Source organism: Archocentrus centrarchus, chromosome 24 (assembly GCF_007364275.1).
Source record: "Archocentrus centrarchus isolate MPI-CPG fArcCen1 chromosome 24, fArcCen1, whole genome shotgun sequence".
Lineage (NCBI taxonomy): Eukaryota > Metazoa > Chordata > Actinopteri > Cichliformes > Cichlidae > Archocentrus > Archocentrus centrarchus.
The window spans coordinates 24,939,145-25,011,233 of record NC_044369.1 but is presented as its reverse complement, the minus strand read 5'-3'; the positions used below and the strand labels follow the sequence as shown (position 1 = coordinate 25,011,233).

The 72,089-nt window shown below is 42.6% G+C and overlaps 1 protein-coding gene across 3 annotated transcripts; it reads left to right on the top strand.

Annotated features, from left to right (window-relative positions):
* Positions 1–18,589: 18,589 nt before the first annotated feature.
* flrt2 (fibronectin leucine rich transmembrane protein 2) lies at positions 18,590–68,090 on the top strand. 3 transcript variants are annotated; one of them, XM_030721309.1, is made up of 2 exons: positions 18,590–19,136; positions 60,834–68,090. In XM_030721309.1, exon 2 carries the CDS (start codon positions 61,269–61,271, stop codon positions 63,249–63,251), a length of 1,983 nt encoding a protein of 660 aa, XP_030577169.1. In that variant the 5' UTR covers positions 18,590–19,136; positions 60,834–61,268; the 3' UTR covers positions 63,252–68,090. The 3 variants fall into 3 exon arrangements, with proteins under 3 accessions (XP_030577169.1, XP_030577170.1, XP_030577168.1); XM_030721310.1 differs by lacking the exon at positions 18,590–19,136 and adding an exon at positions 57,885–57,909; XM_030721308.1 differs by lacking the exon at positions 18,590–19,136 and adding an exon at positions 57,949–58,487.
* The last annotated feature ends 3,999 nt before the right edge of the window (positions 68,091–72,089 follow it).

The following is a 72,089-nucleotide window of genomic DNA, read 5'->3' as shown; positions in this document are numbered from 1 at the left end:
AAAGGTCAAAGTAGTATAACTAGTTTTGTACCAAGTTGCACTTGTTAACACAAGCAAGAACAGTTCCTGTAAGCATTTCAGATTAAAAGCCACCTAGCGTTTAAGATGGCACGAATCCTCCGGTGCTTAACGGGGCTTTTACTGTGAAGCATTTGCAAACATTTGCGTGCATCTACAGCTGGGCGAGTTGAAAGGATAACAAAGCATACCAGACGGAATGACTCAACGAAAACAAAGTACAAAAAAAAGTGTTGAAAACACACCAGCAGGCTGAAAAATGGAGACATTGCCAAAATGCCAAAAACTGCAGTTTACCCAGTTACACACAGGTCTAGAGACTGGTTGGTGACTGCCTGGCACTGGTCGCTATGGAAAAATGAATATTCCCCAATCTAGTTCTGAGAGGTTGCTGGAAGTTGCAGTGAAACTGCTTTTAGTACAGACCAATCTGGTAACCATCAGCTGCAAAGAGGTATGCAATAATTTTAGTTGCTAGCAGATTGCCATGGTTGCCTGTAGTTTGTATAGAAGACACTGACTTGTCTGTAAAAACTTGCCAACTACTCAGTCCAAGTGAAATGCCATCGCCATCAGTAATGCACAGCTACATAGTTAATTTTAGTGATTTATTTGTTCTTTTTCCAGGGTAGAATGATTGTACAGTATACATCTTTTAATGACTTTAAAAACAAAAGGATTGGGAGCACAAGTTTGAATTTATTTTGGATTTTCTCTAATCCACACAGGGTCAAAATTATAGCATCAACCAGATGTTTTTAGTAGCCATCAACAAGCTTCTGGCATAATTGGCTGGATATTTGACCACTTTTCTTGGCAGAACTGGTAGAGATCATTTCCTGGCATGGAAAGCTTTTAAGCATACTCCACAAAATGTCAATATAGTTGAGGTCAGGGCTTTGGGAAGGCCATTTTGGGGGTCACTGCCCCAAGTATTCCAGTTACCAGGGGGACCACTGTTACCTTCACCTCTCTAGCTCCTCTCTGAGTCCTTGGTATTTATCAAGCTTCTCGTGTTCATTCTTCTTGATGTTCCTGTCACTTGGTATTGCTGTATCTATCACTATGTCCTTCTCCTCTGCTTGTCCACCACTACTATATCCAGTTGGTTAGCCACCACCATCACAGGATCTTAGCTCTGTCGTTCTCAACCACCCTTGGGGGCGTATCCCATTTTAATCTCAGGACTTCCAGGTCATACTCGGCACAGCTGTTCCTGTATACTGTGCCGGCCACTTGGTTATGGTGTTCCGTGTATGCTAGCTTCCATGTCTGCTAGCATCTTGCACCCTGCTGTTATGTGCTGGATTGTCTCAGGGGCATCTCTGCACAGCCTGCACCTGGGGTCTTGCCTGGTGTGGTAGACCCCAGCCTCTATCGATCTTGTGCTCAGAGCTTGTTCCTGTGCTGCCATTATTAGTGCCTCTGTGCTGTCTGTCAGTCCAGCCTTGTCCAGCCATTGGTAGGATTTCTCTATGTCAGCCACTTCTTCTATCTGCTGGTGGTACATGCTGTGCAGATGCCTGTCCTTGAGGGTTCCTGTTCTTCCTCCTCCTCTTCTTTCTCTGGTTTCTGCTGCCTGAGGTACTCACTAAGCATGTGACCCTTTGTGGTCATCTCCTGATGTACTCATGGATTTTTGTTGTTTCATCTAGGACAGTGGTTCTGACACTCACTAATCCTCGGCCACCTTCCTTCCGCTTATGTACAGTCTCAGGGTGCTGGATTTGGGGTGAAACCCTCCATGCACGGGAAGGAGCTTTCTTGTCTTGATGTCAGTGGCTTCTATCTCGTCCTTTGGCCAGCTCATTATCCAGCAGGGTATCTGATGACAGGCAGGGTGTAGGTGTTGATTGCCTGGATCTTGTTCTTCCCCTTCAGCTTACTCCTCAGGACTTTCCTCACTCTCTGCAGGTACTTGGCAGCTGCAGCTTTCCTAGCAGCTTCTTCATGGTTCCCATTTGCCTGTGGGATTCCAAGGTACTTTTAGTTGTCCTCATTGTCTGAAATGTCGCCTTCTGGTAGTGCAATCCCCTCTGTTCTGTCTTTGTTAACAGCACACAGTGTTACCACTACACTATGAAGCTGCTTTTGTGTGTGTGTGTATGTGTGTGTATATATATATATATATATATATATATATATATATATATATATACACATACATACAAAATAGTGATATATCCAGAAACCAGTAGGTGAGCTCATGAACTCATCTTTTATGTACAGGCAATGTGTAAACATGTTTATATCATTGAATTTTAAAAAATAAATCTAATGGTCAAAATATTTGCTTAGCTGTAAATTTGAATTAAATTATGCTTAAGTGGCATACACATTATAGGACAGGCATTCTTATCATTTCCCTGGCCTTTTACGAGGGGGAGTGGTGGAGGAGGGGTGGGGCTGGCTTTTTTGTTTCTGTCAACCATGCATTCAGTCATTATCAGACACCCATTATTAAATTTATTTCAGAAAATATTGTATGTTTTTTTTTCTTTTTTAAATTAAATCATAATTTCTCTTCTTGTAAATTAAAGGAGCTGCTCCAAATTAGTTGCACCCTTCATCTGCTACAGGAGTAGCCTACCCCCCTGAGGTGCACCTACCCCTGACTGTGAACTATTAATCTATCCACCAACTGAGCAAACTGAACCTGACTCATAGCTTCACCCTCTGGGAGTATTGGCAAAGAGCAGATGACATCAAATCACTTCATGCCACATGTTCCATGAACTTGACACCGCCGGCTGCTTTATTAGACACAGCCGCCTTTTAAGACTCTTAATATGGGAGTGGTACAGCTGGATACTGCCACAGGGCCACGTTTGCTGCGTGTCAACACCAACAGTAAATCAGCTGCCTGCTCTTTATCTCACCACTGACACAGCAGTTAACAAGATTGGAGAGTGACAAATTCTATGCAGCATAATTACAACAATCTGATTATAAATTATGCTAATCCTATTACAAAAAAAATAGTAACCGAGTAAAGAGGAGATACTTAGAACAGTCATTTGACACATATGAGGAGCTATAGGCACATTGATTGAGATGCTTCATGGATGCAAATATTGGCAAAACTGTTCAGGCTGCTATGATAAATCTGTGTGCCTCTTAAAAAAATTCCCAGTACAACTTCTCAGCTCTTGAGCTGGATTGATTCAGTAACACAGTAGCCAATAGTGTTTGAGCAGGTAGTATAGCTAACTTTCATTCTGACCTTACCATATTTGGGCCCAGCAGCTGCAGTCTGTCTGGCTTTTTTCTCCATGTACCACAGCAGCAGCTGAGGAGCCATTTTGGGGCCTTAATGCATTCAACAGCTGGTGGTGCCAAGCCCAGGGTGGGCGTAGAAGGAGAAGGAGGAGGAGAGAAGAAGAAAAGGGGGAAGAGCGAGGTCGCCTGCCCATCGAGCCGTGGAAGCATGGGACTCGGAGCATGTCGGTCGACAGGCATGACGCCAAATGGCAAAACAAGGTTTGCAGGAGGAACAGCAACACCACTTTACTCGCTTCGCTCTTCCTCGGATCCCGTGCTGACCTAAAAATCACATTTAAAGTGCAGCTTATAAGCGTCCCATCACTCAAACGTCTGTGTAATGCATTCCAGGAGAACACTCCGTGTAACTCGTCCATATGCTGCATGTTTTAGGAACCAAACCCCAGAGCTGGTTTCGGTTCATCGCCCTCTTCCCGGGCCAGGTATGCGTGTCTGTGTGTGTGTGTGTGTGTGTGTGTGTGTGTGTGTGGACACAGTGAGACAATGCTCCGCTTGTGGATTTTTTTTTTTTTTTGAGACATGTGCTTCACTAAGAGCAATGTAAAGAAATCTAAAGTGGATGGTATCCCACTCTTCTTACAATCCCATAAAATCAGCCTCAGTGATGCCAGGCACTGGAAACATCTCTGTCCGTTTGAATGTTTACATGCACTGGGGGGGGGGTATAACCTTTGTCTTGAAATATCTGAAACCTCTTCACTAGAATGAAGATATTCGTCCACAGCCAGATGTTCAATCAATGCACTTTTTCTTTTCTTCTTTCCTTCAACTATGTGGAGTGTTGCGGCGGTTTGGTTAAAATGAAGCAGAGAGGATGCCGCATGAAGGTTGAGTTTTACTGTTAAGTTGCTTTTCTCAAAAGAAAACCATCCCTGCATCCCTGCATTGCCACTCGGGGGGAAGATTTTCACTCTCTTTATGTTTCGCTCAATCATTGCAACCCGCTGTGTGTCTTAGAGATTCTCTCCATCCTCGCAAACGACGCGCTCTGTGTACTCTTTGAGGCCTCTGCGTGTGTGTGTTTGTGCGTGTGTGTCTTGTGAAGCATCTATGGAGATGAGAGGACAGCTGAACAAATGAAGGAAGAGATAAACATTTGGACAGGACACACCAGGTGGATGGTGAGCGGTGTCCAGACGGCACTGTGACAAATCAGAGCGATACAGTTTGATACAGTTTGATGCATTTCTCAGCGTTCTAATTTTCAGAAACTCGGTCCAGAGATCCTCACATTTCATCACAAACTCTGTGTCCTGATTGTATGGATTCAGGCCTCACCAGGCAAACCTGCAATGCCATTACACAAGCACACATATTAAAAACAGACACACATACATATACACAATGATCAGCCATCGTTTCTGCCTGGCAGAATAACCACGCACTCAGGGATCATGGCAACACTGTAACAGTAAAATCAGACAGCGCGAGTATCATGAGCTGTCAGCTGCACGGGTTTAAACAAGCTAGCAGTATAATCATACATTCTGTGCCACTTTATAAGGGTCATAAAATTAAAGTGTGCACACCCACAAAGCTGGGAATTAAAGGCTTTTATTTTTACAGCAGACATTTTGACTTTGTTGTAGGACAAACACAGGTGCAACATTATTTATGGTTCAGTTCTGTTCAAGTGTTCCAGTAAGCTGCGACACCACCGTTATTATAGTTGTTATCAGTTTTCTTTTCTTCTTCTTGTACATTTTTGTCTTTAATCCGGTTTGGCTTCAGTTAGTTTCCAGAGTGGTTTTCAGTGGCGTTCAGTTTTAGCGTTGCTGTTATTACGATGACACACGCGGTATTCGTCACATTGTAAGATTTAAGAACTTCCAAACAGTCTAACGACATAATACATAACAGAGAAAAGAGCTGACACACATTCACACAGACATCCAGCTTTCATTAAACAGATGTCCCGGTGTTTCCTCGGGCCAAACAGTCAAAGACCAAAACTAAAGACATCTCGTATTTTTTTTTAATTTAATATTTTGGTATGAGATAATCTCTGTTTTTGTTTGACTCTATTTTTTAAAATTTGTTTTACTAATATGTGTTTTCAAACTTGGTTTTCATTTTGTTTAACCATAATAATTTCATGTGCACACAAAAAGAGTTCCACTCTTGCTGTTAGAGGGGGAAACACTGAAGCGTGCACAGCGGCAGAGCCAGCCTGTTTTTATAGGAGCTGTTAGGATAACACCATAACTTACATTAAGCTGGCCTTTTTCCTTTCTCTTTTCTATATTTGCAATGTAAATTGCTATAACTGAAAAACTGCATTTTTTTTATAGGTCACTTATTTTCTCATTTGCTTATGTAGGCATGACTGTAGAAGTACACCGAGAGGACGCATACAGTATAAGCTTTTTAAACTCAACCCTCACTTGATTTGGAAAAAAAAAAAAAAAATCTGGAACGTAACAAAACTGATTCTTATTTAATTGCTGATGAAGCTCAAAAGGTAAGAAGAACAAATATAAATATTTTTATCATATTTTTTTCCAAACATTGAGATTTGACTCTCTTAATTGTATCGTTGCTTTCCATCTTCTTCTTTTGCAGTGGTTTAATGGCATCAACCTGAAGCATGTTTATGTTGATCAACCCATTCTCTTTGGATACCCGCAGTGGGTGGAAGGATCCTTTAATTTCCTTTCTTTCTCTTTTTTTTTAAACTGATTCTCTGGAAATTAAATTAGAGTTTGCAGTATATAAAGTTGGATGGAAACTTAGCTGGCTTGGTGTCTCTTTCCAACATGATTGGCTGACCCGAGGTTTTATTTAATCCCTGTGTACAGCGCCTTGACCCCTTCAAACTTTCTTTTAGTGAAGTGCTCTGCTCAATTAAATTAGTTAATATAGATGGGGAAGATGGCAAACAATACAAATCACAGATTTTCCTTCAAAGAAAAAGACATCAGGATTCTCAGATGAATGAGTTATAGTTGGTACTTGAAAGCTAATTCACTCTGGCAGTATTGTTCACCAAGCAGCCAAATGATTAAAACCACTGAGAGATAAAGTGAATGACATTGATCTTTTTGTTAGAATGAAATGCTGCTGTGAAACGTTGGATCCTGGCATTCACTGTCATGTTAATGCTACACTGAGACCTAAATGTGGCTTCAGACGAAGTACAGCCCCCCCCCCCCCCCCCCCCCCCCCCCAACCCTCGGTGCTTCTCAGTAGCGGTTTTCCCCATTTGGACAATATTCAGACCCGTAGGTCACCAAACTCTCAATCCAATCAAACTTTTGCTAGATGTGCCAAAATAAGTCCAATCCATGGAGACCACACCCCAAAATCCACAGAAACCAAAGGATCCTCTGCCAATATCCCAGCAGCCATGACCACAGAGCACCCCCAGACGCCCTGCGCTCTTATGGGTCAGCCTTTTCACAAAAGGGTCTGAAACAGTATTTGACAGGTGGTTTTAATATCGGGGCTGATTAGTGTACTGTCAGCGGTTTTGTTACAGGGTTTCTTACACCTTTACATGGAAGAAAAAGCCACTGAGTCAAACTAAAGAGTGGATGTTGGCTGTAGTAAATACATAACTGTTTCAGTTCCAGTTATAATGTATACTGTTTGAACCTCTAAATTGCCCCTGGAAGTGGTTAGTAAAGCATAAATTTGAAAGATATTTTTCACAATGTGCGTCAAACAGGTTTCTTTCCATCCTGCTATCACATTCAAGGCCAGATTTTATGATGATTCACTGTGATTAGCCTGCATTTCCAGGGGGTTAGATGAACACTGCTGCCATATCCTTATTTGACACACTATACAGCTCCTCTGGTGCACCCAAGGTGTGCCAATGAATATTTCAGCAAGTCAAAATGGATATTACTCCTGAGTCAGACGTGCTGGCACAGACTGCAGCACTACAGGTGGAGCATTATGGTGCCAGGCACGCTCAGAGTGCAGGGCTAATGTATCAAGACATTATGGGCTCGGGTCATTGCAGTTTTTTTGAAGTCCTTTTTTTTATTTACCACACTTACAGAGGACTTCATAAAGATTAGGAATTGCTACCAGAAGCATATTCATTTCTAATAGATGGATGCAGCAATGTATGCTTGGACTTCCATCATTTGAAATGTAAACATTCGGCTAATCTTCGCCTAACAAAAGCACATGGTGCTCTGCATTTCCAAGCATTTGTGCTTCCCTCGTAAGGCGTGTACAAATCTCAAATGCTTTATTATACGCTTATTTAATTTTTTACTCATTTGCACAAAACATTCAAATGCATATCCATTCACCCACCTGCTTATGTTTGATTAAAATCTGATACGGCGGGCATGTTAACGCTAGATTTCAGGTTACTGGGATTCCAGCTTTAGCTTCAGTTATGTGTCATCGAGATGGTTCTGGGCAATAGACTTCTCACATGGCTCATCAAAAGATAAGCTCCTCTTACAATTGTTGCATTTCAGCTGAGAACTCTCTTCCCACAGCACAGGAATTGCCTTAAACCAGTCACTGTACAAATACTTTGACGTAAACCATGCATGAAAGAACCTCTTCCCCCCCCAGCAGCATTTAAAAAAGAGAATGCACAAAAGAGGAAACATGACACTCTGCTTTTATATAAAACCATATGAAATGTATGCAGGCTTAACAAGTGATAACATTGGACTTGGTAAAATGCGCAGCCAGATTCTTATAAGGAAAGCAAAGAACAGCAGCCATTATTTGGACATGAGGAGCACATTATCATTGGCTGGCGGCTCTGAATTTGCAAGAGGCACTTTGACTGCAGCTACAAAGGGGCTATGAGCCCTATTCAGGGTTTCACTCTCATTCATGACAATACATCTTATCGTCGAGTATCCATCTCCTTTCATGTCTCTCCTCAGGGACCAAACCGGCATCATAAGTGCTATGCCATAATTCAAGTGTGCTTCTGCCAATTTATTTTTCCATAAGACTATGTCAGTCAGGCTCCAAAGTAATAAGCCAGCGCCTCTGGTAAAGACATTTGCAAAGTAAATAGGGCCTCCTTTCTGACACCGCAAATGTGCGCCTTTAACTGCCGTCGCCATGGTAGCGACTGTCAGCATCATTGTCGCCGGAGTCGTCGCAGCAGTACGGGCTGATGGTAATCTTTTTTCTTGCGGGTGTGACACTTTGTGGCTGGTCAGAGTGGGAGCTCCACGAGTAGGGGTGTGGTAAATGTGCCAGTCAGCTACTGTTCAGGCAAAGGACCAAGACAAAGCTGAGGAGGATGCATGTCATTTAAACAAAAATAAGAAAAATTAAAAATAGAAGTAAATATTTTTTCTTTTATTTTTGTAAGACACAGCCCGCCTCTGTGGATGGCAGAGTAGGTTCATAAGCTATTGTTGGGGTACATTTAATAGATTAAATGTCATCATTTTTTAATTAAAGTGTTTCAGGTGTCTTCCTTCACAAACAAATCACGCGACCTTCCACTATGTTTAATGATACTAGAATGCCTTCAACAGCATTTTCTGCAGTCATTCATGCTCCACAGAGGTTAAATCCTAATGACATTAAAAACACACCCTCTTCCCTTTTAGCAGCACCCCAGGTTAGAGTTTTCAAACCGTGACATTTCCCACATCAACACGAGCCGACCCACAGTTCCATACAGTCATTCATGGTCGCCAGGGGATAATTCCTGGCTTTTCCTGGGTTGCCACCTCGGGGTTCAAAACTTTGGTTGGATTAGATTGAAATTCGTCACATCTGTTCAGCTTCGGCTGAACTGCAGTCACACTGGCCATTTCCTGCTGACCAGCGATGCATGTACTGGGTAATCACACTAGATTGGTCTGTAATGCAGTTCTATATCACATTACTGTTCTGAATTCATAATCACATTATAGTTAGTATTCAGACAGTTATGCCTATGCAATTTTGTCAGTGCCTGGACACAGAGTGATGCTCAACCAACCAAATCAGCCAAAGTTTCAAAAGGTAACAATGAACAGGATTATACATTTCTACCTGTACTCATTCCTACAGTGGCATCGCTGTCACCACAACTTTTGTGCTTTATGGTCTGTCAGATTTGCAGTAATACACTATATGGACATAAGTACTGATCCATCTACAGGAGCCCATGCCATGGAAACCCATGCCATGAAGCATGTGACTGAAAACACCTGTGGATGGGATAAGGTGCAGATCACATGTTTATTGTCATATTTTTACCGGGGGGAATTACACAGGCAATGATGAGGAATGACCAGTGGCGCAAAAAGGGGGTATGCACTATATGCAATGCATAGGGGCGCCGCACAAGAGGGGAGTGCCAAAACGATTTGGGAAAATATTTCTGTAGTTGCATTTTCTGTATTTAACAGCTGTGCATATGACATGATCAATAACAGAGGCGCGGCGCTTATTAGGCGCCCCTGCGCTTCTTCACCTCCCCTCCTCCTGTCCCCAAGACAGTCGTAATTTATGTCATAGAAGTCTTGTATTTTATAAGTCCATGAATAAGTGATCTGCACACATGAACACAGTAAATCTTGAGAGGATGCGGCTGGTGTGTGTGTGTGTGTGTGTGTGTGTGTGTGTGTGTGTGTGTGTGTGTGTGTGTGTGTGTGTGTGCGCGCGCGCGCGCAGTGTTCAGCTAGCGCCGGTCTGAGACGCCCTTTAGTCGGGCTGAGGATTTCACCGCTTCACTTTCGGAGCTCTGCTGTCACTGCATTTAGCAAACAGGAGCCCGCCCCGCGGACTCCGCACCGGCTAGATCGCTGCTTTTATCGCTGCTTGCGCCTTTATTATTTCACTGCAATTTACAATCTACCACAGCAGGGAAAGTTCACAATGTGCATGTTTGAAGTCCCTAAGGTCATGCGCGCACTTGGTTTCGCGGCTACAGAAATGGAAATGACAACCAGCATGAATGAGGAGAAGTAAGAAGAAAAACGAAGATCAAATGAAAATTTCAGGCATGATTTAACAGGAGTGGATCATCGCTGACAAGTTTTTTCCACGCCTCCATTGTCTGTGTCGTTTTACTCACTGTGCAGAGAATGGCAGCTGTTATTTTTTTCCTTACATCAGCTGTAGCCACCAGAACGATCACTATAAGCACAATCTGGTGGTAATCACACTATTGTGGTTTGGTTTGGTTTGTGCGATTGTTTGGTGCCGTTTCCTTCACTTTCTAGAAGTGACAGATTTCCTGAGGCAGCTCATGGCACCTGTGTCACTGTAAAAGTGCTGACTGATGTTTTATCCGCTGATCAATCGGCAATACGCAAAACTGGTGCACAGTTCTTGGCCTCCCGGCAGCTGTTGCAATGAGTGGGATTTGTAGTATAAGTGGTGGGAGCACATTTACCCACTGGCTATTAATAATAGCTATATGAAATCATCTTGCTGGCCGTATAAAATTAGATCGTGGGCCGGAAGTAGCCCGCAGGCCTTGAGTCTGACACATGTGACATAGAGAAAAACTGCAGTACGGAAGTTAAAATGTGCAGATGAAATTTCTGGCTAGGGTTGGGGGGGGCGCCTAAAAATGTGTCCGCATACACCTCAGAAATTATATAGCTGCGCCCCTGGGAATGACCATAGGTGTAGGAACCCGGGGGGACGTGTACCCCCCAATACTGGAGAAAGGTGCAATTGTCCCATCCAAAAATTACACCAAGGGAGAAAAATACTTGATTTTGAAATGTCTGTGTAGATTCTCAGTTATCCAGGTCATAGTAGTCTCTGGAGCTTGAAAAAGGCGACTGGACTTCTTTTTGTTTCTTGAAGACGTTTCACCTCTCATCCGAAAGGCTTCTTCAGTTCTCAACCAAATGGTGGAGAGACCCAGGTATTTAAACCCCTGTGGGCGTAGTCCCCTGGAGGTGGTTATGACCCTCTATTGATCATGTGCGTGAACACATGTGCCCAGGTGTGAAGAGGGCGTGGGTCATATTTAATCAGTGGTTTCAGTTGAAACCAATTTAGGACTCCGCTCCATTGTTTCCTGTGGCCTATTGAGGTCACTGGAACAAAGGTGTGAATGGGGGTTGAGACGTCTGGGAAGGGAGCTCAGGACAGCACTGTAAGCGGGGGAAAGTTGGTGACGTAATCCACCTCCTCTGTTCAATGATGGTTGTTCACAGTGGACATAGATGGCTTCTTTCACTCCTCTTTCAAACCATCTGTTTTCCCTGTCCAAAATGTGAACATTGGCATCCTCAAAAGAGTGCCCTTTTTCCTTCAGATGCAGATGTACTGCTGAATCTTGTCCTGTCGAGGTGGCTCTTCTATGTTGTGCCATTCGTTTGTGAAGAGGCTGTTTGGTTTCACCAATGTAGAGGTCCGAGCACTCTTCACTGCAACAAACAGCATACACTACATCGCTGATCTTGTGTTTGGCGGGTTTGTCCTTGGGATGAACCAGTTTTTGTCTTAGGGTGTGACTTGGTTTGAAGTATACTGAGATGTCATGCTTGGAGAAAATTCTTCTGAGTTTCTCTGACAAGCCCGACACATATGGGATGACAATGTTGTTCCTCTTGTCCTTCCTATTCTCTGTAGTTTGTGTTTGGCCTTCATTCCTGTGCATCTTAGCTGATTTGATGAAGGCCCAGTTGGGGTAACCGCATGTTTTGAGGGCTTTCTTAATGTGTGTGTGTTCCTTATGCTTCCCTTCTGCCTTAGAGGGAACACTTTCCGCACGGTGTTGTAGGGTCCTGATCACCCCAAGTTTGTGTTCCAGAGGGTGGTGGGAGTCAAAGAGGAGATACTGGTCTGTGTGTGTGGGCTTCCGGTAAACTTCAATGTTGAGGCTTCCATCTTCCTCGATAAGCACCGCACAGTCCAGGAATGGTAACTTGTTATCTCTGGTGTCCTCCCTGGTAAAACGTATGTATTTATCCACTGAGTTGATGTGACGAGTGAAGGCTTCTACTTCATGGGTTTTGATTTTGACCCAGGTGTCATCTACATATCTGTACCAGTGGCTAGGTGCCATCCCTTTGAAAGAACCAAGAGCTTTACTTTCCACTTCCTCCATGTAAAGGTTGGCTACAATGGGAGACACTGGGGAGCCCATGGCACATCCATGCTTCTGTCTGTAGAATCCATCATTGTATTTAAAATATGTTGTGGTAAGGCAGAGATCTAAAAGTGCACAAATCTGATCTGGGGTGAGGCTGGTTCTGTTCAGTAAGGAATCGTCTTCCTGTAGTCGTCTTCTGACGGTCTCCACTGCCTCAGTTGTGGGTATGCAAGTGAAAAGTGAAACCACATCAAAGGACACCATGGTTTCATCTGGATCCAGTACAAGATTCTGGACCTTGTTAGTAAAATCTGTAGAGTTTTCAATGTGGTGGGGTGTGATGCCAACAAGCGGTGATAAGATGGTGGCGAGGTGTTTGGAAATGTTGTAGGTGACCGAGTTTATACTGCTGATGATGGGTCGAAGTGGGACTCCTTCTTTGTGGATCTTTGGGAGTCCATAAATGCATGGAGTGGCTTCTCCAGGGTACAGGCGGTAGTAAGTGGGGCGGTCAATGGCTTTTTCCTTTTCAAGTTGTTGCAGGCAGCAAACAACTTTTTTCTTGTAGTTGCTTGTGGGATCACGTCTCAAGACCTCATAAGTATTGTTGTCACTGAGGAGTGTAGTAATTTTGTTGTGGTAATCCGATGAATTCAGCACAACCGTGCACCTCCCCTTGTCGGCTGGCAGTATGGTGATGTTTTGATCCTTGCTTAGGGCTGTGATGGCCTTCTTCTCCTGAATGGTGAGGTTGGATGGAGGAAGTCTTGCACTGGAGAGAGTGGCTGAAACTTTCATCCTGATCTGTTCTGCTACAGGATGAGAAAGTTTGTTATTTCTTATAGCGGTTTCTGTTGCTGTGATGAGGTCTACTATGGGAAGCTGTTGTGGGGCTATGGCAAAGTTGAGTCCTTTGGCTAGCACATTTTCTTCTGGTTTGGTGAGGACCCTGTCTGATAGGTTCTTCACCCACTTTCCTTGGTTTCCACTGATTAAATATGACCCACGCCCTCTTCACACCTGGGCACATGTGTTCACGCACATGATCAATAGAGGGTCATAACCACCTCCAGGGGACTACGCCCACAGGGGTTTAAATACCTGGGTCTCTCCACCATTTGGTTGAGAACTGAAGAAGCCTTTCGGATGAGAGGTGAAACGTCTTCAAGAAACAAAAAGAAGTCCAGTCGCCTTTTTCAAGCTCCAGAGATTGATTTTGAAATCTTTAACTCGCCGGCTTTTATTTTGAAGGCGCAACATAGCGTCATATCACTGAGTGTTTGAGAGGCGGGAGACAGCGGCAGGAGTCAGAAACTCTTTTGAATGAGGTAAAACGGACTGTCGGGAATGTTGCCGTGAATATGGCTTGTTTATAACGTCTTGTTGTCAGATTACTTTCTTATATAGAAGCCAAATCTTTTTCAGTCATCTTAATCCTGGGATGGTCACTTGTCCAATATTTAGCTTGCTAGTACCAGTGCGGCCACCTGATAAAGTAAGCCTACAGTCCTGGAATGACATAGTCATTATTATGCTTGATAAAAGACTCAAAAAAAGTGACACAAAATTAATGTAATGAGTGTGTGGGATTAATTACTTTGTACAGGGAGGGAGTGTGAAGTATGAAAATAATAAACCCAACAATGGTGCTGACCAGCCAAAGTTAGCATGCTACCATGTCGCTAAAAGACCAGCTTGCTAAAATGTCAGCACTTGTACTTACAGGTATGTTAGCTAGCTGAAAGCTGGTAGCTCAAAGCAAATCACAGCAAAAGACTCCCAAAGCTCCGAGCATGGCTGGTTGTGGACTGCAGATAAAAGCATGGCTTGTGTAATGATGAAAGAGCCTTGAAATAATTCTATTCATCTAAAGGGGTGACAAGGTTTTATAAGACAAGAGTCCCTTGTAAAGCACTGAGTGTGGTCTGTTCTGGTCTGGAGGAGCAGTGGAGAATATGAAAGACATTTTTCTTTTCTCCACCTCTCTGTTTGTTCAGTTTGGTCTGTTTCTCTCTCCTCGGGGAAACAGATCAGAGCATTAAACACATCTGGGACTGGACTGGTGTGGTGCAGACTCGGTGTGTGTGTGTGTGTTGGATGGGGGGTACCTACTGTAGACTGGGTGCTGGAGAGAATCACCACTGTTTTCTTTCTCAGTAGCGTGCCCCGTGCAGGTTTACACTGTAGCCGTGCCATATGCTCTACCCAGGAAATGGGCTTTATTAATACGTTTAAAAGCACGTCAGGCTTTGGTGACTTACGGTCTATGTAAGCCAATGTGAAGGTGCATTGTCGGCAACTTTTCACCAATAACGACAGCGTGAACGATGGAAAGAAAAACATTCTCTGGGGGCCTCCGTGGAACAGGGGACTGGCCGGTTTGAGCCTTGTCACAGGGGGGGGAAAGGACTGTTTCAGCTGAGCCTCTGTGTTCCAGGTGTTGCTTTTTAATTGGCAATTCCACAAGCAATAAAGCATTTCACTTACCTTCGCTTGTAAAATGCTTTCATTCCATCTCCAAATGATGTAATTACCCAGCCGTCCCAGGCGGGAGGGAGGCAGGAGAGGTGAGGAGGTTTGCGGCCCTCCGTGCTGCTCGCGCTCTCAGCGAGGAGCCTGGCGAAGGGTTTCTTGGAGAATGTTTTCATTTACGAATCCAAATACCATAAAGTGGGGTAGTCATTTGCACAATAAACATACACTTTAATTTCATTTCAAGCTCTGTGTGAGTCCGCTATTAAAGAAAACAAAATAAAACAAAGCAAAAAAACCCAGAAAATATAGGTTTGCAGTTGTGTTTGATGTATGAAGGTCAGCTTGTTCTTTGTTCCTGGACACAGATGGCGAGTGATTTTTGTGTGGCCAACGCTGATCAGTTCATAAACCTACAGGAGCATACTTTTTGTTTTCATCACAGTTACAAGTTTGACTTCTTGAGTCGTTGCATGAGCACGGCTGCACTTGCCAAATTCAGCGCTGGGATGCAAATGAGTTTTAAACCTGTCCACTTCTTCACCCTTCTTTTTCTCCTTCTTCCTGAAAAGGCTTCCGATTACAAATATGCTAATGAAGTCAGCTAACCCATGCGGTGATGTTATCGTTTGAAATTTTATGGGAAGGGGAGATTTAAAAAAAAAAAAGTCGCACACACACATTTTCCTGTTTAGCTTGTGCGGAATTCCCTTCAAGACACAGAAAGGTCAGAACTGAAGCCAAGCGTCTGTCGGCCAAGCGTGCAGAGACATGTAACACTAACCTGAAGTCATTTGACTCAAACCGATCTCGCGATCCACCTTGGGGGGGGGGGGGGGGGGGGGTGATTGTGAACCCTCAAGAACAAGTTCAGCCTGTCAGCTTGTGGCATGGAGCGAGCTCTGAAGCATAAACGCCGTTTGATGAACATCGCCCGGCGATAGGTGCAAAACGCAGAATTCCACTGAAGCCGTGTGACCAAACAGCTCAGTGTGGATGTAAAAACACAGAGGAGAAAGTCAAAGGGAAAACATTCTTTTCACATAAAGCCTACCTGGCAGAGATTTTGCATATCAGACCTCCCCAGTGCCTGTCAGTATTCCAGCAGTGGCAACACTGCCAAAAACCACAAAAACAAGCTGTTCGCTATCACTGCTGTTCCCATGGGAACAGGCCAGCAGAGGGTGTGCCCGCTCCGACACTCATCTGCACAAACAGTATATGAGCTCAGTCCCCAGCATGCTACACAGACCAGGAGGGAAGGGAGGCAGGAGGTTGGGGAGGGGGGCCTCCAACAACCCCCCCCCCCCCCCCCCCCCAGCGTCTTTCTCCGAGAAGCAGGGCCTCATACACAAACCTGCTATCAGTGTAAGCGATTAGCTGGCCCCCACTTGTGAAAAGTGCCACAAGGGGAAAAAAGGATCAAGACTCCTGAGATTTTGGGCCCGCGGTGCTCATTCGCACACTTCCTCTCCTTAATAAAGACCACACATTCCCAGCGACTGGAGCGGCTGCCAGCGCTTGCAGTTCAAAGTTAGCCGGGGCTGCAGAAGAGGGGGAAAGAGTAAACAGCAGAAAGTCGGCTGGAAAAACATCAAATTAAAAAGGAAAAAAAAAAAAAAAAAGCCTCGCCAATTCTGTGAGCACTGGAATATAGTTTGATGATCTCTAAGAGAATTACTTTGTTCTCTTCTTCTTCCTCTCGCTTGCCTTTCCTGTGTGTTGTTCATTTAGCTATCAGTGAGGCTTAGCACCCCTGCTCACACCTCTGCAGCATCACCACAGGTGGCACAAATAACATATAATTAGTGCAAAGTGTGCTATGGAGGCAAACGTGCCACAAAACAGGTGCCAGTGATTGTTAGCAGTTCTGCATTTGCATATGAAACTGCAACAACATGGCCAAAGCTTGCAGCCTCAAGTTGCAACTTTTAGCCCTAAGCTAAAAGCGGTATTTTTTTTTTTTTTAATGGCAGCCTGAGAATATGAAACCCTTTGAGAATATGAAATTCACTGTGCATATTATTAGCGTGTACTCGGGACTGCAGAGAACTGCTTTTCATAATTCACAGTTAGTAGCTTCCCTCGCTTTGAGGCCGCCCTCATTTAAAACCAACTTTTTTCTGATTGGCTGCCGCGTGCAAACAGAAGGTTTGAAAAACAAGTCGGTGGGCTGCTGTGCGCACAGTGAAGTGACCTGTTAGAAATAGCCCCTCTACATCCCAGCTGCTTTTTCCAGGAGCACTTTGTGCAATTTGCTAAAGTTGCCTTTGGATGCCAGCTGGCAGGCTGTTTCTCAGATTAGCAGATACCACTGCTTATATAAATGTGTTATTAGAGACCAGCTCTGTCTTTGGGGACCGCAGTGTTCATGCAGCAGTATGGTGGGGATACCAAAACGGCACTTTAATAATTGAGTCCTCCAGCTTTAAGAGGTGTGGATGATTTTTTTTTCCTAGTTTGTTGCGTTACTGTTTCAAAATGCTAAAAAGTAGTCTTGATGATTATTATGTGAGAGGTGAAAATCAGTTCAGACTCTGTAATTACAATACAGATTATATTCACTTGCTAAATATTTCTCACTTTGATTACAGCTTTAATAATTTATTCCCTGCTAATTTATTAATGGTATCCGGGCACAATATCAGGGACCTCGCAGGATCTCCGTCAGAGGATTTCACAGAGATGTATATGACTGCATGTCAGCAGCACAGCTAGGAAATTCAGTGTTGTGTGTTTGCTTCCTCTAGGAATGAGAAGGACAGTGGTCCATGTACGCTGCCTTGTGGGTCACCTGAAGATAACTAGATGTATACTTGCCATTGGAGCAGAGCCACAGAAGAACCGATACTAAGGACACATGTAGGTAAGATTTCTTAAACATGGGACTTATAAGTGCAATCTGAATGTGTCGGGGAAATTTCAGCCTCCAGGGATTCGTAAATTAGTTCCATTATGGAGTTTAAAAATAAGGTTTGGGGAATTTAGTGTGTCATGGCTTGACCCAATTAGTAATTTCTTACCAAGTTCTTAAGTAGTCTTCAAGACCTAATGGTTGCACATTTCTAGATCCAGAGCAGATTATCTCAGTCTGCAACAATCCCGCACCTGACTGTTGTAAAACTGTGTGTGAAAAATGTGTTTTCTGAATTCACAGGGGTTTGGTTCACATTGGACTGAGAAAATCCAGGGCAGGGATAGTATTCATAAGCTCAGCGATATTAATGCACTTTACTTTCTCCTATTTAACCGTACACCATTGTTGTGATTGATTGTAGAGTCTGTATCAACAGCGACTACGATAAGCATTTTGGGCTTACTCACTAAGCCACAGTGATATGTTACCTTTCCTTCTTAATCTTCAGTGTAGCTGCTTGATCTAGGGCATTAGCTACCATTAAACATGTTCCTAATCATAATCCTTACTAAACTTGTATTATGCAAATTAAAGTATTATTCTTCTGATTATGGTCACGCTCTTTGTGTATTTAATATAATGTTATAATCCGTATCTCTGACCCAAGACTGCTCAAAATATGAAAACCGCAGCATTTCTCCCCGAGGCAAACACCCGACCCTCTAAGTGAGCAATAAATCTGGCACTTAGGTGAAGTTGTTCATGTTTATGTGTGTGTATTTGAGCGTGTAAATGTACTCAGTGTCCTGAAGTCTATAGCCTCCAGACCTGTCAAATGTTGCCTTCCCCCCGACAACATCCGTAACCCGTGACCCCTGTAACTCCTGTTTTGTTCTCGGCTCTGCAGGCCCCTGAGACATCCATCCACTGGAACTCCCCCAGATGACAGACTCCCCTCTCATCTCCTTTCCTCCACACTACCCCAGTAGCCTTTGACCTGCCCACCACCTCTGCCTCTCTGCGAGTCTACCCTTGCATTCCAGTAAAGGATCTGAAACCTGAGCCCGCGGTGAGCTCATCGCCCGGACCACGAAAATCAAGAGTTAAATGATACCAAAAAACGGAGAAATCTGAGAGAGCGGTGGGAGAGGCAGCCGTCGGAGCAGGACAAGTCTGGAACTGGTTCTGTGTGTCTGCTCGCCGGAGCTCCTCGGGGGGGTTAAGTTACACCAGAGAAAGCGAGGAGAAAGAGGAAGAAGAAACTGCTGGCGTCTTTGAGTTCTATCTGCTTTTGTCTGGCTCATTTTCCTCCCCTCGCTGGCCTGACTGGCTTGTGCCTGCAGTTTCCTCTTGACACACTTCAGCAAGCTCACCGCTCTCGAGTTAACGAGCCCCGTCGGTCTCGTCCCTGCGTCTGGGAGCCGGGCTGAGATGAGAGTGTAACGCCGTGAGGTCGCGCTCTCCTCTCTCTCCCTGCCTCTGTTCTTCTCTGACCCTGCTATGACCACCAAGTCTTTAAAGACGGTAAGTGTCCTTTATTTATTAATTTTTTTTTAAATTGCCACTGTGTTTGTATGTGTGTGTTTTAGGGAGCCTGTATCTGTTTCTGTTAAGAAAAAATACAATGAAAAATCCCCCCCCCCCCCAGAAGAGTCTTTTCCAAAGCTTTACCACAAATGTCACAGCTCTAAATCATTGTAAGTCATGTCTCATATTGTGATGAGTACCATTAAGAAGCCTAATCACGGCAAACACAATTAAACTAATCAGTGTCTGTCTCAAGCTGAGCTTGGAGTATGACAGCATAGAAGTTGGAAAAAGGGGCTTTTTATTTGAGAGCATCTTCAGCTAAAAGCCCAAATGAACTTTCAGAAGTTTTTTTTTTTTTTTTTGTCATACATGCATTATTCATGTCTGCCTGTTTCTAGTTCATTGCCTGTAGTTCACCGTGTTTCTTCCTGACCTCCTGCACTTGTCTTGTCAACCTTTGGGATGACAAATGCCTCTGAAGCAAAGTTTTAAACAGGGTTGATGAATTTAATGGGTGGCCTACAGGAGACACTAAATAAAAGGTTGAGTACACATTATTATTATTTTCTTTTAAAAGGCATAATGAAAAGAGTGCACCCACATCCTCCTTCTAAAAAAAAAAAAAATCAGAACAGGCTAAGGGCCGGTTTACATTGTGTAATCTGCCACCAGCTCTTCATTTTCTAGCGGAAAGCTATTGAAAATAATTGTGAGCATACAAGCAGTAACTTTTAAAACGTCTGAGGTGAAACAGAAACAATTATCTCTAACATCTTTCGCAGTGGTCTCATTATTTAAATGGGTGTGAAGTCCTCCTCTGCCTCTTACAGGTAAACACTCCATACTTCTTCAGGAAAAAAATGACATCTCTATGATCAAAAGCTTTTTCTTTCTTTCTTTTTTTTCTCCTTTTTTTTTAACCAGGAAAAGCTGCCCTGAATGCACTCAATTTACAAACCTTTTTATTCAGGGTTTTTTTTACTTAACAAACCTCCAGAATGCCAAGTCCCAAACCATGACTGCCAATGAATGTGATTAATGAGTAAACATAAGGTTACAGCATACAGAGGATAATGACTCCATGACCTCTAATATTTAATTTTCTAAATATGTTTACAGTTGCTCTATATTGAATAGCAATAGCCTGGAAAGTTCTTGTGGTTGATGCTGTTTTTCTCCCCGTAGATTTTATTTCCAGAGCGATATTGTTTATATGAAGACGTGCTGAAAGGAAGCACGCTTTTATTGCAAAGCAATGCTATTTAAAAGCAATGCTATATGAAAGTGTTATACATAAAATGTGATTTGAACTGTCAGTGTTTTGGCATAAGGTCAAGTCTGTGACACTATTTTCAGAGGCGGTAGCCGTGTGTGTCCTCAGTGTTAGCATCAGCAGTGTAGCTGTCCTGTAGCTAGGCTATTTCACCTGTTTATTCATTGCATTACCTTCGCCTGTTTTAGCTTTTCCCCCTTACACGTCGCTGACAATTTTCAACACTTTACATTCATTTTAAGTCACTATTTACTATGTCTACTCTCGCTAATCGTTTCAACTTTTAGCCATGGTTTTTAGCCAATTAGTTATTATCTGTTATTTTGGATTAATTAACTAAAATGTTTACTCTGGTAGCTAATTTAAATCATGGATTCATAAATAAAACAAAGGTCCCAATTTAACACATGCATGCTTTACTAGCTCATTATTTCAGTACCTGTCATTTGCCTACTTTTAGCTAGTTATTTAAACGATTAGCCTTAGTGCTCTAAATAGTTCAAGAGTTATTTATTACTCTTAATTAATTCTTTAACTGTTCTTTTTCTTTTGGATAATTATTTCAGCCATTTTCACTTGGACTTTTTTTTAGTTTTTTTTTTTTACACTTAGCTAACGTTTTTCTGGTTCGCTAACACGCAAAAATATATGTGAAAACATATTTCTAAGACAGTAGATTTCATTATGTTTTAGTTATACAGACAGCAAAAGAAAAAAAATCAGTTAAAACAAAACTGTTTTGAGTATTACATACACAGAAAATCAAATAAAATAGAATTGTCTCTTATGTTGTGGTTTATACAGCTTATTATTCAGCTACTACTACAGATGGCTTCAGGTATAATCATGAATTTCGTATTGTGGTGGTCAGTGTGGTGCTAGTTTAACTTTGTTCTCATATTGTTCTCATGTTGTTGAAGCAGAAATGCCAGCAGTTTTGTTGCTGTAGCTTCTCTAGTATCAAAGTGTTCAGCTTTTCTCATTGCAAACACGTGTGCGATATAATCTTTAGACTGTAAAGTCACTTGTACCTCTTTCTTAAATGTAATGGAGCATCTTTCCAAATGAAATGCAAATTTCATGCGTCTCCATTTGTGCTGCAGTTCTTTAAAGTATGTATTGTGTAGTGTGTCACTTGACAGCTCAACAGGCACTTTTCTGGAGCGGAGGTTAAAATGAGCTCTTTTACCTACAAAGTGTAATTGCTTTGGGGGACAGGCAGGACGTCAGAGGGTTTTATACATTAGTATATAAATTAACACATTTGACAGCTGGAATGTGTTTTTCTACAATATAGAGGAAGAAAACAGGCGTAGATTCATACCTTTAAAAAAAAAAAACAGTCCATTTTAAGACAGTTAGTTGCAAAACTGAAAATCATTTCACATTATTTTGACATTAGGAATGGCTCACTATGTCTGAGACTATTACAGAACTGGGAAATGATGGGGAAGAAAAAACAGTTTGATCTTTTTTTTTTTTTTTTTTAGCAGAACTTTTTAACAGTCTTGAATTACTTTATTTAGACACGCAGCGCACTCTAATTTAATATCCTGACAGAATATTGAACGCTATACAAACCAAACCTGTAGCACTGAAGAGTCAGCTGACGGCAGCAGCTAACCCAAAGCATGAATCAGACGTTGTCTGGCGCTGGACATGGCCTGAGGGCAGAGCTCTGATACGCAGTGAAGGAGCGGCAGGAAAGGATGAAGAGGAGAGCGAGAGAGATTTGACTGTGAGAAAAAGGGGGGAGAGAAGACCATAGACTGGGTTTCTGGCCAACTGGGAGATCCAGCACAAGGAAAAGCTTGTTCTTGCACCGTCTCACTGTTCTCTGGGCATGTAGCAGGAGGACATGGCCTCTCTTGGACGAAAGGAAAATAGAGTCAAATACCAGAGGATAATGTGATTATAGGCAAATGGGAGAATGAAGGTTAATTGGAGTTAAGTGTCTATAAAAAAACGTCTCTATATATACATCTGCGATTCGGCCTCCATTCCACCAATGGGGCTCAAATTCTTTCTGCCTCCTTTAAAATAAACATAACTCAGTAGTTCAGAAAGAATGCTGTGAATGTATATTTTTGGAAGATAATACCTGGACACAGTCATTAGATCATAGTCAGTCGCTTAGACATTAAAATACCATAAAGACTGATGTAAATGAAAAAAAATCCCCAAAACAACACAAAGCTGCAACAGTGACCTCACGCACGTCTGGAGGTCGAACTGAGTCAACATTACCCGTGATAAATCCCGCCAATAGCTGTTTTCATCAAACACTCATAATCTCCCACTTGTGACCGCTGGCGCCCCATTAATGTGGGACCTGTCATTCAGAGAGACAGACTACAACCGTGACCTCTAAAAGATGACCAGAGCTGAACAAACGAGGGAAAAGCATCTGAATTTTTTTTTTTTTTTTTTTTGGCAACACACTGACATTCACCGTGTCGCAGCCAAAGTGTATAAAGATTAGAGGTGACAAATTTTTTTTTTTTTTGTTCCAAATGAGTCACTCAACATTTACCAGCAGCTTTGATTGGTCTTTACAGAGCAGATTAAAAGGAAAATCACAGCTTTGATTGTTGCAGTAACAATGCTCTGAAAAGCACTGCAATTCAAACCACTTACGGACAAAGAAACCCCATAAACATTCAGAAGAGTCATTTAATTCTGGCCCTTCTTCCTTCTCTCTATGGCTGAGACCCAGGAACCGCCACACTGTAAATAAAACGCCATTGTTGCATTGTTGGACTGGTTCAAAGTAAACAAACCGTGGATTTTGGATAGTCACGCATTGTAATTAGCAAAAAAATCCCAACTTATTTTTCATAATTCCTCCATTCTACAGCCTTCCTCATTAGTATTCTTCAGGAGCTGATTTGTAGTTGCTGGATGGGCAATCGTCCCTTATGTTTTAACCACATCCATATAACGTGCAGTGTGCTTAACCTAATGCATTCCTATGACACGCCCTCAGAGTCTGGGTGGACTTCCTCGTGCCTTTTCCTTCTTGGCCTGTTATCTTGTACTGTTATTACTGAATAAATGTAATTCTGATGAGTCAGTTTTTGGTGGGTCGAACTCTGAAAAATGTTATTACCATTATACAGCTTTTTGGGCCGAGCGTACATCACGTAATGCATCACAGAGTTCAGCCAGTATGTGAAAAATCGTCTTCAGTCGGGACCCAGCAGATGCTCATTTCTCTAATGGTGAAACCTTACAGAAAAAAACAAACAAACAAAAAGTCCCTTTGGGGACATGGACACAGGACGTTTGGGCGTGTCACGTGGTGTCTGGCGCTGACGTATGGTGACTCAGAGTGACTTATTGATTATTAAGTTGTTCACTCCTGATTACGTGTTTAGGTCTGTTTTGTTTTTTTTCATGTTGTAAAATGGAAAAATGTCCTAAACTGCTAAAGCTACCCTTTGCTGTGGACCACAGGGTGGAAAAAAAATCTGCAGTAGTGGGTAGCGAAAGTCAGCAGGAAGTCTTCTACAAACAAAATATCTATCATCTGCTGGTGTGTGAATTACCCACCGAGACACTTGAAGCTATTTGCCCAATTCTGTCGCTAATTTTAACACTTGTGCCATTAAAGCAACTGCTGTGACAACACGTGTGCAACTACATCAGCTGCAGTGAAGCATTTTGGTGCTTTTGTGGTGCTTACACTCATACTGAAGAGACTTTATACCTATTATGGTACTACTATACCACTGACATTTACCTCGTGGTAAATACCATAATTCTATGCCTTAAAATCACTGTAGTATATACAGTGGTGCTACCATACCTGCTGAAATGTAGCTGTACCAACATTGATCCATCCATATATGCAGTGTTCTTAGTATTTCCTAAAGCAGAATCATAATAAACTTCATGGGCCAAAACCGACACTTCAGGTTTTAGTGTAACTTCTAATTTGTCAACATATTTTGAAGTAAATGGAATACTTTGAACATTAGCTTGATAAGGAAACGTGGACATTTTCTTGCTCTTTGTGGAGTACAGTGCTGCCTGTAATTGAGCACACATGTTTTATGGCCTGTAAGCAGAGCCATTCCTGTTTGCTTTGGAACCGTCTGAAAGTGGCCAAAAAAGCACCGGTGAATGCCAGCCAGAAGGGCTGCCAGCAGGCGTACATAACACAACTCGGAGCTGCACTCCTTGATTTTCTGCTCCAGCCACACTGAACTTTTAACAGGCTTCGTGCTGCTGACGCATTCTGGACTCTCCCCACCACCCCCCACCCCCACCCCCACCCTCATCTCTCTCCCCCCCCCCCGCTATCTTAGATTTTATGTTCACACCTCATAAAAACTGAGTTTATTTCTCAAAGTTGAGCTTTAGTTGTGAAATCCTCGTTGTCATTTACAAGCGATGTTGCATTTGGTGTTCGGGCTCTGCAAAGCTATCAGCATTAGTTTTTTTTTGTGGCAGGAGTACTGCTTCACACACACACATTACGCTCACACACACACACAGACACAGAGGGAGAGGGAGCAACTCATGGAGCATTTTTGTCAAATGTAACCAAAACAGAAAGCTGCAGATTAGATGAAGGTCGGAGATGAATCATCTCACACCACAGTAATGGCGGCGGTGCGGGTGGTATCAGACACCAGGAATGTTTGCTTCTTTTTCTGATACTTTCAGCTTCCAGTTCAGCTCATTCCATGGAATCTTGCTTTTCCTCAACTATATGTGATGACATCGGTTGTTTTTTTTTTTACATTTTCTGGGTTTTGGCTCCATGCAAACATCGTCCATTTGGGGCTCATTGTCACTTGTCAGATGGCTCAGAGTGATAAGCTGTTTCAGCAGCATGTTTTCTAAAATAACTGTTTACATTAGAGCCCAAAAAATGGATACGTGTTTACGTGGCAGAACGTCTTTTTTTTGATGACCAAAGAAAAAATAAATAGAATGTGGTTAACATTTTTATTCTTCTTCATTCAAAGGTAACAACCTTCCTCTGGTCAAACAGCACATGTGAGGGCAGCTCTCAACTTTGAAGGATCCTGTTACATCTGATGGTTTTTATGACAACTTTAGATCGGAACTACGTCGCATTAAACTCCATCCGTACTGTGTAATCATATATATTGCTTTGGTTCAGTTGAATGTATTTATTTGTCATATGTCGATCCCATGGAGGGCGCCCTCAGCTGCTCACCCCAAAGTTGGGACAGTTCAGCTCAGGACATCATGTTGCTAATGTTTATTTTGCCTATAAATCCCTAAACTTCACTGACATCCAGTAGCACTGGTTGCCACGTTGCTGTCAGACTGTCCCTGCGTGCACGCCTCTTTGTTGATGATAAAGCTCCCCCGACTTTCATACCATTGTGGCTTTGAGGTTGCTCAACATCAGTGTTTTTCCGCGCTGTTAATAATCTAAAAACGACTCCCCATTTCACTGCATCACTTGTGTAAAGCTGTTCAGACTGGGTCCGTTTTGACTGATGCGCCACTAATAATAATCTAATAATCCCATATAGTGTGTTATGATACACACAGGCCCCACTCTTCTTTTTTCAGAAGAACAATTTGAGTGTGTTCTGCTGTAAGGGAAGGTCTTTAATTGAAGCTGTGTGCTTTCCCTTTTAACAAAGCAAGACTGGGCCAGATCACAATTATAGCCTACTGTATATCTTAACATCTGGCAAAAACATCTCCACCCGGGCGTCCAAAAGCACAACAGCCCAGTACAGCAGGGGGTCCATTTTGCTGTATGTATGTAACACAGTAAACCAAAGGTAGACTCACAGACAGATGTGGCCCAAACATTCTGGATGCATTTTTACTTAAATAAAAGGCCCACGTACCCCCTTCCTCTGCAGCAGCTGCAGTCAGGTGTGATGTTACCGTCATGTGTTCTGCGTTAGGCGCTGGCAGTGACGTAAAGGATAGTTGGAAATGTGATTTGAGTGGCTTTGGGCACTAAGTCATTTAAAATTTGATTTGAATCAGATTCCTAACCACCTACAGTATGACTTCTACATCTGCAATCTGATTCCAATTTGGATCAAAAAAAACAAAAAAGGCAGATTTATCCTGCCAGTCTGAACATAACCAAGTCCATGTCTTCACCCATATCCTCCACTTCTCACGCTCTCCCTTTTTATCACCTCTGTCTTTGCTCCTTGTCTTCACGTCCCCTCTCGTTCCAGTCAACATGACATCATGCTCTAGTTTTGTTGCCACAGCGCCCGAACCTTTGTCTCAGTGATGCGGGTGAGAACAAAGGTCCAGCTGACACAATACGCCGGCTACCTTTCCAAACTAAACAGCTCACGGGCTTTGTGGAACTCCCCGTCTTTCAGGTTATTACTCACCTTAAAGTTTTGCCGTTATTAAACTTTGTCACCCACAATGAAACTGCAGCGCGACGCCATGAAATGAAACAATCCTGTCATGCGGGAAAACATCTAATCATTTTGTTTATATGCACGAATCAGTCTCAATAAAACCAAACCCAGTCTGAGACCCTCCCCTCCAGCCCTGATTTCAGTCATGTTCACTCCTCTTTAGATGTGTCTCTTTGTTTGCACGCGCTCCTTTTCCCTGTCTACATAAATTGGTTTTTCTTGTTCGTGCGCAGCCTTTGCAGCCTCCTTGTTTATTGTATGTCTCCGTGTTGTACGGACGCTCTTCACTTCTGGCACTCTAAACCATTATTTTCCTATTTTGCATGTCGCTTGCTGAGTTAGCGCGCGCTGTCAGCTGCCTGCTGAGTGATGCATTCCTCTCTATCTCAAAAAGCTTCACAGTAATTGCTGGGTAATTGTTTGTCCAGTTATGCAGCATGCAAAAGCCCAGCCTCTCATTATGTCAGTTAAAATCTATTGAAACAATGCACTGCTAAATCAAATCAAATTAAAAAAAAAAAAAAATCCCTGAGATCTCTGCCCTGTGGCAGTGTAGTCTTGCATGCTTCAGAAACCCAATTATTCAAATAACCTGGAAAACAGGGAGGAATAATCTCTCCCAGGTGGCACGCAGTTTTCACTTTGTTTTTTAAAAAAAAAAGCTTTTCTGACTGAACGCGGCCGCTGGCGAGCAACCACCCCAGCCACATTCCACTTTCACACGACCTTCTCGACAGACCTGGCCTGGAGCGAGAGCCGCGCGGTCCACCCTTCACCGCACCTCCGTTTGATTGGCCTAGATAAGACACGGCCTGCTCATCTTTTCTCCTCCCTCTCCGTGTTTACTAGTTTGACTCAAGTCCAGAGAGGCAATTGGCTTGTAAATTTCATCTATGTATATTTACAGTTGTGTTTTACAAGGACAGATTCATATCCCTCTCAAAGGACTGGAGAGTGTAAAATTCAGCGCGGTGCAGGTCGTTTTCAGCCTGTTTGCAGGTCTGAATATTTGTATACGTGGATGTTTGGAGTCTCTGAGTGCTACAAATTGGTCAGATAGTTTAATTGATTAGCTTAATATTGTTTCAGGGGTGATTTGTGACAGAAGGAAAGCAGCAAAAGTGAAAGGGAAGGTTTACGAGATGAGGCCTGCTGTGGTGTGTGGTTTGGAGGCAGGAAAAACCAGGAGGCAGAGCTGAAGATGTTAAGATCTTCATTGGGAATGACCAGGATGGACAGGATTAGTGTACTATATCTGCTTCTAGTCTTTATGCTGAATTAGCTTTGATTTTACTACAAACTAACTCATTAACTTGTCAGTTGACATTCGCTCACCAACTGCTCTGTTAGGTACATGTGTTCAGCTGCCCGTTAATGCAAATATTTAATCAGCCACATGGGAGCAACTCAGTGCATTTAGGTACGCAGACATGGTAAAGATGACCTGTGGGAATTCAAACCGAGCATCAGAATGAGGGAAAAAGGTGGTTTAAGTGACTTTGAATGCGGCATGGTTGTTGATACTGCCAGAGGTTTCTTCCTGTTAAAAGGGAGATTTTCCTTCCCACTGTCACCAAGTGCTGCTCATTGGGGGTCGTTTTGACTGTTTGGTTTTCTCTGTAATTATTGTAGGGTCTTTACCTTATAATATAAAGCACCTTGAGGTGACTGTTGTTGTGATTTGGCGCTATATAAATCAAATCAAATTGAATTTTCTTAGCACACTTTGGGTCCCTTCGTACCACAGTACCGCTGCTGACCACGTCCATCCCCTCACGATCACACTCATCATCTGGTGACTGCACTCAAATGTCCTCCACAGTCAGCAGATCTCAATCCAGTAGAGCACCTTTGGGATGTGGTGGAACAGGAGATTCCCATCATGGATGACAAAAAGCTGGCAAATCTGCAGCAACTATTGATGCTGTCATGTCAATATGGACCCGGTCAAGGTGTACCTAACACAGTGGCCAGAGGGCGTATATTATTCTAAGGAAAAGTGTGATTTTTAAATGCTAGAGTTAAGTGTTTCTCACCTTTCCTCCAAACCGTCCTTCCTCTGGTTTGGACCCAGGAAGTGTTAAACCAGTCTGGTTCTTGCGGGAATGTTCCATGTGCGGTATCAAGGAGGGACTATAAGTTAATTCAGTACTTAGTTGTTATTTGTTGCGTCCCAGAGTAGGAGAAGCCACTCCTCTTGAGATTGTCAGGCGTTGCGGGTGTTGAGGCCACAGTGGCCCAACTGAACTTGTTATATTTAATTTTGGATTGTCATCATTAAGCTGGAGATTCTCAGATAGTTTCCACTCTGTTCCTCTAGTTCAGCTCTTTTCCTTAGCTTAACTTTTTCTTAAGTACAGGCCAAACTGACCTAGACTGTAAATATGCTGCACTGACTCACTGCTGTAAAGGAAAAGAGCAAAACACAGGCTCGCACTGTAAACCTCGCATTTACCAACATGATATAACCTATTAATATGTGAGCTTCAGAGGTACTAGTGAGCAACTCCTGTTCCCTTTGGATAGAACATGCACTAGCTGTTTCTGCTGAGCTGACGTGTCGGGTATTTAATCAAACTTGAAAACTAGCCAATTAAGTTGTTGCAGTGATGTTACAGGAAGAAGTATAATTAGGAAGCTTTTGAGGTTCTCAGAGGCTGAATTTGCTCCTGACTGAACATGCTCACTCTTTCTAATCTTAATGCTGCGGCTTTTCATCTAACTCTTTCCAAAGTATGAAACTTTTCTCCTAAGGCATTCATTAAGAAAAAAATGCAAAACTCACTAATTTCAGCTTCCGCAATGAGAAGATTTGCAGCTTTCTATAAATGATATATCTTTACTATCTTGGCTGCAAAACAAGAAGCTGTTTCTTTATTCCCTGAAAAAGTGATATTTTATTATTAGCGATAAAATCATCATTATTCGTAGCCCCACAAACTGTGCTGACTGCGCTGCCATCATCTAAAAGTTCCTTTTAGAAGTTTCAGTTTATATTTGTTTGTTTTTTTTTTTGAAAACCAGAAGAAAGCTACAAAGCCGGTTTCTAAAACAGGAAATGGAATCGGCTCTCGCAAATGATGGTGTGAGTGTTTGTATTAAGGAGTCAGAGAGACAAAGCCACACAGCACTTTAATATCCTCAATAATGACGGAGAGACGGGGGCATCTGTTTGCGAATCCCACATCAAACGAGATGCCATGTCAGCGGAGGGTTATGCATATATTTCCCTTGTTGTTGCCGTGCAGCAGGAGCAGGCGAGCGTGCAGGCAGGAGCTGATGACTGGAAGGAGATGCCGTTTTGATCAAGGCTAGAAAGCGAGGACGGGAGAAACCAAACAGAGCGGACGCATGAGTAAATATGCGGACACGGAGTCAAAACAACTATGAGAGAAACTTGCAAATCAATTACGTTATCAAGGTTTTGCTCTCGTGCTGCGGTGTTGCAGGCGGGGACGTTGTTTTCCTGCGAGGGCATCTGGAGGAGATTAGGATCCGACCTGAAACTGCAGGCCCGGTGAAACATGACTCAGGGCTGAATGGAGGCTTTTAGACCAGCGTCTGTCTTCCCACACGTTGTTCTGCTATTCTTTATTTGTCCATCACCCAATAAAACACGCACGGCGTTATCTGATACCCACACGCTGCATGAGCAAACAAGGATCTGCCAATCTCTTTCTTTTATTAAACAAGCCTTTATCGACGCTTCATACGCAAGTTGCTTTTGTGAGAAAGCCAAAAGGCAAAAAAAAAAAGAGAAAAGCTTTGCCTCCGAAAAACAAGATGTTACTGACAGTATTATTAATTTCAAATCAGCTCTCAGCTCAGACCATGCTTTATTGTGAGAGATCGTAATTTGTAAGTTCAGCCAACGCCTGTTTGTGTCTTGTAAAAGCGACGAACCCGAGCATGAAGAGAGCGCGGGACAGGGAGCGTGAGGGAGTGTAACAGAGCAGCGTGAGTTTAGGCCCATCAGAGGCCAAATTACCTGCGACAAAAAGACAAAGAAAGAGCTCCATATTCAGAGGCCTTGATTTGATACAGCGGCTGTGGATTGGATTCTTATTAAATTCGACCTACGTTTTCACTCGTGGCTCTGATGAGGCCCTCCAACAGCCTTTATCCAGTTATGCCTGAGGCCCCACGCCGGCGCTCCGGGGGGGGGGCTCACATTTGCTCCTCCGTTCCGGGGGCAGAGGGGAACTAATGCATGTCACCGATGCCACCTGCAGTTAGAGTAAACAGAGCTGACCACCACTCAGCTGGGCACTAATGCAGCAGAAAAAGAGGGGAGGCTGGAACACGAGCGAGCCGATATTAGCGCTCTTACTGCGTCGACTGACCCAGGCCACATAGCTGAAGGATGTATGTATAGAAATGCGGGATACTTGTGTGTATTCATGTGTATTTTAAGTATTGTAAGGCAGTTTTATCCAGCAGTCTCTGTCTGAAAGCGGTTTTGTTGCTTCTATAATTGCCAGACTGGATGCTGCTGCTGCCGCTGCCCCTGTCAATTGTGTTTTTATTTTTTGCAAGAAAATATGCAAGCCGAGGCAGCGACTTGACACGTTAATCTAGAGGCGTATCAGTTGGCAAGCGTGCTCAGCCTAACAAACGTTTCTCGTGGCCCAGAGAGTACGGGTATCCTCGAGGGGGAGAATGAGACAGAGAGAAAGAGAGGGAGAGATTCGGGAATTGTTTCCATTTCTTCCCGACTAGTCAAAGCCAAGACTACAAGGCGCTGTTCTCTTTGAGAGTGTGCCACTGTCCCCGCATAGGTTTCAATTTCAACCCTCTCAGCACATCGGCGATGCAATTGCTTCCTACTGCAATTTATTACAGGCAAATTGAAAGATTCCAAGGTGTGAGTCAGTTTGTGTTGGCTCCAAATGCACAGGCTGGTTACTTACACCTTTACTCCGTCTCCTTACACAGCCAGAGCTCCATCCCATCTCGGTGTGTGAGAGCTGGAGTTATTGTAACCAAGTCTTCAGGAAAGAGAGAGAAAGAGAAAGGGGTGGGGGGGTGGGGGTCTGCTTTTCCAAAGCAAAGAGGGAGGATGGCAGCGGTCCCATTAGCTGACCCCCAGGCGAGCTCTCTGGAGGCAGATAGACTTACCAGCGTCAAAGCATAAGAATATGCGCTGGGCAGCATCAAAGTGCAGCACCGTGGCAGCTGATAGCTTGTGGTGACATCGCGCCGTGGGACAGAACACTCTCCGCCATCATTACCGTGGATCCCTCACATCATCTATTTATAATCAATTTTCCATCCTGAGACACAGACGCAGCGTGTCTCGCATATGGTGTCGAGTAAAAAAGAGGTGGTGCTGGGGGGGGGGGCAATAAGGGAGAGGGAGCAACTGGAAAAATTACACAACAGGGACTGTTCATATAAATGGACCCAGACATGTAAAAGTAACAAGCGGTTTAGGGAAGCCATTTCTTTAAAACCAACGCTCTGATGAGGAATAAAACCACTCGGTTCCTCGCGGGTCATACTTCACAATGGTCCCTTTTCAAATTAGCCTGTAAACTGTGGAAAGCCGCATCGTTATTTGCAACAAAATGGCCTCATTTGCAGGCACAAATATCACCAGCCAGCGAGAGTAAGCATTGTTCTGCTGCTTCCATCCTCCCTGTGTTTATTATCAGGGGACTTTTTACACTCAGATTACTCTGGGTATCACTTTACGCTTTTTTTTTTCCATGTGTACTGAAAACGCACTCATGAGTGGAATTTGTTTTGCTTTGGTTAAATGTCAGTGGAGCCACACTGTCAAGGGATGAATGCTGTAGAGACATGTACATCTTTGTGTGCCCAGATGACAAACTGAGATGTAGCCTTGTGGAAGAGTGTGTGTGTGTGTGTGTGTGTGTGTGTGTGTGTGTGTGTGTGTGTACTCACTCCCTTCCTGAAAGGATGAGCTGCAGCATTCTTGATCGAGGTGATGAACCCACATCACAGTGACATTCTAAGTGTGTGTGTGTGTGTGTGTGTGTGTGTTTCTGCGTGCCTGTGGTGTGATGTTTTGTCTCTGACACGTTGATGTTGTAAAGGAAGGAGTTCAGCTCAGGCCCACGACTGTGACGGGGAAATATGACTAAACCCAGAGACAGTAGAGGGTCAAGTGCTCTCCTTCTTCCCCCTAATGCCCAACACTTATTCAGGCACACAAGATGAGGTCCGTGGCCCTGTGTGTCACAGTAATAAGCCTGGAAGTGTAACTAGGTCCAGAACCCATGTAGGTTAAAAGAAACAAATAGTGGGGCTGACCTTTGTGTTAATCTCTCTCATTTTTCAGCTGCTTCAGGCCCATCAGCACCATCAGATATTTGGTCCATGGCAGCATTGCCGCAGCTTCTCAGGCTATACTCATAGATACCTCATTGGTCACTGTCATTCACTGGTGCAATGTGCCCGCCCCATCTTATGCTAAACTTTCCAGCTGTTTAGTTTGTTACAAATGTCAGATCTGCCACTGATTCAAGAATATTTGGTTAAATAAAGTGCAGATTTTTATGCAAAAATTGTTCTTTTTGGTGCGGCTGTGGCTCCAGACGTAGAGTGGTTTTTCTACTAGTTGGAAGGTCGGTGGTTCGATCCCCAGCTCCTCTGGTCTGTGTGTTGAGATGTCCTTGGGCAACATGAAATCCCAGATTCATCCACTGGCATGTAAGCATGTGTGTGAACGATAAAAAAGGCCTCGAATAAGCAGAATATGTGTGTGAATGGGTGAATGTGGTTGTAGTGTAAAAGGGCTTTGAGTGCTGTATAAGAGCAGAAAAGCACCATTTATTCTGTTCAGTGTAACAGAGATTTCTATAATGTTTACAGTGTATCTCATTCATTTTTAAGCAGGTTCTTTTTTTATTGAATTGTAAAAACTTTTCAGTTATAAAACACACACACACACACACACACACACACACACACACACACACACACACACACACACACACACACACACACACACACACACACACACACAGGCAAATTAAATTTTACTCTGATTTTAAAGTTATACATGAAACATCACTTCCATTCATACATGCTAGCTTAAGTTGTTACCCTGCAAGAACATGGTAACAAATTACTCGTGCGATAGTTATTTATTTACTTTTCAAATTGTAATTTGTATATGTTCTAACTTGTGAAGTGTTATTTCAACCAGTTGTATGTTTTTAGTATAAAAAAACACCAAAAAATAGGAAATAAAGTGCCAGAAAATTTGTAACAAAATACAAAATTTCAAAGGAAAAATACATTTACTTAAGAGATAAATCAACACCCTTTTCCACATTCTACACACACACACACACACACACACACACACACACACACACACACACACACACACACACACACACACACACACACACACACACACACACACACACACACACACTTTATTTATATGAAGTAGATCAGCTGGCCAGTATGGCATTAGAGGTATTACAGCTCCCAAACTGGTATGAGGCATCATTTATGTATTTATGTTATATTTAATCATTTGATAGCAATTGGTAAAAGTCATTAAACTCAGTACATTATTATATAATTCTGAAAACAACTTGAGCAGCAGTTTACATGCTGACAAATAATCAGTGACATTCTAAATGAATGTTTTTGAATGAATTTGTTTCACTTTCTGTAATTAAATAGAATAATAATTTTATTAATCACAGGAGATCAAAGAAAATATTTAATCAATTAGAAAATAAATTAGTAAAATTAGCAGTAAAATTTCTGTAAAGCAAAAATAAAAATAACTTGCTTTGATGAGTGCAAGAGGGAAAATATGGATGGGTTACGAAGGACAAACGGGGTCCCTCTCTGCTGTGCATACATCACTGAAATTTTTCAGCATTGAAGTTGAAGTTCAGGTTTATGGTTAAAACGTGGAAAAAAAAAAAAAACAGCTGTTAATGTGCAAGTGCTCCAAGGAGTTTGTTGAACATTACATCAAAGCGCGAGTTGTAAACCGAGCTCGAGGTGTCTGATGTGTGAATCCTAAATGAAACTGATGCCAGTTCAAGTGCATAAACTGAAAGATGTCAGCTGATTTATAAACACTGCTTCTAGCTGTAAATTGAGTATGAGCAGTAAAAATCAGCTGAAGACAGTGAAAGGGTTTGAAACGCAATCAAGAGTGCAGCTAAAATGATCCTTTGACACGGTGGACGGTACAGCTCAGCTAGACGATGTAAATGAGCGAGGTAATGCAAATAAGGATAATTACATTTTATTAATTGTAGAAGATGTTTCTATATATGCAAAAGTATGCAAACTAAAGTCCCAGACAGCGATGTGAATGAAGATATTCATTTTAAAAAACAAAACAATCAAAAAAAAACTTCTAAAATCTAAAAGAAAATGATAAAAGTCAACTTTTCGCTTTGCTAAACTTTACAAAGAATGCACTGGATGCACTAAAAAAAAAAATCTTTGTGGACCTGCTTTGCAATTTAAAGAATCAAAGGTTTTGTGATGGGGAAAAAAGGAGAAAACACAAGCATGAAAATTGTTAAAATATACACTGACAAAGATTCCATTTTAAAATAAACGTTTCCATGGCCATGCAGTATTGTTGCAGATGCGAAGTGTATGAAAAGTTTTTACAGATGGAGCATTTATGAAAAATCTATAAAACCGAAGTCTTCAAAAGTTTGTTACTGGATCTGCCGACCTTTAGCTTCAGGAATCCGGCTTCCTTTACCTCTCTGGCAAACAATCGCCAACCCTCAGTGTTACAACCACAGGACAGCTTCAAAGCTAATTACTCTATAGGGAATCATTAATGTTTATGACACGGCCCTCATTATTCATGGATCACATTTGCATTAACAAGGTAAAACCTGGGTAAATTAAAAGCAAGAGCTTTTTCTTTCTTTTAAATCTGTCCCTTGGGACATTTTAGTTTAAAATATTAAAAAATATTACAGTATTAAATCAATGAGCCCCCTCCCCAAAAACAAAACAAAAAAACACTTGAGAGTGACTTTTCTAAAGAAGCCTCAGAACGATCCCGTCTTCTAACTCTCGTTGAGGCCGAGCCTCCTAGACTCTGAGGCCCCCCCCCCCCCCCCCCCCCCCCCCGTGCTCTGCCTACACTCGAGAGTTATGCGACTAGTTGATGAGTAGCTGTGTCAAGTTGGAAGGTCCTTGGCGAGAGGCCTTGGGCACCACTGGAAGACTATCAGAGTGCAGTCATTAGAAATCCCTCATTCTCACTCCTCTGTGTAAACGGCCCCGCGGCCTCCATCTGAACGAGCCCCGAGGAAGGATCACCTCCGTCGGGCTGAAATTGGATCGTGTAGAGAGGAGGGAGCTTTGGGAGCCGAGGGTTAGAGAGAGGGAGAGAGAGAAAGTTATGTGCTCCTATTTATTGACTCGGCTGCAGAGATCACTGCACTAAACTGTTTCAAAGGAGGGTGTAGTTTGGGGAGTTTGTCCCATAAGCACTGCAGGCATTAGAGGAATGACAAGTTGCCTTCATAAAAAGCTTAAATGGCTTTTCAGAAGAAAACTCAGTTGGAAATGTACTTAAACAAATGCCAGGTCAACTATATATTTTTGGTTTGTTTTTCCCTGAACTTGTATAATACTGCCAAACTATGTCCCCAGGCAAAACTCTGCCCATACTCTTGGAATAATGTTTAAATACTTTTTTTTCTTTTTTTAAATAAACATCACCTAAAGCACTAAGGCACCGCCTGCCAAAACCTGAACAAGAAATTCCAACAACTTTCTCATGGGGCTTTATATTGTAAAGGTGCCACAGCATCAGAGGGGGAACCCCAGATGATCCCCTGTGAGCAAGCACTTGGCGACAGTGGGAAGGAAGACAGGAAGAGACCTCCAAAAAACTCACACATCAAAGCTGGTGCTCATATTAATGCATATAAATCTGCATTTCACAGGTGAAAATGGCTCTGAATATCATCTGCTGTTTAAAATCATGCAGAACCTTGTAGAACCAGTGCTGTCACTCAGTATTTATCATGGAAATTACCAGACGGAGGTTTTTCCCTTCAGAAGCAGATATAAGCTAACTTTGTAATGGTTGGAGATAACAGGACGTCCCCCACGTTAACACCATTGCTGCTAACATCACATTGCCACTCACTCGGAGACTTCCCGTCTCTTGCACTTGTGTTGCCAATTGGCCCTAAGAGCTCCAGCTTTAGGCGTTTACTGGGGCTGTGGGCATGTCTTGCATTAATGCAGAGCTATGCTGGTCCTTCACCACACTAACGCAGCTTCAGGAAATTCTGGAGGGCAAAAGCCCTCAAAAGAGCCCTACGGCAGAGGTGCCATTGTGTGTCCTTCTCCATTGTTGTCTGACCAGGGGAATTCACAGAGCAGCCACCTCACATATAAATGGATTTTCAGGTGAGAGTCCTGTAACATTTTTCACAATTATCCAGTGGGTGGAGTGGATTTGAGCTAAGGTACATGGAGCAACAATTATTGCTCATTCTTTTTTACAGAAGTAGTCACTTTAACATCACCCATTGATTTGTGAAGTCCCTTTTGGAAGCCTTGAGATCAATGTTTTCTCTGTCGCTATATTTTGAAACTGGATGTGATGTAGTTCAGAAATTATTGTGAAGATACGCAAACCCTCCATTTCCTCAAGTCTACATAATTCCTAAATGACTTTAATTAATAGCTAGCTAAGCATATCAGTTAAAGGTGGCCAGTGTTTTCATATTAGCAAGTCAGCTGTAAGGCTCCAGATGCTAACATTAACTAAAAGTGAACAGTGAAAATGTTAGTAAGGGAGCTAACAGTGGAGGTTGTAGTGTACACCTTGACTTTAATAAAGGTGATTAATAAATTAAGCCTTCTTGTGGCTAATCTTAGTAAACCAGCCAGTGACTAATGTGAACAAGGCAGCTGAAAGGCACAATAAATACATATGACAGTGTTTGTGTTTTGTTACATTTTTACTTTTGTGGCTTGAGCTAGCCACTTCTCTGGCCTCTCACATAGAGCTAACCTGACCTAGACCAGTCTTTCCACTGAACTCTTAGAGATTAATTTGATGTCACCTTCGCTTAAATCATGGCAACCTTGAAACCAAGGTGAAGTAAAGGATATTTTTTTTATTAACAAGCGTAATATCAAGACTGATCTTATTGTAAACATAAGTTGCATCTTCCCTTATAATTAAATATTACAGAAACAAAATTACATTGCAAATATTATACAGAGGCAACACGGTGGCATCCGAATGCATTTAAGTCCTCCATCTGGCTGGAGCCTTTGCACGTTCTCCCCGTGTCTGCGTGGACTCTGGGTCAAAGACACACAGTTAGTGGGGTTAGGTTAACTGGTGAGTCTAAATTGCCCATAGATGTGAGTGTGCGTGTGAATAGTCGTCTGTCTCTCTGTGTTGTCCCTGTGACAGACTGGCGACCTGTCCTCTCCAGCCCCCCCCACAGCCCTGAATTAAATAATTGGAGGTGGTTTTTGTAAAGGACAGCACGTATATTCTCACAATATAATGAGGCAGCCTATCTTCGCTGCAGTAGTCATGATGTACCTTACCCTTGACGGGCAAAAGAAGTAATGATTGTTGCGCATAGATATAAAACTGAACATCTGATTCCCACTTATTTTTATACTCTTTTGTGAGTGAAGAAAGAGCAGCAGCCTTGCCAGAGATGGAAGCAAGTGTGTATGTAATCAGTTCATTTAATTACCTGTTGCAGAGGGATGCATGTGGACATTTTCAGAGCAAATATATCTAGAATGTCAAGGATCCAGACATTATGCCTAAGTGGTAAAACAGAAGCATATTGTTATATTTACTAAGTTAAAAAATCATTTATAGTTTGCTGTACCTCCCAGAAACCAGGCTCCAGTTCAAAAACTAGTGTGGTGATGTATGTCTAATTTAATCCATCGTTTACAGTATCACATGTACTGATGTGGCTTCATAGCACCGCAACTGCAGCACTTAGCTTTCATATCAAACCCACTTCCACGCTGCAACAATAGAAGTGGAAACGAGCTATGCAGAAATTGTGTGTAATTGCCTCACACTTTATGCTCCTTTTTTCACGTATTCACCAGAAGTACTGAAACTGTGTGTATCGTAAAGTGCTCCAAAACAGTCCTCATTAAACACGATAATGAGCTGTGGGATTAAGTCACATGAAGAAAGAAAAATATAATACATGTTTTTGTTGTTTTTTTTATTTTAAATGATGGCATGTGTTAGTGAAGGCAGGCGTATGCTTTGAGTTCCGCAAGCTGTTTCTAATGGCTTCCTGAAAAACAACAGAAACGTGACATCCGGGGTGTAAGGCACAAAGCAGAGCCGACAAAAACGGCTTCTGACAGCGGCAAACGCACAACTTAGCTTTTATACTTTTGCAGCAATAACAGTGCAATAACAGGTGGGGAGGGTGGAGGTATTAACACCACTCCTCCACAGACACCTGTACTCTTCATTAAGTAACAGAGTGTGAGTAATGCAGCACTTGGCCTTGGTGCTTGAGAGTGGTAGCTTTATTTTACACATACTGTACACGTGTTTGTGCTGTACGTGGGCAGCAGTCCGAGCTTTGAAAAAAAAAAAAAATCAAGGCTTTTTATTGGCATGAATAAAGGGGACTGATTGCAGAGGAGGAGGAAGTATGAGAGGTCAGCAGAGAAGAAGGAAAGAAGAGAGAGCAAACAATGTTTATAATTAAATTGTGAGAAAAAGCCTTGTCATTGAGCTCTAGACCATGTTGAGACATTAGCAGGACAGGGGATGGCTTCACTTTTTCACCTTAAAGTCGGTGGCAGCAGCAGCAGCTGACAGAAATCAGCACTCTTCCTGCTTTTAGTCTTATTACTCCCGGCAATGGCAGGCAAGCGAGGGTGTTATCAGCGAGCGAGGGCCTTGATGCCCATGGACACAGTTGGATAGACCTCCAACCGGTCAGGGCTACAAACCACTATGACTGTGTCCACACTCAGACAGGTATTTTTTATTTATTTTTTTATTAGGGGTTTTGTTTCATGCTGTCAAGAGCATGCCAACACAACAGGTGATTTAATCCTGATGATATAGAAAGTTGGCTAATCAAAAGCCTGCAAACAGTTTCTGGAAATCTTGACTGTGGAAGGAGTTTCTCAGTAGCTGTTTTCAGTGACCTAAAACAGCATTTACGTGTGGACGAAAGACCAAAACATGTAGAAAAAGTTACTTTTACTAAAATACTCGCATATGCGTGGGCAGGGCCTGTATCACATCCACCGAACACATGATCTCAGTCCTTCTGGGTGTTTTTTTTTTTGTTCTCTTTGCCTTTTCCCGTCTCTTTCACATTAAGCACCAAACCAGAGCAGTTCATGTCATGATCTTTTTTTTTTTTTTTTTTTATCTAATTGAGTATTTTTCAGTGATAATTAATAATGCATTTGAATTGTAAAAACCTGCCCTGTGAGGAATTCAAACCAAGGTAGGCAGCAAATTAAGTCACAGTAATCACAGACCCTGAGATGGATGTTTTTGCCATTTAAAAGTGACATTTTTAATTTTGTGTACATGAATGCAAATCAGCTGCTACATATAAGCACAGAAGTCTAAGTTATCAAAGGTGGTGAGCCTAACCTTAATGCTATGCTAAAAGAATACATTTTATTTATCTTTTTTATGGTTATTTGAGTTTCTGGGCATTACACCAGCATATTATTCTAACTGAGAGACATAAAAACTATTTAAACTTTTTTGGGGGGTTTATACCTAAAACATAAGCTCATGGTTAGTGCTGGGGTCATCGCAGATGACCACTTAGGCCTCACAGGGTTAATTATTTGTCCCATCAATCACATCAAGTGTTGTTTGTCCCAGGAGGTGCTAAGAAATCAGTCTTTCTATAGCAACCAAAGCATTTTCCTCTCCATGTGATAGTCTTTGAAAAACAGGGGTGGATGAATCAATACTGGAAGTATCAATATGACTCAAGTCTTGTTTTAATATTGACACCATCATTAGGGCAAAGAGCAGAAAATGGATCAATCTAATGCTGTTTTCACCCACAGTGCAGCAGCCACAAAAAATAACATTATCAGTGTTATTATTTGGTATTTGTGGATATCGGATGAAATGCAGATTGTAGTAATTCCTTCTCCCCTAGTATTTTTTTAGTGTAGCACAGTATACCCACTGACCAAAACACTACACCACTGCTGGTGCACATCGATATTAATCTCCTCCTTTCTTTCCCGTTCTGTCTTTTTTGCATATTTTTTCCTAGTTTCCCCTTACTGGGAATAACAACAAGCCGGCAGTGTGTGTGTGTGTGTGTGTGTGTGTGTGTGTGTGTGTGTGTGTGTGTGTGTGTGTGTGTTTGAGGTGCTATGATGAAGGGCATTCCTGATGTGGACACTGTTTCTGTATCAGCAGACTGTGTGTTTGTGTGTCTGTCTGTCCATTTGTGTGTGTGTTTATTGGTCTGAGATCGGTTTATGTGCTCTTCTGTCTGTTTGTCTGTGAGTCTATTGGTCAACTGTGTGTATTTGTTGTGTGTGTGTGTGTGTGTCTTTATTGGAATGTTTGATTTTTGTATTTGCCTGTCTGTTGATCAGGGGAGCATGTGTGTGTGTGAGTGTGTGTGTACAGCAGGAATAAAGCACCCCATTGATAAGAACAAGTTCTTCTTGTTAATGTATCAGTAGTGCTGGACCCGAGCCAGAGCTGAAATCCCAGGGGCGTATTTCTGCACAGCCCCTGCTGTGACACGGCAGTTACTATTCTGCAACCCTAGAGACACACATGCACACATACACACACCCTAGATAGCTAGATAGCCCAGGAACCAAACATGTGTTAACACTCTTTCCAAGAGATACATTGAAGAGGACATTGAGCAATGTTTCATCTTACATCTCTCCAGCGGATGCCTGCTCTGCAGTCGTCTAAAATGCTTCCATGTGCAGTCTCTGCATTCCGCCTACCTTTCTGGATCATTTCGAGACTCTGCCTGAAGATATCCGATACCCGGGGGAAAGCAGATAGTCATGAGAAATACCTGCTAGCTCTTAACAGTCTTAAATAACATAGGGGGAATTTTTGCCATTCCCTCGGTCTTCCTTGTTTTTTTTTTGTCAAGCACATGTGCCAGCTATTGTTTTTCCCCCCTTATACACCAGGGAGATGGAGCCAAGGCTGTTTTATGACAGTCATAATCACCACCCCTGGCAGCTGCATAGGGACATCAGCTCCAATCGGCTGTTGCAGGGCGCACCTTGTTGTCAAATAAAAGTGTCTGAATGAAGGTCGGTGGGAGAACAAAGAAGTTCAGTGTGCGGAATAAGCACCTACAAACTCCCACCGGTGCAGAATGTGCATGCTCTGCCTCGCGGCCATTTGTTTAACCATTCCAGGCCACTGTGGATGTTGTAGAGCCGGTCCGAGCGCACATTCTTTGACAGCGGGGGCTATCAGTGTAAATCTGTGCAGAGCCACACAATTAATCACTTTGGTGTGTTGAACAAGTGGCTCGCCCTGACAAATGCATGTGGGCAGCACACGCTGGGAGCTGGATCACAGCATTTAGTGCACAAATGACATTCCATCAAGGTGGTGTTTAATAAAAAACAGGCACGCTGTAATGTAGGACCACTGCCCACGAGAATGTATTCAAAAGCAGCTGTGTTGTTAAGATCTGTTTTTGTGTACAGATGCAGAAATTGGAGGGCATCTCGGGGGCAATGATAGACAAGGGATTATTGCACTGCAGTTTAAATTTAACGCATCGTCATCCTCAAAGCATTTGCGATCGTAAGCAGCATTTTGCACGAACTGATTGCTAACTTGCGCCCTTAACACAGGATGTAATGCTGAAAATCTAGAAACAGTATTTAAAGAGCAGAAAACACACTTTTAGAGGCAATCGGGGAAGTTTTATTTTCCAGATGGCTTTGATACAGATCATAGCAGTGTCACCGCCGAAGCATGCTTTCCATTATTGAGAGCATTTAAAAAGCTTTACCTCTTAAGGCTAATGCAAAGTGACAAATCCAAAGGGGTTCAAACAAAGAAAGGAGGCAGATCTTATAAATGGAATTGTCCCCATGGGCAAACCACATAATATTCATATCAAACCCGATACATCTACCATTTGAATTTCTAACCGTGCAATCAGGGACTCTGCCAAGTTAGTGAATACACCCTGATGAGTCTGACGATAAGAGGGGACCAACGGAGCACTGTGGCTTTTGTGAAACGCTGTGTTCTCATTAGCCATCAAAACATCTTGAGTCTGTACAAAATATTAGCTCACAGGCAGTAAACACTTCCTGTGTTGCAGAGCTTGAAAACTGAATTTGATGAGAATTAAAGAATGCGACAAGTCGCACAAAAGCATCACCTGCTTTTCCTTTAGAGCAAATTTGAGCTCATGAAATCTTTGAAAATGTACTTTTAAGGAAATATATCGCAAATATATAACAAAAAATTAAGAGCTGATCTCATAATAATAACAACGTATCCATCTCAACTATGAGATACAATGCACTTTGGAATTATTATGTTTTTAAATTCCTACATAGTCGTTTGGTGTATTCTGCAGTTTTCTTGGGATGTTTCAGCCTTTTGTTCTGTTCTCTGTCCGGATGATCCCACACTCCTTTAATAATGTTGAGATCCGGGCTCTGGGGAGGCCGATCCATGACTGATAGTGTTCCAATGTGTGTTTTTCTATCCAGGTCTTATTGCATTGGCAGTGTGTTTAGGATCGTTGTTATGCTGAAAGATGATGCCATTGTTACTCGAATGCTTTCCAGAGTTTATTGCATGGTGGATCAAAATCTGACGGTACTTGTTTGTGTTTGTAGCTCCATCAGTTCTCATTAGATGTTCAAAACCACCGGCTGACATGCAGCTCCAAACCATGACAGAGCCTCCACTGTGTTTTACAGATGGCTGCAGACACTTACTGTTCTACCTCTCTCCTGACCTCCTCTGTACATGATGATTATTATTTGAACCAAAAAGTTGGATTCATCACTCCATAAGTCCAATTTTTGTGTAATTTAGCAGACCTCACCCTTTTCTCCATGTCCCTTCCTTAAGAATGGCTTTTTGACAGCCAGCCTTCCACTGAGACCCTTTTTGATGAGCCCTCTGTGATCAGCTGAAGGGTCAGGTGCATCTCTCATATTTTCATCTGCTGTAGATTGTATTTTAGGCCTGACACTTCTTCTTTTGTCCTCCACTTGTCCAGTTTCCTCTGTTTTGTTTTTTTTAAAAGATACGCTGTACATACTGAGCTACACCAGGTTTTTGGCTTTTGAGAATCACCTTCTTGGTGCCCAAAATACAATTTTATACCCGTCAAACTGTGTTACCATTGGCATTTTCATGGTAACAAAGTTCCTAAAGATATCATTTGAACCAGGTTCTTTTAAGATTAAGATTAAGATAGCGTTTATTTGTCACATGCACAGTTATACACAGTACAATGCACAGTGAAATGTATTTTGTACCTGCAACCATATATACACACACATATAAATAAGAAGAATAAAAATTAAAAAAAAGTAATTCACACTATACACTATACTCTATATACTATACACTATACACACTTTTATAAATTATAATATTTACATTGTGCAATAATGGTCCAGTTAGGGCTCAGAGTTGAGCAGACGGATGGCTTGTGGGTAAAAACTCTTCTTCAACCTTTCAGTCTTAGTCCTCAGGCAGCGGTAACGCCGGCCTGATGGGAGCAGGGAGAAGAGAGAGTGTCCGGGGTGGCTGGGCTGTTTTAGGATCTTCATGGCCCTCAGCCTGCACTGCTTGGTGTAAATGTCCTGCAGGTTGGGGAGGGTGGTTCTGATGGTCCGTTCAGCTGAACGAACCACCCTTTTTAGGGCCATGAAGTCCTGCTTGGTGCAGTTTCCCATCCAGGTGGTGATGCTCCCACGCATGATGCTCTCGATGGTGCAGGTGTAAAAGTTCCTGAGCACCTTGAGTGGGAGCTTGAAGTCTCTCAGCCGCCTGAGGAGGTAGAGACGCTGTCTGGCCTTCTTCACAGTGATGTTTATGTGATGAGTCCAGGACAGGTCCTGTGAGATGGTCACTCCCAGGTATTTGAAAGTGTCCACTCTTTCCACCTCAGCACCACTGATGACAAGTGGATGGTAGTCCCTCTGCTGCTTCCTGCTGAAGTCCACGATCAGTTCCTTCGTTTTGCTGACGTTGAGCAGGAGGTGGTTCTCCTGGCACCAGTTCTCCAGGCGGGAGACCTCTCTCCTGTAGGCTGTCTCCTCATTGTGGGAGATTAGTCCCACAACAGCAGTGTCATCATCAAGTTTGCTGACGACACTGCTGAGCTAAGTTATCTGTGATAAGTTATCTGTGATATGTAGACGCAACATTGGTTCATTCTGTGAGTTAAGTGCTTTTTTATGCTCATATTCATAGGTTCATGAGTCAGTGTTAAATGGCTTCATAAAAAATAAAAATAAATTCCTCTGAAAATGGTCAAGTACAAGGACTGAGCTGCAGCTGAGTGGCAGAGCAGCTAATGTCCAAAGAAAAACTTTGAAAGACCTTCAGAAAGCCTGGAGAGTTATAGCTCAAGACTTTTTTTTTTTTTTTTAAAGCCTGTCATGTCTGGCAGATTTTGCAACCAGAATTGCGATCTAAATGCACTGTTCTGCCAGACATATTTACTAAGACCACTTTAAAAAAATGACAAGAATGTCTGGCTCCCTGAAAGCAAAAAAAAGGGTTGGCTCAAGACTTTTGCACAGCACTGTATATATGTGCTCATATTCCAAAATGTAAACATATATGCAAAAAATAGGACTGTCAGGTACAGTACAAAGAAATAGCCGATGAGCTAATCACAAGTATTGATAACAACATTGACCTTATAATTACAAGAGCATTTTCCCCTTCACTAATTATTCCTTTATATCATGTTTCAGGTTAATGGCAAACATTATGATACTAATATCCCAAAGTAGTTGGTAAACATCACACCTGGTCTTGACATCACTCTGAATATGTTATTGGCACTTAGCATGGCTTTTTTTTAAAAGTGCCAACTATACAGATTTATGCAAGAGTTTTTAATATATACTGTATATTTTTTTACTTGCATTAGGTTAAAAAAAGGTCTTTATTGGGAAAAGAATGACTTTACTTTAATGCAGATGAATGTTGACCTAGAATGCAAGTTTCTGACTGGGACCAATACAACACTCAGATCCAGATTAGTCGTTTTAGATGTTTTCACTGTAAATGCAGCAACTAATGCAAAGCAAAGCAACAAATTCTTGTCATGAGCTGACAACATTTAGTGCCTCATCTCGTTGTGGTTTTATTTTTCTTTTTTGTTTTGTTTTTGCTGATATTTCTGGATTTTTTAAAAATCTTTCTTTTTTTTTTCTAAGCTTAAAATATGATTTCCATTTAGTCCACATTTTTTAAAAAGGGTTTCATGCTTCTGTTGTGTGTAAATATATATAACAGTAAGAACACATTTCCTTTTCTGTACAATTAGATGATTACATTAAATTCAGAAACAAAGTATATTTTAATTTTGTTGCAAATGAAGATCAGAAAAATAAGACCGGCAACATCTAAAAACATAATTTCTTTATACGTTACAACTCAGACAAATGAATCCTCTCACGCTGCTTCAATAATGCACCGTGTTTACATGATGACGATGCTGCGCTGACATGACAGTCCTGGCAGGACTTTGTTGTCAATGTCACCGTGGTCAACACTTTCCTATTACTTCTTTGTGTGCGTTGCCAGAAAATGCTGTTGGCGCCTGTTCGCTCTGTCCCTTTCCTTTAGTGCTGTTATTCTGGGCAGTGGGTCTTATAAATAACTAATAAAGACAAATCCATGACGTATTCATCTTAATGCACAGTGGCAACAGGGGCAGGTGTGCTGGCTTATTCCTACCTTTTGTACGACAGCGCAATTAATCTGCTTTGCACCAAGTTAAGAGCAAAGAGTGGGATGTGGAAAGAGACAAATGATAAACCAAAAGGGAAAGTCATGAATTTTACAGTGAACTCGAGCACCTGACCTCGGTTACCTTCACACTTGCTCCATCCCCTCTGTTTCCCGGCCAGCACAACTTCCTTAAAAAATAAAAGGCATTGGTGAAGTCGTCGGTTCTTAAAATAGAAAAACAATGAAGATAGGTGATAGGCCGGTAGAGTGTGCCGGAGAGTGAGAGGGTAAAGTGGGGAGATATTAGCCATATGTGATTCATTTACAACAGCATGCTTCAATTAATCTGGGCAGGGTGGCAGGCGCCAGGGTTGGGCCCCATGCCACCTGAGCGAGAAAGGAGTAGTGATCTGCCACTCTGTGAGGGATGAGTGATGAAAACAGATCCCTTCGAATCGATCGCTCGCGCCGAGCCCCCCCCTCCCTCTCCCTGAGCCTCTTTGTTCTCCCTCTTCAAGGGACACGAGGCCAGAAGAGGCTCAACAAGATGCTCTGATTCACCGGGCGCCCCCAGAGCACCCTGAGAAGAGTGCTAATTCTCATGTAGGCGTTCACCTAGAGATGCCCTCGGGATGTTTCCTGAGACTGTTCACAAACTGGGGCGGCGCGCTGCGGCAGTTAGTGAAAGCAAAATGGGGAGGCAGAGAGAGGAGGGGACGAAGGGGGCAAAAACCACAGTGACCAGATGGACGTGCAGATTGTTTTAAAGGGGCTACCGCCTCAGCAAAACTATAGGGGGAGGGAAAACGTGTTTCATGACATAGCGAACAGCACCTCGGGATCAAGATGAGGCACTAAATGTCGTCAGCTTTTGATGAGGAGAAATTAACACAAAAGTGTGTATGTGCGTGTCTCCGGGGCATGTTGTTTTATTTCAACTTGTGAGCAACATTCCAAAATAAGAGCACATGAACGCTTGCCAGGCTTTAATACCGTAACGCATTAAGTTACAGTGAAGCTTGCCAAGTCCAATACTGTGATTGTTACAAGAATAAATAACCTGAAAAAAAATTCTGATGATGATGAATTAACCAGGGGATAGAAATGTATATTAAGACATGGGATAAGGATATTAAATTACGACACTTGATGGGAAAAGACAACCAAACGGCATCGGCGTGGCAGAGGATTAAAGGCTGTAGCTTAGTGGTGTCTGACAGCATAATTATATTTTTAGCTGACTGTTTTGCGAGCCGTTTCACCTGCCTTCTGATGTAATCTGGATTTATCCAAAGTCCTGCCTCACGCATCAGGGGATTTTTTTTACACTGAAAGGGCGAGAGGAGGGCTAAAACGGATAATAGGAGCCTTTCACACATCCACCACAATGCCTACTTTTGGATGTACTGCAAGCTGAAGTGTCTCCTCGCTTCCCAGGCAATTAAACATTTCCACGAGGGATAAAGATTGGCAGAGTATTTAATCTGAAAGTGAAGAAGTGGGAGCATATAAGTGAAGAGGAAGTGATGAAGGTTTGCGTGCGCGTCTGTTTAGATCATTTAAGCTGCTAAAAAAAAAAAGGGGTGATCATAATAAGGGTGACAACAACAATTATCTCTTCATTTTACTCAGGGTTATATAAATAAGGAACATTTACAATGAAACTCTCATTATATGCTTAGGTATTGTAATTATCTTTAATTAAAATATAGCAATTAATAAGTGTCTCAGGTCGTGCGAGCATAAATTGTCTCGAGACGTCCTCCACTTGGCTCTAATTTGAAATGGTGCATTAATAAATCAGCTGTCAAAAGAGGAAAAGGTTCAGGGGACTGTGGTGTTGTGGTGTTCCGGGGATTTAGTTAATTAGTTGGAGGGGAAAGCCAAAGATAAACACAGATTGTCATTCGAGCACAGGCAGAGCCTTTAAGCAGCTGCTGGGACCTGATCAAATCAAGCTGGTGGTCAGACAGAGCTGAACAGTGCAGGGCGAGAGCACATATTCTTCTTCTGTTGTTATTTTGCTACCTGTCAGGTTTAGCAGATGATTAAAGCTGCGTTCCTCAATTTATGGCACTGAAAGTGTCATTTAATTCACGTGGAAAATGAACAAGAGAAGTCGCTAGGTACAGAGGATGTAAATAGGTGGAAATATATGTCATCTTTACTGTAAACCAAGCTTATAATTGTGTTTTGGCAGTTTTATTAGCTACTTTATTGGCTCTAATGACCCCTTAAAGGCCTAAAGCACTAATTTGCCATTGCTTTTCCACAAAGTCATAATTGTGCTCACATGATACCGACTTAAAAAAAAGAAAAAAAGAAATCAAAGCCGCCAAGGTTAAGGTTTCCTAACTTTTATGAGTTAGACTCCAGGAACAGTGAGCATTCCTTCATTTCCAACAATGTAACCCAATAATATTGTTCATATGTTCATTTAACAGCTTTCCGCTTAAAAAGTGTATGTTTTGGGCCCAAGCCGAGGCAACCCTGATGATATCATGAGAAGACATTATCCAACTGTTTTCAGTTGTGTGAAATCAGTCGAGTGGCCCTTAACTCTTTTCTTAAGAGTTTTTATTTGTGCCATCTTAAAGGGCCAGTCTGCCGTTTTAGTGTTACACTTCCATAAAGTAATTTCTGCTCTCACTAGATGCAGACTAAAAGAGTAGTAGACTTTCAGTCCTTTGTATGAAATGAAACTGCCAAAATAGTGCAACCTACGTTTCCCACAATGCAGTTCTCATTACCTCATTGTGATTATTCCGATGAATAGCCTAGAGAAGTAGCTCGAACTGTTTGATCAGTGTGGAAGTCCAACTAAAGTCTGTTTCAAAGTCCGTACAGGCCAAAAGAACAATGTGCATATGACTTCCCCTCCACAGGCAGCAAGACAGTCACGACCTGTGTGATCAAGTAAAGCCTTGAGTTGAACCCTGTCCCCGGTGTGATAACTGCTGTGATCTGCGGCCTCATTTGAAGCTGTGAAACTGATTGCCTTTGTCTACCTACAGTCACAACAGACGTTTGTCACTGAACCGACTGGTCTGCATCATTCCAGTAGTCATCGCGGATCTGCCGTGATGAGCACTGAATCAGGGTCTGGATATAGGATTGTACAGTCTCTGCTTTTGTGAGTCATGGATCTACAGTATTTAGAAGTGTTTAGCCTGGGAGGCAGGAGCGGCCCTGAGACCCCTTTCCACCCACCCAGAAGACTTCCTCTATGCTCAATGCAGAAGGGGAAATTTAGCCCAGATGTGACTTCAAACAAAAGAAAAGCTGCAGGGATTGGAGGTGGGATCAGGCCCATCTTTCGCGTGACCCTGAGACCTGCTCCTTCCTGGCATCTGTCTATTTTTCTCCTTTACTGTTCTTTCTCTGCTGATCTCTTGCAAGTCTCTCTCTCGTGGGTCTTTTTACTTTTACTCCTAAACATCCTGGCTGTTTTTTAACAAGCCTTTGCTGTGTCGAGGAAATCCTGCGAGGAAGCACATTTTTCACCAAATAAAGCAAAATTCTGGGATTTGTAAAGCTGAACACACTTCAAGCCTTTTAGCTAAAAACAACCACACATGAAGTTTGCCGCCTTTACGCTTTTCAGCCCAGTATTGTGTATTTTTTCTCAGAAATATCTAATAAACTGCAGGCAAACGTGAAGATGTTCAGGAAAAGTTTCTGAAATGAAGACAAACCATCAGCAGTAACTAAACATCAGAAAGATGCAAATTCTGCAACCTTTCTCTGACATATTGTATGATTTTACAGGAAACCTTTTTTTTAGCATTAGAATTACAGCTTTTTATCTTTATTCTGTTTTAAACAATCCACCACAGCATATCGTTCTCCTGCCAGTCTTACAGATCTTCTTAACCCAGGAGGGCTGACGGCACAAATTCTCAAGAAACTGCCTGAAGTCATCTTTAAAAAATGCAAATGCAAGCAACAAAATGCTAATGCTACAATGCTCACATGTTACAGTTGCAGTGCTAACGTGCTCATGATTAGTGATGTGTTTTCTGTTCTTTACTGTCTTACTTTAGCGTGTTAGCATGCTCACATGCAGTAGAAACCTTCTTATAATCACAAACTTCCATTCTGGATTTCCAGTTTCACAGGGATAGTTCTGGAAACATGGGAAATTTCTGTCACATTTTTGACAGAGGGCGTTACGATGATGGATATTATTCTATTTTTTGATTTTTTTCACAGGTTGCAGTTTTGATTTGAGGAACAATCCACGCATCAGCGGAGCCTTTCTACATTTCTGACAGCAGTCACCTTCCACTATCACTATCAGCTATTTCTTATACAAATATGCAAGTCTCTGTTGTAGTTGAAAATCACTTCCAAGATCTAGTTATGATGTGGAAATGAGTGCCATTAAGGGACTATGTCCTGTTGTAAATCCTTAACTGACCTATCAGGATACAGTGTCTGGAGAAGCCGTGGAGAACGTTATGCTGCCTGTAACATCGCTCAGTGTGAGCAGTTTGGTGGCAGCTCAGCAGGGTTCTAGCCAGCGGTTGATCGCCCGGCGTTGCGCCATGCTCTATTGTTCTATTTTGTTCCATTACTGCAATTAGCAAGCGGCCGTGCACCCCATTCCCTCCACTCCATCGCTGATACCACACTGATTTGTTTTCTCTGGCTAGATCGCTGCACTGTAGTATTATTTCACTGCAGTTTGCAAACTACTACTGGGGACAGCCAGTTTTGTTCACAGTGTGCACGTGTGATCTTGTGACAGCCCTGTTCACGCTTGAGTTCGCATGGCTACAGAAAGCAAAATGGCGACCAGTGTGAACGTGAGGGGGAAGAAGAGGAAAAGGGGAGCACAAATACGAGCTTCCTATTAAACATGAATTCCCAGGAGTTCAGTGTTGCCAACGTAGTGACTTTTCAAACCCCACTAGTGACTTTTTTCCCAAAAAGCAACAAGTGACTAATTTAGCGACTTTTTCTGGTTACTCCGGTGACGTGCCGTGTTTTGTGTACACGGCACTCATATCACATCTGTTTGTACACTTCGGCATTGCTCCGACCTTGTTTCGGATGACCTGAGTACCATTTTGAGTTGCTATCCTGCTGTATGAGCTTTTCACATTTTCGGGGTGTCTTTGAATTCAGCCTCTTTAGGTTGATAATTTTCATTTCCATAAAATGATGTGGCATCCTTTAATTCCTAACACATTACCCAGAGCACATCAGTACAGATATCAGCATGATTTTTTCCCTATTGAGATCTGATGTGTTTTCAAAGTGCCCCTTTGTTCCTTTATTTTATTTTATTTTATTTCAGCAGTATATGTCAATGACTATCAAAGTATTCGACCAATAAAGCCGTAGCATGAACAAAAAAGAGGCACTGACTTTGAAATTGTCTTTCAAAAATTGTCTTTATTGCTCATAATATTTTTGAATCCAGATAGAAGGTTTTTGAGGATTGTAGAAATAAAGGAAAGCTCTGTGACAGAACATTGGGAGAGATAACTATCACAGACCTGTGGTGTTGAGTAGGAATTTCACAGGGTGCACTGCACCTTTAAGATATTTTTCATCGCAGAGAGCAGCACATGTCAGCAAAAAGCCAACATGCATCTTAACAATTAGACATTGCAGGGCAGCTGTCAGAGGTATTAAATCGTAGAAGGGCACGGATGACATGGCAGCCACATGTCAAACAGTCCTCTTTTCCCCGATTTCAAACCTCTCCGCCCCTGTTTTCCTTCCCCTTACTAGGAGCTCTCTCCACCTCCTCCACTCCCCTCGCTCTGCCCCCCCCCCCCCCCCCCCCCCCCCCCCCCCCCCCTCCCTCCCTCAGCAGAACTACAGGGGCTTGCTTGTTGTCAAGTCAGTCTTTTTACAGCCTGGCATTAGCACAGGGCAGCATTCAGTCAGGACCCTGCATTCGCTCTGGCTCCCCTATAATTCACATGCTCATGTGGGAGCGCGCTGCCTTTGGTGCTACTCATGAAATGACCCTGATTGAGCTTCGCAAGCCCTTCTGACAGTTCCGCTGACCATTTTGCTCGTTTTATTAAAGCAACTTTATGCCTCACCGATAAATCTTGTTACATTTTAAATGCCACATGAAACACCCCGTGTGACATTATAGAGGAAGATGGAGTGGCCCTGTATCCTTACAGGACAGTCTGGGTTTGACTTTTCCCCCCACTTTTAAAGGGACCTGTTATTATGTTCATTTCGAGCTCCATAGTTTTATTCTTAGAACAAACCAGAGTAGCTTTGTATGATTCACAGCCCAAAATAATCCCATTTTTAATCTTATGCAAGACCTTGGGTGCAGCCCCTCAAGTCACCTACTATCTAAACTAAGCTTTTTTCTGATTGGGTAAACAGAAACAGCATGTTTCAGATGACTATATTAGAAATATCTGCCCCAAATGACATCATACAGAGCCATGAATGAAACAAAAGTCTGAAACTGAACATTTAGAGTCATAGAAATCTGAGCTTTTGGCTCACAGGGATTATGTGAAACTGTGTCCATGTTTTAAGCCGTTTTATATGAGGCAGAAAATAATGAATAAGGAAAATAATGTTCCCTTTAACAATGAAGGAACGCAGGCAGGTAGATTCTCTCTCCATATCTGATGTAATTATGTGACAGTTACTTTATGTTGTGCATGCTGTGTGTGAGATTTGTTGTGTTTATGTATGATAAAAATATCCCAAAATGAAGAAGAAAACTTAATGTGGAGGGGTTAAAGAGTTTGTGCAGCCCCTGCCTCTGCTCGGCTCCCTCCTTGGCTATAGCATGCAGCATGTCGTCGGCCAAGTCATTTCCTCGGCTGTGAAAAAGCGGCCCTCCTCTTCTAGGAGTCGTGCTGCGCTGTTAGATGCATGCGGATTGATAATCGACGAGGGCAAACATAATTACATTGCCTGAGAAATTAATGAACGCATTGATCGCCCACTCTAAACACCATCAGCATATTTTTCTTTAAGCCACTGAAGTCTTGAGCGGCGGGCCCCCGATTGCATCACAGCTTGCAACATTACTGTGGTTTCCCACAGTTAGTGCTTTCAGAGATCTTGCCAATGCGTGTGCGGAGGTTTTTAAACACTGATGTTGTTGCCACCTTTGAAGTGCCTTTCGGTGTCCAGATGTAAATTCATGCAGGGAGAAGTGTGATAAGCTAATGATGTCTCCAGGGACTGGAGTGAACATAACCATGGGATAAACATATCTGCATATCTAAGTGGACCCCCCCTCCCCTCACTCCCTACCCTCCTTTAACACTGTTTGGGGCCTTGAACAGGAGCAGATGGACAGGGCAGGCTTTGATGTGCACTGGGGTCATGTGCGTATCTGCAGTTTTATCAAGGTACACAAGCGTGCAGAGTAAATACACCACACCAAAAACCCTGGGAAGGTCTCTGGGCAAAGCGAGGGGGAATTTCCATGTTAAGATTCAGGAGTGGGTGTATGGAGAAGCATTTTCCTGCATTTGTGTGATACAGTTTCAGATATATACAGATTAATCTCACCAAACTGAAGCCTTCAGGAGGAAAGGACAGCACTGATGAATTTGATTCAATTAATCACCTTTTAATCCAGTGCAACTCTTTTTTTTTCTTTTTTTTTTTGCAGGCCATTTTGCATCTGACTCCTTGCTCTGTTATTTTGCTTGACAAGAATGAACAAAATCAAATTAACAAGCCAGATAATGGCTTCAGTGTATTTGCCCATAGGCCCCACCTGTTTTTTGTTTTTTTCTGCTCATCTAAATGTCTGTCATTTTATCCCCATTTGCATGCTGGAGAGAGAACAACATTCCACAACGCGGCGCTGACCGCGAACAGAGCGCACCGCCGCAAAGCGTGTCCATCAAGGAGAAAATAAAAATAGGCTGTTTCCTCTAAATTCACTTTATCAATAATTCATGCCGTGCAGAGAAGCTTGATTTATGAAGGAATTAAATGTTGTGGACTGGGCCTTGCAACGGCCGTCCATCTGTCTCGGGGGCGCGGCAGATGAAATTAAACATGAAAGGCGAACGCCGAGAACAACCAAATCATCTCGTGGAGAAGGCTGACGCTCTTAGAAGACTTGAACGGCACGTGCTCGCAGGACAGGCCTGAGCGGACGAAACGACGGGGGTGATTAAACGGGAGCTGCGTGATTTGTTGGAAAGCTTGCTCGTGACTTATGTGCATTGTTGCAGTGGGTCACCAGAAGTCAATCATTAATGCTATCTGGCAAATGGGGGCAAAGATCAAAGCCAAGCACGCACCTGCTGACCTGCGCGGATCTTGTGACTCCCGTGTGGCTTCCTGACCCCAGCTCTACCTGGCAGAGAACACAGGTCATGGCAGCTTTAGTATTTCTAAGGCAAAGCTGACATTTGAATCCCTCCTCTTTTGTTAGTAATTTATATTTCTTCTCTTTCCCGTGAAAGGTAATATAAATTAGTATGACAACCTGGCAGGATCAGAGTGGTTCTGCACACTGTGTGGAAACGCTGCTGAATCCTCTGCCTCTGACATCTGTTTGCTAGCACTAGACGCACTGTAAACCTCCATGGTTCACGACAGCCACACATCATAGCCTACAAAAATGCTGTTTGCATGTTTCCCTGCCTTCTCAGGCAGAAATCAGCTGTCAGAGCCTTTTCTGCTTTCAGCACTGTGCTGCTAAGATTGCATTTCACTGGGGAAGTGGAAACTAGCAAGCTGGTGTAAGCTGGCTCTGTAAGGTTAGGGAACACTGTGAGTTGGCGCTACAAATTCACATGCAGCCGAGTATTTATGTGGGAAGCACCATGACTACAATAAATAATTAAAAAGTAACATGCAATTGTATATTTGGCTCAATTTTTACACGGGCAAAAGTACAGTTACAGTATGTATACATGTAGCTATATTTTTGTTAAGCAGCAGCCGCTGTGGTAGTCGTGAATGCCTAACATCAGAGCATAACTATCAGAAGCACTGAGTGAGTCATAAAGTCAACAAATTGTTTGGGAAGTTATACAGCAAGAGCCTGTTTAACATGTCAATGCTTCACTGGAACAAGCTACAAGAACTCTGTGATACTGGATAGTTAAGTTTAAAATATGTGTTTTCATGCCAAAATTCTTATCTTATATGTATAGTAATTATAATAGTTATACAACTAATGTTTGCTGCTGCTTTTCTGATATTCTGTTGACTTAAAGTTGTGAAAAACTGACAAGATTACTCCCAACATTTCTACCAGTTGCCTAACCGGTCCTGTCAAACTTTGCCTTAAAGTGAGAGCCGCTACGAGTCATTTAGCCTCCTCTCCTCGGGTCTGCCGTCCATTAGCGTCTTCTGACTTTATCTTTTGGCAATCTACGCTGAAAACCAGTCCATCTGAAGAAAGCGCTGCAGCCCTGCATCAGGCGCACACCTAAAAACAGAGTTAAAACACAGGCAGTTACAACAGTAACACATCCAGCGACACAAGTCAGTCGACAAATACAAATTCTGACATTTCTGCTATTTCTGGTACATTTATTAGTTATCATTATTATTATTATTACCAGCAAAAACCTACAGCACTTGTTCGCTTTACTCATGTATTAAAACACAGACATGTTAATTTATGATGTTAGTCTTTATCTTCATGATATCAATGTTTATAGTCCCATGGCAAAAAAGCATATTCCAGTGACTCTAAAATGCCACTACACTAAAAATTGTTTAGCAAAATTTATTTACAAAGAACAATGTACACATATGTGTATTGTCACTATTTGTTTTGAGATCAGCTACTACACATAATATATATAGTTTGTAAGGATTTGAGTGTTATAAAAATAATTCCCTAAAAGCTGTATAGATATTGGTAATACTGGTACCCTAGGCAGTTTAATTAATGGGTCCAGGAGGAGATTGGGAACAGACATACATACTATGCCACGATCATTACAGTAAGATTAATGATAATTTTATTATTTACCTGGAAGCTTATTTTCACATCAGGACAGCCACTTAACACAGAGTTAGCTTCAATTAGGGATTAGATATCATGCTATATCAAATTAAGCACGTTTGTATCAGAAAAAAACATCATAAAGTAACTTTATGTCTGTGGAAGGGTATTCCCTCTGGTAGTTTTGACATTTCTTTCATCTGAACACCAAAAAAGCAGCACAAAAAGCTGACATTTTACACAGCAATGAGTCAGAACCCAGAGTCAGACCTCCTGAGCAAGATGGCGGCAGAGACGCGTCTCACAATAGGGCGCGCGCACGCGCGCGTGTGTGGCAACAGCATGCCAGCTGTTTGTTAACATTAGCCACTTTAAGCTGCTAGTCATCCCAGACTGTAACACCACTGACTGTATGTGTGAGCCAGTGTGTGACTTATGAATGGAATTTATGCCAAACGTCCTCACTTGTATTTTTAAAGGCTTGTATAGTGAGTGCGCGGGAACCAGAGCAGAAGAATGAGGAAAACATCACACAGGCAATTAGGCAAAGTTGAGCACACGCGCATTAATATGCTGAGGAGCCTACTAACTAGACGCAGGCGAACGCGTCGGCGCACGCCGGGACGTGCGCGGGCACAGCAGCGGTCCGCTGGTGAGCCGGTATTAACGCCAGGGTGCAATGTAGTCTGATGAAATTACTGTGGGTGCCAGCGCCTGTCTGGAGGCTCTGAGTCCCTGTAAGAGAGTGGGTACGGCCGGCGAAGATGAAGCAGTGCTTTTGGGTTTAATTATCCAGCTTTAAGCTAATTAGGAGAACACTTCACAAAAGAACGGGGGGTTAAAGAGGCCCTAAAATATTACAGCAGGCCGAAGAATAATACAGAAACACTGTAGCTAATGAGAAAGTCCGTGCCTGACACTGTAACTAAATCCTGTAATAGAAAGAGGGAATATGGTGATTTTCCCCTGAGAATGTGACTCTAGGACGAATTTCGGGATTTGGTGATTAAAATGCAAATTCGGGGGTGGAGGTGCGGGACTCGGATCTGACAGCGGTTGCGAGGGTTAAGGTAGGCCGGGCAAATAACGTGTAGGGATAAAGTGTTGAGAGACAAACTCTTTTCTGCAGTGTGAGGGCAGCGGGGAGGATCTGTGGCTTAAAGCCATCACGGAGCCGCTCTGGAGGAGATGCATTCTTTATTCTGAGGAGGGGAGGAGGGACAGGAGGGAGAGAGAGAGAGAGAGAGAGAGAGGTGAGCAGAGAAGGCACGTCGCACTATCAACTGAATCCATCTAAGAAAACAACTCGCAGGGAGTCGGGGTCTGAGCTGCGCCAGGCACTAAAAGGCAAGTTTGACCTCCGCACCAAACAGCGCGCAGGACGAACGCAGCTGGCCGTCATGGCCCGTGGCGGATCAGGCGGCGGACAGTTCGGCGAGTGCGTCCTCACCGTTCGGCCAGTGTGTGGAAGGCAGGAGAAGTGCCCGCTGCCGCTTTCTTCGGTCCTTTTGCGCCGCTCACGGTGTTGAGTTAAAGCGGAGGGAGCTCTCCTTTTGAAGCTGGGAAACGCAGAAAAAGTACCGACAGCAGTCGGACGGACGCGCAGCCACATCCGAGAGACAGAGAGGGGGGAATAACCCATGCAGGCAAATATGGTGCTCCGTAGAGTCGCCGGGTTCAGGCTGCTTATAGGAACCGACTCGCACAAGCGTTGCCGAACAGACCTTTACGCACGGGCTTACAGCAGGACCGCATGAAGGACAGAGGCTTAAAGAAAGGGGAAAAGTTGACTGCAGTAGCGGGGTTTGCGATGGATAAAGGCTCACCAAAGGTACAGTGGATGTTTCTCAGCAAATAACCGGAGAAAATGTTTAAATGCATGTTTAGATCAGGCCTTAGTTGCGTATAAATTAATCACTTTTCAAATGAAATTCGTTATTCAGACATAGAAAGCTTAACCAAGCCCATAACTACCTATCTACGGAAAGACATTCAAATTCCCAGTCACTTTTAGAGATGAATTTAAAAAGGTCGGTCCGTTTATTTGTGGGTTAATTAGACATTTCATCGAGTTAAAGATTACTGCGCTACAAAGCACGCAGCGCCACATTTTTCACCCGGGAGAAAACCTGACTTTTTTTTTTTTTCCTCCTTTTTGTAAGGAGCTTTCACCCCCAGTGCACTGCACGGTTTTCGATTCCTCACCCCCCCATCCCCTTTGAAATAATTCATTCAAATGAACACCGCTCACTGGGCAGCCTTTGAAGTGTACCTGATCCGCCTCTTATCGCCTCTTAAATACCTTATCCATTTTTAAACTTTTAATTGCGTTTCTGGAGCTAAATCCAGTTCTAATCGGATTGTCCTGGCCACATATCACTGCGTTCATCTGGTGGTGAGAAACTGTGCTCCCTGGGCTGAAAATTAAATTAAAAAGAAAATCAAGAGAAAAAAAAAGTGTGTGTGTGTGTCGGGGAAGGAGGGGGGGGGGGGGTGTCTAGTTTTTTTTTATTTATTTATTTTTTTTAACCACTTTAACTCCTTGATCCGTGTCCAGGTTTTGGTACTGCTGAGTAAACTCGACACTGTGTTTCTTTTGAATTTGGATTCCTGGTGACATTTAATTTATGCACCTACAGTAATCTTGATGCTGCTGCCTTCTGCTGTTGATTCTGTCGCTGTGGCAGAACATTTTATCGCCTCGTGTGGTTGCTTATCCCCACCACCACCGCTGCCACCACCCCAAGCTTATTTGATTAAATTTAGCTCTTTCAATTTAGAAAAGTAGATCACAGATGTGTGTCAAAGGATTGTTTCTCCATCTCTGCCACAAAGAGCCCAGTGCAGGCTTCCATCTAGTCAACAAACAGGGAATTTAAAGGAGCGGTGCTGTGAAGGCATATAGATGGCTAGAAGTATGTGTGTTTTTTCTACTAAATATAGCTGCCTGTGTGAAGCAGTAAGTCTGAATTCAGATGTTAAAACTGGCCCTAAAATTTGTGTGTGCTGCTGAATGGTGTGGCCCTAACCCTGCAGGACTCCTTAATCCACACTCACGGCCGTTCCTGCTCTTAACATTCAACCCGTCGTTCCCATCATTGTGTGTCATCCAACGCTGACTTCGGGTGGAGCTTCAGCTCCAGATGACTGTCTTTCAATCATGTCGAGGAAGAGAAGGAGGGAGGGAAATGTTTGATGGGTCATAAAAGTTGGAATAATGGATTTTTTGGTGTGTGTGTGTGTGTGGGGGGGGGGGGGGGGGGGGGGGGGGGGTCTACTGTAATCCAGTGGCCTTGTGCTTTACTACAAACCTCTCTGAGGTAAAAAATAGCCTGTTTCGATCATTTATTGCAGGTGGAGGGATTAAATAATTTTCCAGTCCCATTTCATTTGACAGCTCGTGCATGCCACTCCATCCAGGGGGGAGGAGCCGATAGGCAGCGTCTCAATTCCTCGATTGCCTTGCTTCTGTTTTGTAATCTCTGTGGCCTTAAAATCTCAAGTTTGGCCATGTTAGATTCAGGCCTGCACATAATAACGAGCTCCTCCTTTGGCCAGCGGCAAAACAATTGCCTCTGTTTACTGTAAGCACTTGTGTGTTTACTCGTGTACCTCTGCTCACAGTGTCTGCTCAAGCAGCTGGGAAAAGAAAGAGGAAAAAAAAAAAAAAGAGGCAGTTGCAGCTTGTTTTCTGTTCAGCATTGTTTTCTCTTCCCAGGAAATATCTTCCGTGTCCATGTTGGCACACAAAAGAGCTGATATCTTTATTAACCTCATGTCTTTTTAGCATGTTTTCCATTAAGCAGCACTGATGCTGCTGAGAACCCCTGTGAATCCACGAGTGTGTGTCCTTGCAGTGCTCTATTACCGCCTTTGATAGAGCGCAAGGGATAAAAGCCTTCTTTATGTCTGTGAAACCGGATGTGCAGGAGCTGTTCTGAATATTTATCAGACTCTTTTTTTAACATAGCCAGTGCATAATTCCACAACGCGATGTTTTGTGCCTCTGTCTTTCTTGGGAGAGGAGGAAAGAGTGAGAGCAAAGGGAAGACAGTTGGTATGCGGGTGTGTTTGTATTTTAAATAAAGAGACAGAGGGAAAAGGGAGGCCCCCTTTTTTTCCGAGAACAGGCCACCCCTTGAAAATACTCATCTAGCTTTTCTTTGTTTTCCCACAGGTCTCTGGATCCAAATGTCACCCCCCTCGGAGTCTGCCCTGGTCTGGGACCAGCAGTGTGTGACGGACAGGCGAGCGGAGCCTGTGGTGGCTCTCAAATTGGCCCTGGCTGAGCTCTGCATGGAGCAGCGAGAGAAGAGTCCTGCTATGGTCTGATGTCTCAGCATGGATGGAGTCAGTCAGAGGACTGGCCACCACTAATGAGACCATCGCTCTTCAGCTTAGGACTAGCATTTACAGGATTACTCCCACAGTTTCCTGCTCTTTTCCCAGCTAACTGCATCATTACTTAACAATCCTAGTTGGACTTTTTTCATGGGTCTGGTTTTTGGTGGATATATACGTCATTTGCCTCTCTGATTTTCATATTTGTTTTATTCCCTCCCAGTTCTTTTTTTATTGTTGGTTTGCCTTTTTCCTGTTTTGTTTTTCCACTATGGAGTTTCTGGCTGGACCCTGGAATAAAGATTGGGCTTCATTCTTGCAGTTTTGGTTGACTGTCATCCTAAGCCTCCAAATGCAGTTCAGCCCGGGTGCGTCTTGCCCACAAGAGTGTCGTTGTGACAAAGGTTTTGTGTACTGCAACGAACGCAGCCTGACATCAGTGCCTCTGGGGATACAGGAGGGTTACAAGGTCCTCTACCTACACAACAACCAGATCAACAATGCTGGCTTCCCTGTGGAACTTCACAATCTGGTCTCGGTGGAAACTGTGTACCTCTACGGCAACCAGCTCGATGAATTCCCTGTGAATCTGCCCAAAAACACCAAGATCTTGCACCTCCAGGAGAACAATATCCAAACAATCTCCAGGGCAGCTCTCGCCCAGTTGACTAAACTAGAGGAGCTACACCTCGATGATAACTCCATCTCCACAGTGGGGGTGGAAGAAGGGGCCTTTAGGGAGGCAGTAAGCCTCAAACTCCTCTTCCTCACCAAGAACCACTTAAGCAGCGTTCCCATTGGTCTTCCCGAGGACCTGAAGGAGCTGCGGTTAGATGAGAACCGCATTGCTGTCATCGCAGAGGAGGCCTTCCAGAATGTGACACGTCTACAGCGCCTCCTGCTGGACGGGAACCTGCTGACAGACGAGGGCATTGCACCAGGGACCTTCCAGGACCTGACCAACCTCCGTGAGTTGGCCCTTGCCCGCAATTCACTCACCTTCCCTCCTCCTCTCCTACCCAGCCAGTCGCTGGTCAGACTCAGCTTACAGGAGAACCAGATTGACAAGATCCCTGTGGCAGCGTTTGTGGGTCTAAACAGGCTGGAAAAACTGGATATCTCCAGTAACCAGCTTCAGGCTCTCACACAAGGTGTGTTTGATGGCCTGTCCAGCCTTAGGCATCTCATAGTGCGAAACAACCCATGGCGCTGCGACTGCACCGTGAAATGGGTGGTGGTGTGGCTCAAGTCCTTGCCTTCCTCCATCAATGCCCGAGGGTTCACGTGCTTGAGTCCAGAGAAGGTGCGTGGCATGACAATCAGAGAGCTCACGCTGGATATTATCGAGTGCCCCATTTCTCCCGACCAAGCGCCCTGGCCCACCCTCCGCTCCACGCCCCCTCCGCCACCCACCACCACCCCTGTCACCACCATGATTTCCACCCTCATCACCACATCTATCCCCTACTACTTTGACTCCCCCTCCCCTGCTATACCCCCGTTACATAACAACCCCCCTGGGCCCTTGCCTCCTTACGAGGACCCCCTTCAGATCTCCTTCCACGTGGTCAACTCCACAAACATTGAGGTGAGCTGGGCTTCCTACTTCACCGTCACCGCCTACAAGATCACTTGGGTCAAAAGAGGCCAAAGCCAAATAAACGAAGGGATGCAGGAGAGGACAGTGAGCGGGGACCAGCGGCGTATCAGTCTGACCAACCTAGAGCCCCGGTCTGTGTATCGGATCTGCGTGCACGTCTTGGACACCGTTAACTCCTACAGGCCTGGAGAGGATACTATATGCTCTGAGGCCAGGACCAAGGCGCCCACAGCTACAAAGTCTCCCGGCAGAGAGCAAGCTCCTCAGGACAGCATCAACTCCACGCTGCTAATGGCTGGGATCATAGGAGGGGCTGTTCTTATCATCCTGGTCACGCTGCTCGGCTTGTTCTGCTGGCACATGCACAGGAAGAGCCGGTCATCTTCGACCAAGTGGAAATACAACCGTGGCAGGAGAAAAGACGACTACTGCGAAGCTGGAACCAAGAAGGATAACTCCATTCTGGAGATGACTGAGACCAGTTTCCAGATAGTGGCACTGAACAATGAGCAGCTACTCAAAGGAGATTTCCGCATTCAGCCCATCTACACGCCCAACGGGGGCATTGGATTTAGAGACTGTCACCTCAGCAACAACAGCATAGCCTACTGCAAGAGCAGCAACGTGCCCAGTACAGAGTTCTGCCACACGTGATGCAGCAGAAACTCAGTACAGCAGCATTCACACACAAACACACACACACACACACACAGACACACACAATCCAGAAACACTTGCATAAATACACATGCATACACCATTTGTCTAGACATTGAAAAATATAAAAATTATAATGAAATATAACTGTATTATATATATTTCCAAGTTCTGTCTACAATGTAATTTATACTGTGGATAATAATGTGGGATTCTCTGCTATCTTTTTTATTCATAGAAAAACAGATACAAGTGTTTCTTTTTTTATAACCAGCAGGGTTTTGGAAGTTGTTTTAACGGTCAGTACTGTACATGAACATGGATTTGTACAATCACGGCACCCTGGGTGTAGCTTCTGACAAAAAAAAAAAAAATTTGCTGTCAGCCTTGGAAATGTTTTGGGGGCACTTTAGGAGGGCTGGGATCCTTTGCTAACCACAGAAGCAAAAATAGGGCCTTTTCACACTTTGAAACCCTGCAGAAAAAAAAAGAGAAAAACCCTCCCCCGTACAACAGAACAGCAGTAAAAGACAACACAGCAGAAGGGAAATCCAAACACTGCTGATTAGAGGCAATATGGCACTGGTTCAATGATGGCGTGTTTAAAAAAAAAAGCAATTGAAGTGCACTTTCTTATTAATGGCAGCAAGGCAGGAAATGAGCAGAGGTAGGTAGTGGTCACATGTAGGGGGCTGTGCATGGCCGTGCAGGGAGAATGTCATCAGTGCTGTTGAAATTCCCGGGCTGAGATTTACCAAAAGTTCCTTAACACTAAAAGCATCTTTGTTCTGTGAGTTTACAGTGAAACAAAGGGAGAACAAGTCAGTTTGGGGCAACTCTGGGAAAGATGTCAGCAAAAATAGTGAATATGAGCTTAAAAGCAACAAAGGATTCTTGTTTCTAAAATCATGCATGTTTGTGCTGTGATGTTTTTTTTTGAAAGAAACATTCATTTGTTCTGCTTCTTTTTATTTCCCCCCAGTGTTTTGGCAAGCGAGGCCACAAGGGGGCAGTTTTCCTCAGCGTTTGTGTGTGTGTGTGTGTGTGTGTGTGTGTGTGTTTATATGTGTGGGACAGAGGAAGACAGGCCAGAGAGATCACTTTACCTCCACCATTTCCCCAGAGCCCATTACCCAGACAACATTACTCATGCTTGAACAGCATTGTGTTGAGTATTTTTGCTCATTGAGCTACTTAATGATGTGGAATCATTTAAAACTAACAGTGTTTTCTGTGTTTGGTGGCTAAATGATATGGATTTTCACCACTATGGGCCATTATGGGATGATTAGTGTGTGTGTATGTGTGTAGAGAAAGCATGATGAATTTTGATATGGCTCACACATAGCACTAATTATACAGGCACTTATCTCAACCTTGTCCCAGTGTCCATTAGACTTTGTGATAAATTAGGAAATTACAACAATGGGATCGCACCCCGCCCATGATCGCACACAGCGCTGCGACCCGACGCTTCATCTAGCTTCTCATTATTTATCCTTTTGTCCACACTTATCATTTGGCCTTTTTCATTCACGGTTTGCTCACCCGAAACAATGCAGCTGCTCACTTCACAACAACATTTCTGAGTCCGTGATTCCGACTCTGCCTGCCTCCCTGTGTCTCCCTGTCTGATCCCTGCATGGGCTCAATTAAAACACTTTCCCTGCCCTTCAGCTCAAAAGCAGTGGTGGCTTCTCTTTGCATTGAATGTGAGGTGCCAGTGTGAGGTCTTCATTATGCGCTTCTTAAGAAAGCTTTATTTGATTTGACAAGATTTTTATTTTGAGGGGCCAAGCTTAAAGAGCTCCTTCCCTTTTCTTCCCCCTTCGCATAATCCTCGCCCAAAAAAGGGAGAGAAATATGTAGGCTTTATTTTCACATGGCTGCATGAAGCTCACGCTGAGAGACAGTTTTTAACTCTTTACGAGGCACGCAGATTCAGCCGCTCGAACACGCTGTACTCGATAGAGAATCGGCACGACCTAAGATGAGTTTTTACACTTCAGTGATTTTTAAGGGCTCGTACTAAAGTTATTCCAGAGTGCTGAGATTAAAAGTAGCTGCACTTCCTATAATTCCAGCAATAGCGAGGATTGTGAGAAATCGTCACGTCTGCAACCGCAGTGCTTAAAAACCTGCTCAACTATGTTAATGTCTCAAAATTCTTTTGATGTGAAAATGTGTTTGTTTTTAGATGGAAGTGGTAATATTTTGAAAAGATAAAATCTCTATTATTGATATTTATTTAGAGTGGTTTTCTAAGAGTTAGCTGAAAATAAATATAGTAAGGTATCGCCATGTAAACCCTTTTGTAACATTATAATATTGTAAATTATCATGTAGCCTAATTGTTCTTTGTTGTACACTAGTTGTGTAGCTGCGGTCACAGACTTACTCTATAGTTTATTAATTTGCCAAAAAAAAAAGAGACAAAACCCAAAATATATAATTTAAACATGAATCAAATCAATAGCATTTTTTTCTTACAAATATAGCTATGGTAACAATATTGTTATTGTCAGCTTTTTTTGTTTGTTTGTTTTTTGGCCATGATAATTGTGCAGTAAAATCTGATATTGAAACAGTTCTGATCAATACTTCGCTCCTGCTAGCATGCTGAAAAAGGTGCTACTGCCGGCAGCCAGCTAGCCTGACCTAGCTTGAAAACTGCAAACATGAAAACAGCTAGCTTGGCCTGTCTAAGAAAATTTGTACACTGTAAAACCACAAGGTGTCATTTTTAGGCTTCAAATTTTTTGTACAGATTGAACAAATGTGATCTAGCGTGGTTATCTTGAGGTGTTGGTAGATTTGGACATAGCAAGGTTAGCTTTGTCCCTGTCTATTTCAAGCTAAGCTAAAACGCTCTTGACTCTAGCTTATGTAAAGTGGTATCAATCTCCTCCTCACTTGGAAAGTGGAAAGATATGAATTGATAGAGTTTTTTGTTTCTCTTTTGTCATGAAATATAAACATCCTTTTTTGTGAATTATTCTGGCCAAAATAATCATGTTTCTTAAAAAAGTACATGGGGGGGAAAAAAAGGCCTAAATGATACATACCGCTTTGCTAAATAGGACACTATCATGGCAGCCTGTCGGCCTAGATGAGCAGTTTGAAGTTTGGAAACCTGGAAAATAGCTAGCTTGCTCTGCCTACATTTAAGAAAACCTGCTGTAAAGTGTTGTCTTAGATTAAATAAATGTGAACTAATGTGCTAATTAGTGGTGCTGGTAAATACTGATTTGGACATAGCAGTGTTAGCTTATCCTTGAGCTAAGTTAATCAGCTTCCGGTTGCCGTCACATTCACTTATAAAAGTGGCGTCAATCTTCTCATCAATCTTGGTAAAAAAAAAAAGAAGTGCATTTTATAAAACTGGAAAAAAAAGGAAGCCCCCTTTCACCCCTCAGCTCCTACTTAAGTGTGTGAATTGTTTAAATGATTTATTTCAAGTTGTTATACATCTTCTGTGGTTATCAAAGTATCTCCACTTTTTGGTTAAACCTTTTTCTACTAATACACATATCAGCCAACCCAATACACACTGTCCATCGAGACGCACCAGGCTGCCCTGACCTGCGCTCGGCTCTCCCCTGCTGAGTACCTAACCGACAGTTCCCCATGTGTGGTTCGCAACATGCTTTAACAGCTGACCATAATCCCACGCAGTACACTTGAACATGTATAACTGCTACAGTTGGGATTTTTTTTTTTCTTTTTCATTTTAGATATAAAGCCCTATTTTAGTCCCACAATCAAACAAGCCAGGTGAAACCATTGCAACATTTACCATCTCCCCTTGTCTGTGAATGTGTAACGGAGACAGATATTTGCCTTACCTTTTATGCAGGACTGAATGATTAACGAGAGAGAGTGTAAGGGAGTTAAGTGGGAGGAAGAAGGGGGGGGGGGCGGTGTAGAAAAGATGAGACACAAAGAGACGGCAGCAAGAACAGAAAGCACATTTCTCCGACCCACTGCAGCAACAATAACAGCGTTAACAGGAAGCGTGACACACACGGTAGCTAACGAAGAGACTGTTCATCCATAGTGCCAGAAATTAAGCAGTGCACTGCTAATGATTCAGCCAGACTTGGAAGGCGCTTTGGTAGGTTGTCTTGCAGCATACATTACCCTTAATTTCGATGAAAGGACTGCAGTGCCATAGCCAATGGAATTTACACACAGGCTGCGAGCGTCGGGCTATTACAGTTTCAGGGTGCCGAGAAGCTCATTGATTCACGTTGAAATAATTATGTTTAATCATTGAGAGGTCACTTCAGACAGAACACGTGAAATTGAAAAGGTGTAAAGTCGCCTTTTCTTCCTGCAGGCAAAACCTTTGCTGCAAATATCTATTAGCCAGTGATGTTCATTCAAGAATTTTTGCATGTACTGCATTTAGCTTCATAGCCTTTTCATTTTTATCACACCAGGGGTTTGGACTTTCAGATATTCCTTTCTGAGCAATCACCCAGATGGTGGTTGAGATGCAGCGTGTGCCACCGTACACAAAGATTTTCCTGTGGTGTAGAGGAAGTAGGCTGGAAACTTACAGTGCATGTAAAATGGCTACGTTGGGATACTTTGCCATCCTGGCTTCTGGCTTCTGATGCGAGACACAGTGTTACGTTAGCCATCCACACCGAGATGTTTTCTTAGGAACCAAAGTTAAATTTCTGTTCTCATGATGAAATATTGATGTTGTTCCATGTATGTGCCTTGAGGTTGAACTTACAATGTAAAGTCCTTGAAACCTTTAAATGTTTTTGCACAAACTGTAAATACTTAAGTGAAGCTTTTTGAAAATAAAAGAGCCATTGGATTTGAGCGATCACTCTTTTTCATTGTAGAAAGCTTTTCCTTGGATCTGGAAGTTTATACTCTTGTGTCCTTCTGAGTGATCCAACATTCTTTGTGTTGTACATGCTGTACAAGAATACACTCCCAGCTAAATCTATTTTGAGTCAGAAGTTAGCAATTCTGGGTCAAAGATTTATACTGTACCCCACCATCCCATGTTATCCTCTTATTTCTATATGGGAAGCTTGTGCCATCTTAGCGTAGCCGCCACAGCTTAGTGTTCAGCTGGGGAGAATCCAGGAGAGTCTCCCATTCTGCTTGTATGGCACAACTCAGTCCCAGAATGGGCTCTGTCTCCCAATCCCGGTGTTTTACCAAAGTCCAACTTTTTCCCTCCACATGACCGCATCCCAGTATGGCCTCTGTAACCTCCAGCCCGCTAAGAAGCCCACATTAGCCCAGTCTTAATTCACCATGACAATTAACCACAGCTGAAACAAAAGGGTGTGCCACTCTGGTATTTTGAGCTGGAAATGGGAATATGTCTCAAAATCCCCAAATGTCAAAATGTGATTTGTTATTGCAGAATTGTCGGCTTTACGTGGAGGCCAAGTGGTTAAAAAGAACCGAGGCTTTGGCGCTCAGATCATCCGCTGTCTGTTCCTCCCTCTTTCTGTGTTGTGCAACTGTTGCCTTGAAAGATTTGGTGTGTAAATCTCCCCCCTGTGCATTCATCAGGATTGGGTTACGAGACCTTCACTGAAGCTAGCGTATCATTAAGAAATTATTCAGGCAACCTGATTTAGTCATTAAAATCAGGAATTTTTTCCTGATTAATGATTTAAATGATGTGTAGAAATGTTTGAAAGGAAACCATGACTGTCATACTAACTAATCAAACGTAACAAACTACCAAAAGTACAATATCAGGAGAGCAAATGACGAGTTAAAACACAGCTGCCAATCCTTTGTGGATCTAGGCATTGGATTAATTTAAAAAAGTTATTAAGAAATAACATTTCACAGTAGGAACTGAAGGACTGAGACTGAGAACTTTCAAATTTTGCTAAGCTAGTTAGTTTTAATTTAGCCTTTTTACCTCACCCACCGATGGGTGGAGGGAAATTGTGTTTTCGGTCACGTTGGCCTGTCTGTTAGCAGGATAACTCGGAAAATTATGAACAGATTTTGATAAAAATTTCTGGAGTTGTTGGGGGTGGTACAAAGAACAATTGATGGTGGTGATCCAGATCACGATCTGGATCCAGGATTTTGTGAAAGGATCCTTAGTGACAGTATTCACATATTTCTGTTTAACCTTATGAAGAGAAGTCAGAATCCTCTAAAAAGAGTGAGGGTGCAGCAGGACCATAAGTTCTGTCTTACAGCAAAGTTTGTTCATGATCAAAGGAAAATCTAATGATCTAATGATCCAGAATCTGGGGTGGGTGAGGTATGAACTTGTATTGATATGAAATGTTATTTAAAACAGTTTACAATAGTTACAGCAGCCTAGTTATGACATTAACTAGCATTTTATTGAATTTCAGGTTATAGAAACACCGACCATATGACCTCATATTTGAACATGTCAGCAGTCATACTCTGAATGTCTCAAATGATCTAATTAACAGTAATTTAGCCAGTTTATTCTGGTAGTTACACTTTGCACAGGCGCTTCATCTGACATAATAACCAATGTTGGAGCTTAAAACCTACTTTTAATCAAGTGGGGTTTATTTGACTTATTGGCTCGAGTGTTTTTATGCTACTTTATATTTTACATTGCACAAGAAAATATGCATTGGTGAATTTATATATTTGAATGCAGCTAAAATTAATTACACGTTACCAACTATAGAAATTCATCCTGCAATATTTAGGTTTGTCTTCCCAATTTTTTTTTTCAATTGTAAGATTATAACGTGAGGCTATCAACACGTGAAAAACAATTTAGCAAATGAATAATGATTTGATCTTTTAATTCAGTTATCTGTAGGTATGCAGCCGCTCTACTTTATGTAATAAAATTTTTGGAATTTACACATTACAACTACATTGCTACTTTTAATCAGGGAGGCTGTATTTGAAATATTTGTGCTTTAATGTTGCTCTGCATTGTACATGGGTAAACCTATAAAATATATTATTATAGTAAAATGCTGTTAAGTCATCAAAAACTACAGCACTGAAATGCTAGGTTAGTTGTAATAAAAATTCATATTCATAGTATATAAGCTAATAATACTAAAAAAAATAATTTATAGGTAACTTTTGAATAAACACTTAAGTGGCAATACTGCTATTTTATAATGTATTGCTACTGTTGTGTAGAGTAAGTAAGGGACCTGAGTATTACGTTTAACACTGGTGAGAAGTAATCTCTTCTTTGTGGTAAAACTATTGATTGGATAATCTCTACAGAGTAACCACTCACCTTAAAAAGAGGATTTTAAAGTAAGCCTCACTTCAGCCTCACTAAAATGTAAGTTTTCTAGAACAACTTCCTTTTTGGTAAGTGCTATAAATCATTTAAAAGAAAGTGGTTTGTCATATTCCATATGGCAGAAACTAATCAAATGTGAGTTCCTGCCTTTGAATTGTTCAGTGAACAGGTGTTAGCTCCGAGTAGCTTTATTTTTTTTTCCCCTGCACTAAAAGAACATTAAATTTTGTGCCTTGTAAAAGCTCCCTAACAGCCTTACTTTGTGATCCACATTTAAGCATCTTCTAATCAGCCTCAATATGGAGGAAAAGTCATTAAAGCGCGCAGTTTAAAGCAATCTTATTCCAGGTATTACAAACGTCGACATCTGGCAGAATTAACATTGAGCTGATTGGTTTAAAGCTGTGCTCCACTGTTATCCAGCCTTTCATTGCCCTCAATAGTCTTTAATTAAAGACTGAATGCAGGTGAGGCCTTTGCCTCTTTCACAATATATCGGGCTAATTGTTTGTCACATTGGGTCACTGGTTTCTGCCTATTTGTTGCCAAGAGTGAAAGCAATGAGCATTAAGTAAAAACCACCCAAATCAATTTAGGATCACCTTGCTGTGTGCTGAAATTATATGAAAAGTAAATGAATGGAATTGGTGTGAACAAGCAGCACTGCGTGATTATTCCAGCGTGAAGGAGACGGAGAAAATGGCCCGGCAAGTTGCGTTTTCTCCTTTCTCAAGCAACGCTGTTTGCTGAAGGTGCTTACTCTTTTTGATGCCAGTCATTAAAATTTGATGTTCTGAGTTTAAAGAGACCAAAAAACACAGCACAGAAGACACCACAGGAATTCCTCCGGCGGTGTTTAAGGCTCGAACACGAGCTGATATTTTAAGCAGTTGTCGATCAGGGGACTGTTTTGAAATGTAAATTAAATTTGTCCTCCCAAATTTAGATTTCTCAGCACCAGATTACCACGTGAGAGTTAAAAATGCCAACAGATTTTTTTTTTTTTTTTTTTGTGTGTGTGTGTGTGTCTGTATTTCAGCACAGAAAATGTGCTCCGTACCATTAAAATAAAGATATTTTCAGCACTGAAATGAATGCATTAAATCAAGCCTGACAAGCTGTTTAGTGTCTGCAAGGAGACTCGCCTTAAAAACAGGAAAACTGCAGCACTTCCTGTAAAAAAAAATCTTACACAATACGAACTGTTTTCTTCCCTCTTACTACTCATGAGCAGTTGCCCATCGGCTATACGGAGCCCTGTAATTGGTGACAAGATAAGGTGTTACACAGAAAACTGCTGTCTTAACTGCCTGAAATCTCAGACCTGGACGGTGTTTACAGGTGCAGACACAATAAAAAGCAACCCCTGTTGTATACAGTATGATGCAACCCGCAACCACACTCCTGCAACAAATGGTGCCATTGTGAAGCTTGTAATGGTCAGTTTATGTTGAGGCAGTTTCCTCGAGGCACTGATAGAGCTCACTGCCCCCTGGGATTAGATTGCTGCATATTATAAGAAAGGGCTTTGCAGCATCCATATCTACAGTATGAATCATATTGGTTAATCTCCTAATATT

Coding starts and splice junctions, on each gene's coding strand:
- flrt2 (XM_030721309.1), top strand. CDS start 61,269: ATGGAGTTTCTGGCTGGACCCTGGAATAAAGATTGGGCTTCATTCTTG.